General features: G+C 35.8%; 2 protein-coding genes across 3 annotated transcripts; both read right to left on the bottom strand.

Moving 5' to 3' along the window:
- Positions 1–12,831: 12,831 nt before the first annotated feature.
- Positions 12,832–28,015, bottom strand: LOC131697613 (uncharacterized protein C14orf132-like). Its single transcript, XM_058987834.1, has 2 exons — positions 27,795–28,015; positions 12,832–15,943 (listed from the first exon to the last, which is right to left on the bottom strand). Exons 1-2 carry the CDS (start codon positions 27,819–27,821, stop codon positions 15,716–15,718), a joined length of 255 nt encoding a protein of 84 aa, XP_058843817.1. The 5' UTR covers positions 27,822–28,015; the 3' UTR covers positions 12,832–15,715.
- A 12,363-nt stretch (positions 28,016–40,378) lies between these two features.
- On the bottom strand, positions 40,379–48,705 carry LOC117968188 (protein TUNAR-like). Of its 2 annotated transcripts, XM_058987833.1 has the most exons (3): positions 47,870–48,692; positions 44,642–44,748; positions 40,380–42,703 (listed from the first exon to the last, which is right to left on the bottom strand). In XM_058987833.1, exon 3 carries the CDS (start codon positions 42,662–42,664, stop codon positions 42,518–42,520), a length of 147 nt encoding a protein of 48 aa, XP_058843816.1. In that variant the 5' UTR covers positions 42,665–42,703; positions 44,642–44,748; positions 47,870–48,692; the 3' UTR covers positions 40,380–42,517. The 2 variants fall into 2 exon arrangements, with proteins under 2 accessions (XP_058843815.1, XP_058843816.1); XM_058987832.1 differs by lacking the exon at positions 44,642–44,748 and having other exon boundaries at positions 40,379–42,703; positions 47,870–48,705.
- Between the last annotated feature and the right edge of the window lie 14,113 nt (positions 48,706–62,818).

The following is a 62,818-nucleotide window of genomic DNA, read 5'->3' as shown; positions in this document are numbered from 1 at the left end:
CACATTGTTGTATAGAGCCCGTGCATATTATTATTGAAAGATTTGTTGGCACGCAACCCAGCGAAAATAAAGCTGTTTGAACTGTGAACTGTCTTGTGTTTGTCTAACCCAGAGCACTGCATCACCCCTACACCTGAGCACAGCAAACCACACATTCACCACCCCCTACCCACACAGTCTTAGTTCTTTATATCTGGTTTGTTAACATTATTTGGTGTGTTTCTTCTTTCTACATTAAACACTGTGACGTTCTGGAGTAAATAGCTTTGAGAATGTACCATGACTAATAGAATGAGCTGGGGCCTCTATAGCTGTTCCCACTTAATTAACCATGTGAAATGCAAAGATGGGCTTCAACAGCAACCTTTATGGTCATTTTTCTATTGCAAAATTGTGTTCCCCATGCCTACATCAAAGGTGATAATGAGTTGCTACCCCCCTGTCAATGAAATACAAGTGGAGAGTGCACTAATTTAACATAATTGAATAATGTTACTGGCAATATGATACGTAAAGATATAAAGAGCTGCATAATGCATCATGCATTTCCAAAATTACAAACTCATTAAGCCTTTCACACATGATAGATGTTTTTGTTCCTTAGCTGTAATAAACATAATTAAAGTTCCAATAAGCTGATATAATGAAAAAATATACATCTACAGTACTTCAAGAAGAAATAGATATGATATACAATGCTAATTACTGGGCAGTTATATTGTATTCTGAAATAAAAGGTGTATTATATTAGAAGCCTTTTTTTTTTTTTTTTTTAAATGTTAATTTGAATGGCGACAGATGTAAATATGCACAGCGTGTTATATTATTGATAGTTCTCTTGTAACTGGTTCTTGACCATTGACATTACAGAATCATTACAGAGTCAAATATCTGAGTTGCTCAGAATGGACAAACGGGAAACTGCTATCTTGTTTTGCACTAATATTTTTTTGTACGGAAATGACCCAGGTCTTGAGCAATAGACACTTCATCGTTTCTCTTGATTCATATGATTATGAGGGGTTTTATTCCCAGATAGGGGATCGAAGATGATTGCTAACATGATAGCCATTTCATCCTGCGCTGTGATAAGAACCCAGTGTTAGTTGCATATTTAATCACAGATAGATTTCCTCCTATATTCACACAGTATAGAGCTTTTAATAGTACAGAACATGTATGTGCAGGCCTGGTTTTACACTTAGTTGGAAGAAGGTGTGGCACAGTAAAACTGAACAAGTTCAAACATATTTCATTAATTTTACTTCAGCAAGCGAGCCATGAAATTGACGGTAAAATTCCATTCCATTATGAAAGGCATCACGTCACATTGGCTTTCTTGGACCTGACCTATTGCATGTTAATAAGACAGGATAATTTAAGTCAATTCAACCTGTCCCCATTCGTTATCCGATACACGTTCAATGACCAGTTAGAAAGGCCTTGATATGTTATCTCAATCCATTTGTTCCCCGCTGTATGTCAGAGTTTGCCTCCCCAGCCTGCACCTGTTTTTTTGGCTTCATTTAAGGGGGAGGGCAGCTATCCTGCACCCCTGCCTATGGCTTCCTCATTCAGGCTCTTCACTATCAGCAAACAAAATTACGGGTAGGTGTGCCTTGAAAGGTGAGGCCAAATGCCGAAGATAAAATGGAAATATGTATAACGTTGTGTTTCTTGTCTTAGCTTTAATAAATATTGTTCTCTATCGCATGAGTTTTCCTGACTGAACTAGTTTTGACCTTTGCCCTGCCACCTACGGGCACTCAATCAATTTAGAAATCAAAAACATTTTCTAGTGTTTTATATTCTTATTTCAGTACCGGAAATATATATTTTGATTTAAATTGAAACAGTTGATAATATTAGTATTTTAAAGATCCGTGATTGTGAAAGAAAACAGTGAAACTGTAGTATGAAACAGCTGTTCAGTATGTGATGGATTTTACATCATCTAGTGTGGTAGAAATGAAGGTTTTTAAAGAGATTATTACCAATTTAATATACTATCATGTATGTGTTTTCTACCATTGTAATTTGCTATTTCTTTCTAGATCAATATTTACCAAGCTTACCAGCTACCCCAGAAAAAATATCCCTTTTCAACCACATCCTAAGTCTGAATTTCAGGAGTGAGGTAGTTTTAGAAGTGACCACTAAGAGTTTGCAATTATAGTTTCTACCACCACTGCAGATGTGACAACTGTGAGTTAGTCAGTGGAACATCTCCATACATAACCACTGTTAGTAGTCATTTTCAAACCACCTCTTCTGAATCCCGGCTTTCAGAAGTGATTATCCTTTGCATATTGGAATTTCAAAGTATTTCTTTTCCATAACCCAGTGGCCCGTGCTTGATGCCACTAACCTACCCAGACAAGCAGAGTTTAATTTGCTTTCATGAGCAATTCAAACCTGCGATGCTGTAAGACTTACCTTTTATTTGGTGACCACTCTGGGACCACCAAGTGTTATTTTTAAAAATGTTAATGAAAATCTTTCAGTATTACATGGCACCCTTTGATGTTACAGAATGACTCCCTTTATACGAAGATTCATATTTTAAAATGAATGTTACATTTACAGTGGCCTCCAAATACCTTAATGGCCATAATAATCACTCATTTTACCTGGACAACCATATTAATAGCTGGAAATGCTTAAATTCAGTTACAGAACATAGGAAAGATTCTGTGAAAACAATCCCAGTGTCTGTCACACACAGTCTAGAAATAAAACAGTTGAAGAGATGTTGACAAGCAACAATTTGAAATAACCCACATTACTAGTTTTACTTCTAAATTGACAGGTTGTTTTTTTTGCCAGAGAGTAGTCTGCTGCCAACCCAAGCAGTCTCGTTATGGATATTATCTGTACAATTTGTCGCCATATTTCTCTTGACACAATGCAGACTGTACAAACTGAGTGAATAAATAGTCATGGTTTTTGATTTGGTTCCAGAAAATCTTTTTGGAACCAAACTAAATGAACCTAGAAGATTTTCTGCTTTTATGACCTTGGCCTGTGAACTCATTCCTCTGGGACACATCATTTCACCACACAACGTGAAAAGACAACAACTTACAAGTGTTGGCTTGTGTTTGTGTTTCTGATAGATTTCATCTGTGTCTTTGCATGGCACTTGATCACCTCAATTACTATCTGGTACAAAAGCCATCTTTTAAATAGTTTCTGAAAGAGAAAAAAAGGCAATCCTAACTGCTTGACACAGCAGGCTCCTCTCTGTAGTTTTTGATAATTTTACTAACAAAAATACTAGAGGCAGCATGGATCTGCGTATATCTTAATTGTTATGCAAAATGATTTTCTCATAGGAATCCAACAATATCAGAGAGTACCCTTTGGCTTTTCTCTGTATGGGTTGGCAATCTAGCCTGAGACCAACCTCATTTATTCTTTATCACACCTGACAGGTACAGATATACAGTAACTGCAACTACATTCTACAAGCCATGAATTGTTACACAATGCAACAACTTAAAATTGTAAAAAAATAAATAAATAATGTCTCCTACTGTTAAAAATGCTGTGTGGAAACACACCAAAAATAGTGTTGCCATGACAGCACATCACATCATGGAAAAGCTGATTTGCTTTGAGTGGGAATGCAAGGTTGTGGAAAAGATACACAAGCATCTCTTTTCATTAGGTTTTTTTTTTGCTCGAAGAACAAAAAACAACATGGCTGGGATTTAGGTTATACCCAAAGCACTCTATTCCTAGCTCTACCTCATGTCTGTTTATGGAAATGAGTTCAGTGAAGCTGTTTGATGACCGTTGAAAGCAGATGTATTGGTTTTCTACATTTCTTTGTCCATTTAAGGCTTTTTAATATAGTCATGAACATGTTTTTCTTATGATTATATTCTCTTTTCTCATTTCATGGGAAGCCTCGACTCGCCTTAACATGGTTGTCTATTATGACTCATAAGCTCAACTAACAACAACTAACGACACAATCTAAACACTATAAAAAATACTTTCAAACAACTGCTGTATATACAAACAGGTTTTTATGATTTCAGTATTCTGGTAATAAATAAATAAATAAATAAACACAATATCTGCAAATCAAGTATTGTATTTTTAAAAAAATGATAAATTAGGGTTAAATTTGTGAGTTTTTTAAAACAAACAAAACTAAACAAAAAAAAAAACTACCCTAATGATTAAAAATATATAATTATAAGTAAGAGCCTTACACAGATGTAATAAGACATTAACTACAGTCTAGCAGACCACCCATTAAGAAAAACTCAATTACAGTGTATGTGTTAAGTACAGATGCTTGGCTTTGTAGCTGCTGAACCATTTATCATGCGGGGCCATATGGTGTTTATTTGCATTTCTTTTATCTCCACTAGTATGTCTAATCTATTTGCACATCTCTGGTGTGGACAATGTTTCCTTTTGTTCTCTGAAAATAAGCAGAAGTGCGTTCTCTGTACACAACAATGTTTTACACACGGCTTTGAATATGTGAGTGGTGGATATTTTTACATGGTCAAAGCTAATACTTTTAGGCACATTTATGTAATGGAAAAGTTACTAATGGTGCACAGCAGGGTTAGCCATGGTAGTAACTGCAGACAAGACAGAATTAGTTAGACGTCTGTCTAGTGAGTGTATACATTCCACTATTCACTGGAGCAGGGCTCCCCAGTCACAGTCCTGGGAGGCCATTCCACTCCAGGTTTAACAGGTAAAATTATATAATGAACTACTTCAGGGTCTGGCTGGGGGTTTAATTGGTTAAACAATGTAGTACAGGGTTGGAACAAAGACTAGGAGTGGAAGGGCCAACTTCGGACACCCCTGCACGAGAGCATAAATATATGTCTTTCAGTGAAGACTGGCACTTGGAGCAGAGTATGCAGCAATCAATCAATCAATCAATCAATCAATCAATCAATCAATCAATATATATATATATATATATATATATATATATATATATAGCGCCTTTCATAGTGGACCACCATCACAAAGCGCTTTACAAGATAGTGAGGAACAATGCATGATACATTAAATACAGTGAAATACAGGGCATAGTACATTAAATAGAATGCTAGGATGTGAATTCTAAACATTGTGGATGTATGTGTCAAACCTGAAATAGCAGTTTAGACAACAGCTAATAGCAGATATCAGGCTTAAAGAGCATTGAAAGCAAGAGAGAACAAGTGGGTCTTGAGAGTTGATTTGAAGCGAGTGACTTCCAGAGAGAGAGTTAGTTCCAGAGAGTCAGGGCCATGCAGCTAAAAGGGAGCTCTCCGAGTGTGGTGCACTTTTGCTTTGTTATAACAAGCTGGCCTGAGTCAGTGGACCTCAGCTTGCGTGCAGGAGAATTTTGAAGGTAATCCTGAGGGGTGAAGTGATCATGTTTTTTACATCTGGTAAGGATCCTAGCAGCGGCATTCTGAACCAGCTGCAATCGGTTTATGGCGCATGATGGAAGACCGCCGCAGAGAGAGTTACAGTAGTCGGGTTGAGAGGAGATGAATGCATGACAGAGTATCTCTGCATCCGAGAGGGAAATGTAGGGACGGACCTTTGAGATGTTTCGGAGGTGGTAGAAGGAGGATTTGACTACAGAGGAGATGAGATACATGTGACTTTCTTTCGAAAAAAGTACAATAAATGATTGTAGAGTGTTTGAGTGCGTGAGCTGGTTCAATGTTGAGCCATGAAGGACAAACGTTTTTTAGGTTGCAGTCTTCCAGTTTTCTACAGAAAAGTATCAAAATGGCCATTATAATTTCCAACAGTTGGTATTGTTTACTTCGAGACCAATGTATTTTGTATGTAATCTGGTTTCTTTCTTTCTTTCTTTCTTTCTTTCTTTATTCACATGATAGATAACAACTGAATAAGAGGGAAGGTGAGTGTGTTTATTCTGGAAACATGCCAAATCAAGATCATACAATCATAAAACCACGTCAAAGCTTTTTAATTAGATTTATATCGAATACATTGAAGCGCACTACCATTACATTAGCCCATGCACGCAAGTTTACTTTAGATTTGGACTATACAGGACCAAACTTCATGGTAAATCTAGGGTATTGTCACAGCACCATTCATTTTTTCTGGACAGTTCCACTCTCACATCATGCACAGAACAGGGGAGAAAGGCAGTCAAAAAGTGGAAAATAAATCGGATTCAAACCTGTGCCACGCCATTTCTTTTTTTTTTAAATGCCGAGGCTGGAGAATATTTGTGTAATGTTTTAAATCTGGAAAATCCTACAGTCTGGAACTACATGATTAAACCATCCCAAAACTGGAGACAAAATTAGTGCACCAGACGCTGACTTACCAGCCTGGGTTTTTTAATGGTACAATGTGGTTTGTTACGTGCATCTGGTTTTATAGTTGCTTATATCCAAGACCTTTGTCTGCTGCCAGACCACTGGTGAGCCTCCTAGTTTATTGCTAAAGCAGTAGCAGTGTATAGCTATGGCCAAAGGTTTTGCATCACCCTCTGGAATTAACTGTACTGTATATTATATAATCAGCAAATGTACATTTGTATGTGTACAATTAGGGCCTGTTGGACTGTTTACTATTGGTTAATGTCTATCAAATTCCTATTTTAATGGGTCTTCATTTTACAGGATGCATTTAGACATTATTTAGAAAACTGGACCTTACTGGCTTTACTTGCAATAAATAACTGTATCTGTACTTAGAAGTCAGTAAAAAATGACAAAAGTTCATGTAAACAAGAGATTTCATAGGAGGATTTGTATTTTTGGCTTTGTCAGTTTCAAGAGAGCCTCAAACCAAGCTCCGTTTTAATCAAGATACATGAAATGGTCAGTAAATGCAGAGAGAATAACCCCCGGAGTCTCCCAGCTGGTCGGCTTGAGGTGCAAACATTAAGATACTTCATATTATATTCAAAATGCAATGCCATTTCCAGTGCTATTGAAGATATATACATGATATTTGGAAGGGAATACACACATTGTGGACTAACTGATATGCATGATGAGGATAATGGTTGAGTCCTGACTGACTCAAGACTACTGAACAACCGTTTGCAGGGTTTCTCAGACAGGTGCAGAGCGAGTCCTTGTAAGGCTGCAAAGCACAATGAAGCATTTTACACAGGTTTTTGTTTTACATGTACCGGTACAGGTAACATGCATACTTTCTCTAATATATTATTATTATTATTATTATTATTATTATTATTATTAGTCATTGTCTGCTTTATAACAAGCCTGCGGTAAAATAAATGTATACAACATTAACACAATAAAAAGGGTGTATCCAGACAATGTGCATGACTATTCGCAATATATATATATATATATATATATATATATATATATATATATATATATATATATATATATATATCACCTGTTTTATGTTAACCAGCTTTGTTTCAAATGCATTCACAGATGCTACTGTGGCAGGAGTCAAGACTTGCTTATGGTTCCTAGTCTAGTTAGACCATGCCTTTTCACAAATGAACAGGGTAGTTATCATCAAAACAAAACTAGCAGTCTTTTTTTCATAACATTTAAATTTAATTGGAAAAATGATCGATAAGGTGACTCGCCAGGTAAAGGAACGACAGCGTAGTGTGCAGAGATAGTTATGCACAGGGTTGTGTCTAGAAAACGTGTATAAGGTAGAGCAGAAACTCTCTCAAAGAAACATTCACAGCATCATAAAAGAGCATTCTATCTGGAATCGTTACTGTGGGGTGTACCAAAGATTTTATTTTTCATTTAACACATTCAACAAAATCCTTGGAAACAAAGCAGAATATCAACAGGAATTGAAATGCATATTTATATATTTAGCCCATGGCTCCAGTACTGTGGGTGAAACTTGGCAGATGTTTTAGTACACTTGAGTCACACATTATATCTTCCTGTTTTCTGAAGGCTGAATTAGGTGGACGGGTCTGTGTATAATTCTTTAAAGTGGCACATCTCCAAACACTTATAAACAGACTTTCTGTCGACCAGAAAATTATTAGAAGCAGAGAGAAAGGCGCTGTCCTAACGCCTACATTATTTAAACAGGGAAAAATGAGGCCGAGATGGAATTACCAACTGCGTGAGTTTGTGTATATGAGTGGTACACTCAACCCCCAGCTTACCACTTCATATAAACCAAACATCCGTTAAAAACACTGTCTGCAAAGGATTTGTTTTGAAGACTTAAACAAACAATAACTACAGTCACTCTCTAATTTTTTTTTACAGTATTACATTTTAGCATTTAAATGGTAACAAGCTTCTTCAACCGTGTATGCAAACCTTTCATTTTTTCTGCTATAGTTCTATGTTTCAAACTATGACATATGTATGCAAGTATAGGAATACTGTAATATGATGTTTATGAGATTCATGCACATCAACACATAAAACAGAAGTCTGTTTAGATTTCCGAAACCTCGATTTGAAATCAACTTTTTCATCTGCTATGCCGAAAACATGAATTGTTATTTCGTTGTATACAATACTGGTGTATTTCATTCACTTCTTATTGTCAGCTTACTAGTTCTCTTTTTCCTTTACCAATAGGTTCCTCGTGACCACCCTGCTGCTGCAGAGCAAGACTGAGCCCCTGTATCCTGCAGGTATATACAAACGGTGCACAGATTTGCAGCAGATAGAATAATTAGGGATTTTAAACTGACATCCATTTTCCTGAAAATGCCCAACCAGAATCCTGACTGGTTAATGTGGCTTTTGAACCAATTGAAAACCAGCAAAATGCCAGCTCTGACCACAGCAGAATTTGGTCATTTCTGACAATTGTTGTTTCTGGACTTTCCATCAAGTCAGCCCTTCACATTTCCTGCTTTCAAACAATAGCCAGCCAAATGTCTTCAGGAATAGGATATGTAGAAACTTCCTGTGCTTTTTCCGCAGGCACATTTTAATGACTCCTCCCTTAGTGTGGAGTACCACAATGTAAGGGTAACCCGGCCAGATGTAAAAGCACAAAAGGGAATTCTTGACTGAAATCAAATTTAAGAATGTACTTTACAAACATTGGAAAGATCCACTGCGGATGAGTTGTGTTTATAATAAAAACTAACAGGCAGAGAGCAGGTCCTTAAACTCAAACGCTTAAATGTTTAAATGCAAACGCTTCAATATCACTTAAAGGTTACCCGATGTGTACAGTGCTTGAGCATACTTATGATTTTACTTTTAGGTGTCTCATTATTTTACCTGTGTTTCTCCCCAGTATAGAATGTGCAATGATGTTTCTTTACCTCAGCACCTCCCCAGCAGCAATGGTGGGGTTGGCAATACTGCTAATGCAACACTGTCTGGGATCCTTGGTCAAGGCTGTCGGCTTGGCACAGCCTCAGACGTGTGCATGACTAAGGCTATTTTTCTTGTTGTTGTTGAACATAATACGCTTATCCGACTGATACTTAAAATGTGTGAAAAAGTTTATTTCTACCAATAATTGACCAATAATTCAGGGTAAAATGGGACAGCAGTGTGGAGTAGTGGTTAGGGCTCTGGACTCTTGACCAGAGGGTTGTGGGTTCAATCCCTGGTGGGGACACTGCTGTTGTACCCTTGAGCAAGGTACTTTACCTAGATTGCTCCAGTAAAAACCCAACTGTATAAATGGGTAATTGTATGTAATAATAATGTAATTGTATGTAAAAAATAATGTGGTATCTTGTAACAATTGTAAGTCGCCCTGGATAAGGGCGTCTGCTAAGAAATAAATAATAATAAAAATCTCCCAGTAATTTTGCTGTTTATTATACTTTTACCATACTTATGCCATACACTGTACTTATGTTTAACCATGGTTTCTACAATGCTGTTTCATACATAACTTTGTTTAACCTTGCTTACCTGGGTTTTTCTTTATTTGTACTTTTACTTGATTACACTTTGCTCTGAATTTTAGCAAATAGCAAATTGCAGTGAACTGTTATATACATGTAGGTTTAGAATTAAATGAAAACATTGAAATTGTAATAAACAAGAATCTAGCACCATCTTGTGGACAACTGTATAGGTGCATTTTAAAAATAAACAATGTTTTTTGGTAAGAGGTACTTGTTGTGTTTTAGCTTACATACATATGACTGGTTTTGCAGGCACCGATTAGCACTAATATTTGACTGCCTAATGTTAGGTAAGTCAGTTCACTATCAGTGCTAATCAGTGTAAAACCAGCCTATAGACTTTAAAATCTATTTTTTTACACCTCTCATTAACTTTAGTTCTACTGGCAATTATTGTAATTTAACATTTCATTTTCTAATATACTGTTTTAATTAGGACCATGTCTTGCACCCCTATCTCTTGTAATTGAAGCACTATCTTGACCTCCATGTTGGGACGTGCTTCACATATTCAAGCCCCTAAAGAAGCTAGGCTCCATTGTTGTGTGTGTGCTGCTTTACAGAGATTGTGAGAATTACATGAACAAGGATACAGTATATCAAAATAACAGCATTATCAAAATTCACGTCCTTAGTGATGTGGCTTGCAGAAAGTATCCCCTCTACTATGATGAAATAGATTCTGAAGTCTTAAATCCTCCAGAGACCTATTTAATAGCTTCTGGTTTCCACAGATTGTTATTAGACATGAGATAGCCTTATCTCAGATAGGCTTGTCAATGCAGATGATTATAATGTGGCGTGGAAGAGATGCGCAGGGGAGAAATACCGGCCACAATACTATTGCTTTAAAGACCAATGAAATAGAAACAAAATAATGAACTGCTTTATTTGGAAACTGGTTATTTTTCTTCCATTACAGGAACAGATATTTATATCAATGTCCAGCATGAAGCAGAAGTGTATGTATTTAGGGCTATTTCTGAGAGAATAGTATGGACAATAAATATGGCTACTTTTAGTTTGTAACATCAAAAGGTTGGTTTAACTGGGATTTAATGAAAATCAAGCTGAGATGAAGAATTATATGTATTGACCTGCCCTTTTTAGCATGACATACAGAAATGTGTTTGGAAAAGGTGGCTTGGGCTATCCCTCCAGACATTCCAGCTGTGGTCTCAAAGGAACCAGAGACTAAGTAGTGCAGAGAACACAGCACTTTCACATGTGCAGCGATAGCAGTCCCTAGATTGACACTGGAGTCTAGCTCATTCCTCAATTCAGCTATTAGATCTAGGATGACCTGTGGAGTGAGACGATAATGCTTTAGCACTGCAGCCTGCGGCATCCCAAACAAAGTGACCCTGGGTTTGAGTAAGCAGGGTCTTCTTCGTCTTGCCTTCTCCTCCAAACGTGTTCCTGCCTCTCCTAAACAAGATCCAAGTGTCGCCGCATCAGGAAGTGTGCCACAGCAGCCACCCTGAAGCCAATGACAGGTCTCTGCAGGTGTGAGCTTTTATTTTGCACCTTGTAAGAAGAGGTGCAAAGTTTTTGGAGGGTCAGCAAGTGCCCAAGTGCAAGGCAAAATCCTTACATCTCATTATGTTTGCGCCTGCTTAGTATTCCAGATCCCCGCCCAATTCCATGCTCTTTTCTTCATTTGAATTTTCAATATCATTTAAATGGATTAACAATGACAAAGTGCTAATTTGATAGCGGGTGCAGAACGGCAGGTGAATACCACTCTTTACATACACCGCATTTTTAATGACAGCTGAAGTCCCACTTTACGCCAACTAAACACGGTTTTTAGCAGCAATATTAGTGTTTTACAGCCGCAAATCACTTTGCAAGTATCCTTACATCGGCCCCTTATAGAGCACTGTTTATCTCAACCTGCTGAAATATTTATTACCTTTATTTTTTTTAGCGCCTGATATATTTAGTGATATCATTAGGATTTTTCAGGTAGTTTTCAGTGAAAATCTCATGAATTCCCTATGGGAGGTTTGCTGTCAGAGCAATTAGTCAGAAATGTTTACGTTTAAAGTTTTAGGGTTAGTTGAAATTCAAGTATTTCCTAAATAAATATAATTTGTTTACTTTTCGGAATATGTTTACTTTTAGGCAGCCCTCAAAAAGTCTGGAATCTGAATTTTAAACAGACTTTAAAAATCAATGGTGCTTAATGAGACACACAGACGAACCACGAAATTCAGTTTCCAGAGCACATTATTGAGAACATAAGAAAATCTATGAAGAGAGGAGGCCGACTGGTCTCCAGTAGCTCAAAACTGTCAAGTTGAGTTTTAATGGATCTCATGACTATGTACCCTATTCCATAACCTCACTACTGTGTGAAGTGTCTCCTTCCCTCTGTCCTAAGTCTATCTCCTAAGTCTTCAGGTGCCTGACGGCTGCTTTTGGTACATGATTGTGTGCAACTTCCTGCTTTCAAGTGGCTTACTTCAGCTACAATAACTTTTGTTGTGCGGATGTCACAATGTATTACGTTTGCACTGAAAAAGTCATGTATTTTTAAAAAGAACTTGGGTTAACTACCTTGTTTTTATCTTTCGAGAGAATTTTCTCATAGCTTCAAGTTATTTTTAATAAGCCCAAAAAGCAGACAGTCCTAGGCTGATATCAAACAATGTCAAAGTAAGTTAAACATTGTTCCATGAAGGCATGCATGCAGAATAATACATTTTTTGTCAGAGAACTTAGTTCAAGTTCACAGTAAGATCCTGTAACTGTTAGAAACAAGCTGGATTTTGAACTTTCTGTTATTAGGTTGTGTTGAAAATCCCTCTACAGGCAAGTTGTGAATACCTTTCTTGACATGATCCAGGACACCAATCAGTCAAGCAGAGCTGCTCTTATAGTGTGGTGGTGGATACTCTGTTACTTCCTAGTGTTGCTCAGAAAAAAAGTACAAAAACAATTTATGTAACATTTATTAATGAATGTTTATTAACTGTTACAAAAAATATTCTCGTGGAAGTAAATCACAATGCGTTGTAAACACTCTAGAAACCACATTTTACAAAAAAGGTCTTTCAAGACCTTGATTGACACCCACTGAAGCTATTTACATCAAAACATTTACTTCATTGCTTTTACAGCAAATAGCTAAATATAGAACTGTCAGATTATTTACAGTAAGACACAGATACACAGGCACTGACAAACAGATTGAGTAAGCTCCTGCTAGTTTGGCACCTGTAGGTCATTCAGAATTCCTTAACAATTTACATTTCTTCCTTTTTTAAAAATGTAAAAAATACAAACGATATTAATAAATAGATACTTTCTTGGACTGAAAAGATAAAGACGTCTGTAAAAAGATGCCCATTTTTATTCATCCCCATCCTCATACTCAATACATTCATCCTCAGTTACACATTGATTGGCAATAAGCTGCTTTTGATTCAATCAGTAAAGGGTATTACCGTATTCCTTCGAATTTAAGCCACACTTTTTTAACCAACTTTTCTTCTAAAAAATGGCCTACGTCTTAAATTCAAGTACAGTACAGTGATGCCTGTATTAAAATCGCCAACAAAAGCTGTGACTGCTCGAGTACACAAACAGCAACGTAACTGACTGGCAGTTGAAGGGTTCCGTAGTCGTTATCCTGAGCAGGCGCTCTCCTCCTCACTGTAAACAAAGCAAGCTTTCGCTCAGTGCCAGTCTGTGTAGCCCTGGCCGTGGTGCAGTGGTCTTGAAATGGTGCTGCTGCGTTAAGCAGGTGTATTCTCCCTGGACACGCCCCCCAGCCAATCAGGACTTCCCGATCAGCTCAGCTCCGGGCAAGCCTTCCTGTTTACTACAGCAGCAGCGTTTCGTTATTAGCAGGGATCCTACTTTTCCACAATAAAAAACCCCACAGCAAACGGGTTCCGCAGCAAATGGATTCCTAGGATCCATGGTTATTAGGCTCAGTTCTAATCAGACCCCCATATTTTTCTACTTGCCACGCAACACCACAGTTCACAAAAAGGCAGAAAAACGAGTAATCACAAATGAAAATATGAAGCAGTGCATAACTGTAATGCTCTGTGTGACAGCAGACAGCTGCAAACCACCTCCATAAACCGTTTTCATATGCAAGTAAATGCATCTTTGCAATTTTATTAAATTTGAAGGAATACAGTATTAAATTTGAAGGAATACAGTATATTAATCATAGCCAGACATCAAATGTTACAGTAGAAGCCAGCCAAGATGTACAATGTCCATCCTTGTTGGAAGGTGGGTTATATTTATTTATGCAGGGTTATCATAATAAAGCAGCCCATTAACCTCTCTTGTCAAACAGAAATATTTCCTTTAAAGTTACAGCCACAGTACTAGTGTGGTTTCTTTACAGCCCTGTATATATCACAGCACAGATCACTTCCTCATCCATTGTTTACTGACATTGCTGACACAGTAGACAAGGGCATATCATCCTCTGTGAATTGTGATTTAAAGTTAGCAGCGCTAAACACCCACGGGCTATACATTTTTTTGTGGCTTTATTAATCAATGCAATACAGTATGTGAATCTGAGCTTTGCAAAAACAGGATGAAAATGCTTTTCCAAACAGAGTAGAAGATATATATCAGGTAGTGCTTGAAGTCAATACATTATTGCTCTGGATCTGGATCCTGCAATTGGAGGTAATGCAACAGCACAGCGCATTACTAATTCTCAGAAAAGGTGTTTTTTTCTTTTTGTTGAGATCGGTGTAGCTTAACCCTACAAGGAACATATGTGTTTTTACATTTAAAATGTGAAGGCATACACTAACCTTACAACAACGATATTTCCAATAAAAGGGTTTAAAACTGACTGACAGGTTGGATCTGGTTATCCAAATTGTCAGTTTCCTTGTGATAGCTGAGTCACTCTCAAATGTATTTTAAGAGGAAACTGTTTGAAAAACCGCTCAGTTCCATGTGTACCTTAAGGGGTTAGAAGCATTTGTTTGGCATTTTTTTTTTAATTTAATCATAATGATAATTTAATCATTTAATACAGGGCAGTACACTGTATCAAGTGCTTGGTCTAGTTTTAAAGTAAGGATGAATAAATCAGAGTGATGAAAACACCCAGGCGTCTGTTGAACACAGATTTTACACATTAGAGTGTGGGCAGTTACACTCGGCAAACACAAAGCTGAAAGATACTCCTTGTCTGTTTATTATTATTATTTATTATTATTTATTTCTTAGCAGACACCCTACGCCCTAAACTACACTGAATTCAAACATTATTGCAAACAGGTAATCAAATTAAAATGGTGACTTGCAAAGACAGGTGTCAATAATACTGTAAGTGCATCATATTTTTATAAGAATGGAATTAATGAAACAATGACCCTATATTTTTATGAAATATATACAGCAGGTGCCACTATTGCAGTACTGCATGTTTTGGCTGCTGCTATTTCCATCTTGAACAACTGCAATTTATTATCTACAGTGCCAAAAAAAAAAAAAAAAAATGCCAGATTGTCACAAACTGCACTGATTTATTCAGGTAGTTCACATTATTCATTTTACTCATTTTCAGGGAACACAAACATTTAATTTCCATCAGCTTCTTTGGAATGTTAAAATGTATATATATTTTTTAAAATCAAATCCAAAATTCATTACTGTTCCTCAGACTTGTAAAGTGAACATCTGTAAACATCTGTAAAGTGATACAATGTGTAATACATGTCATACACGCCAATCTGGCTTGCCAGCATCATTGGTTTTTTAATAATGTTTTGGTGCAATTGGTAATATTCTTCAGTTAAAGGTTCTATTCCAGCTTATCCACAGGTGGACACTCTGGTTGTGTTCTTGTATTTAAAATGTAAAGGCATACACTACCCCTACAACAACGATATTTCCAATGGTAGCGATGATTGCAATCCATAACCAGATGGCATCACTGGAGACGGGCTGCGACTCTTCCTGTTGGTTCTGGGCTGTGAGAGCAGCTGCATGGACGCTGGCTGAGGAATTAAACAAAGAGTGATCCACACTGTAATCATCATTGGGGGAATCCATAAAGGCCCCTCCCATTACAGGAATCTGTGGATAAGAAAGGAAAGCCTGGGTTAAAGTGTGTAAATATCTAGCAGATATGATAGAATATACAAGAAACACTGGCAGTACACAGTTTTCAACAACGGCTTTTAAGCCACTGAGGTACACTGTATTAAGTAAATCTGTTAAAAACAGATCTGGAACTAAAAAGGCATATCATATTCTTTGCCATTGTAAATTAGATTGTAATAACCAATACTACCTTCTTTATTGTTAAGTCTTATATTTCCAGGCAATGTTGTTGATAGGCTTTTTTAAGTCTATTTGGATGAATTGCTTAAACAATCTCTTAGCACTGGTTGGCATTTCAGGTATGTAACACATTGCATATTTTGCCTTTAAGCAATAACAAACCTCAAGTAACTCTGACACATAGAAATCCATGTTTGAATATTTAAAAAGTAATTGCAATATACATGGGTGCTTTTTGTCTCAGGGTTTCATAATTTACAACATTAGTTATATATTTATGTAGCAAGCACAGCCTCAGTAACCCAAGTAATTATTGATTGTGATCAGAACCGTTACAACAACTTATTGACGGCAGTGGAATGCAACCACTTCAAGCATTTATAAAACACATCTATAAAACCATTAAAAAAACACATCTCAGCTGGCTTGTGCGTGATTTTGAATGAGTCAACAAACTAACATAAACAGTTCTGAAAGCCCTGCCTTAAAACAGTGTAATAGAACATTATTCCTGTATCCAGTGTCTCCCTGGATATTCATTAGGAGTCATTATGTTCTAGAAATCATACTGTATACACACTTTGACACAGCATATGGTGAATGACCTCAAAGTATCACCCTTGATGTAATGCAACAGGACAAGAATAGACATATAGCAGAAGTTCCACAAATGTGCTATTTGTAGTGCCCAGAGGAAACCTATTCAATAGACATACCTACTTTATTTTTCTTCAATCGCAAACACTTGGATGTCAGAATTCTACAGATCATTAACAAACAAAGTATTGAGAATTGATCTAACGAAGGCTTGATATGCCAGTGCCAGCTATCACATTACCAATATGTCGCCTACAGTATAGTTCTGTGCGTGTGCTAACGATAGAGACTATGTAGGGGCTCTGTTTCTAGGCAACAGCATATCTTAACCTCAAATTAATTACTTTGCAAACATATGATAGTAAAACTATATAAAAACTAGTCTGGTGTGTACAGGGGATTTTCTTAGTTTCTTGTATTTTATTTTATGAAGTACTTCTATTTAACTCATTTCCCTGACATTACCTGTCTCATCTGTGCTGTACAGTCATAAGGGACTGCTTGTATTTAAGGAGCATTTCTACAATTGCATTTGGAAATTGAATGAAGGGTGCTTTGCTCTGACATGTAGTCAATAGTCTACAGTCAGGCACAAAGATTTTATAATGTTGCTAAGGGTCATGAGGTGAGTGGAGCCAGGAATAACTAAAGAGTTAAAAACAAAGCCAACAGGTTCTATGAAAAAGTGATTTGAAAAATGTATTTTTGAAGTTACCACAATCTTGTGCCCCAGGCATTGGTATTTTCACTGTTAAATACATTAAAGGAAACAGTCAGAGAGCTCAGCCTTTTAAAACATTAGATATCTTAAGGGAATCAACAAAGAACTGACACCCTTGACTACACTGTAAAAAAACTACAAAAACAATGTATACCTGTGGTCAGATGTGAGTTTACAAACAAAGTCAGTAAGCTTAAACGTGAAAGATATCTGAGCGAATGCATTTTGTGGGCTAAGGAGGGCAAGCAGTTTCCTTCATTAACAGGGCTATTTCATTAAAGGATAGCAATGCCTGCAAAGTTTTAAGTTGAGGGCTATTTTAAGATACTGAAATCTACTCTTTATCTAGGTTACAAAGTCTCTGACTCCTTACCAAACCCATAAAGAAGACATGAAAATTGTAGACTGTTAAAACTTGCATAGTCTTTCTTGATTTATACCTTATTCGTGGAAAATAAACAAATCTGAGGTCTGGTTTAAATCAATGTTTTTTTCTTTATACTTTATAATGGATATGGCAGTACCATAATTTAGATTTAATGAGGCATAATTTAGATAGAATGAGGCGTTGCAAGTGAATCTGCCATAGCTAATGGGCTGTAAAATACACATTCAACAACATGTAATTTAAGTGATTAGTTTGAGTATTGGAGACAATTATTGTGAAGACTATTACCATCACTTAATCACTATTTATAAGATAAACCTATATGTATTAACTGGTCGCTGTGTTGTTTGTGCTGCAAAACATAAAGAATGTTCATACCATATACAATACCCTGAAAACGACCATGCAGAAGAGTTATGGTGACGTTACATCCAAGTTTACTTATGACTGACTGTAACAGGGGAGATCTGGACTGACTGTCTGGCACATCCGTATTACTGCAGGTAGAGGGCAGCAGTCTCGTGGGATCCGCCTGTCGGCCATGGCGATGACACGGAGAGGTGGGGAAGAGGGTGTGTGTGCTTTCCCTCTCTCTGAGTGGCTGAGGGGCGGGCCTTGGGAGACTGCTCGGCCCATAAGAACTGGCTTGGTTGTGCACTCGGGTGGCCGTGTTGGGGGAAATACAGTGTCGCTGGCAGAAGAGGCCAGCGTGAAACAAGGAGCAGGCAAGCCCGGCTGAGGGGGCAGCCTTTCATAAAAAAAAAAAAACTAATTTTCACAGAGCAATATAAATAAATACGTACCCGAGGGGACGTGTGTAGAGGTACGGGGAACCCTGGCCAACCTCAGTGTATAGGCACACCTGAGTGTAGGACGGAGACCCGTACTGACCGGCTTAGCGGCAGTGGGGGGATTGCATTAGCAGCACTTTTGTTTGTAGTTTTATTACTGTGTTTTATTTTCCCTTTTTCTTTTGCCTTCTGTTTTCATTATTACTTTTGAGCACTTGAAGGTGCACGGAGTTGGATACCTGTGTTGGTAACCCCGTGGTCCTGGTTTACTGTCGGCAGTATCCAGACCACGGACAACAGCGCCCTCTGCGGGCTAAACTAAATAAAAAATAAATAAGTAAAATAAATAAATCTGGGCACCTGTGCGGTGTTTGCAAATAAAATCTTCTGTCTCCCGTGTCAGTGAATACCCCCACCCTTCCACACTGACTAACTTGGTATCTGTGTTGACCTGTACTGTATTTAAAATGGCCCATGTACAAACACACATCTATTCATCTTGTTTTGCCTCTGTAGAAGTTGCTGATGAGGTGCTACTTTCTCTCAAATGCACTGTACATTACTGTATAACTTTCTGCAAATCCTATATACTTTCCATTCTTCTTCAGACTATATGAAATAACTAAATGCGATTTTTTGTGTGTGTGGGTGTGTGTTTTCCGACAATGAAAACCGTGCCCCACTATGTCAAAAATGTTACGGATTAGATGGCAAAGACTTTTTTTTTTTGGTTTGTACATTTTTTGTTCGGCTCAAACAGAAACCGAGAATATTTTATTCTAGACTTTATTTGTTGCAGAATGTTTATATTAACCATATGTGCCTTTCTGCTTCCATCATGACACACAACAGGAAAAATCTACACATCTGAATGCTAGCTTTACACACAATAGTTGTGTCACATTCATCACAATGAAGACAAAGCTATTTATAGCACAGTTAACAGAGAAAACATCTAGGGCACCTTCCTGGGTCAAGGCAAAACCTGGGCATTGCACACGACTCATCAAAGCAAGTTTGTGACTTATGGCAATGCTGCCTGACTCTCTGCTCTGCTGCAATTTTTTTTAAAAACGTGTTTTAGCCCATGGCATACGACTTGGAAACACCTCCACAATCCCAGAAGGCTACTCTATACGCTTCAGTGACTGACAAGAGCAAAGGAAACTTCACTGCTGTTGTGACAAATCTCCAAGGCACCACAAAACCCATCAATCAACCAAGAATTACATTTTATGCTCAAATATTGGGTCCACTGGTAACAACAGGGTATAAGTCATGGCATAAAATAAATAAATAAATAAATAAATAAATAAATAAATAAATAAATAAACAAACTGTTGAAAGTTTCTTGGCAGACAATAGATTTCTTTAGCTTGGAAAAAAAAAATTGTAACAAATTTGTTTTTATCTAAATATTTGCACTTAACATAATATAAGGAACAACTGTGAGATTATTTAGTGCCAAGCCGTATGCTAGAGGCGTGATGTGAACATTTGACCACCGGAGGCTAAATTGAGAACACTGACATAAACAGGATTTTAACGTATTGTAGGTGATGCATTAACTTACTGCTCCACCAAACCAAGGAGAAATTCATGTAAGATTTTGGGTGTGGAAGGGCACTGCTGTGTCAAATAATAGATTGGTTCGATTTCATTCTCATTCTCCTATCGTTCTTTCATACTGGCTCAGCTAAACCCCTGGGGAGCCTGGCTCGTTTCAGCTGCCCGCGAATGATATATGGAGAATATCACGATTTAGATTCAATTACATTGGGTTGAAGAAAAAGAAAATGGATGAGTCTAATATATTCAGGGCTTCTGATTTTCTGTGTTTCACCCTGACTTGTATACTCTCCTTTAAGAATTTAATGGATGCCTGTTAAGCCATTTATACAGCTCAATCACAACTAAGAAACCTGTTCATAGTAAAACTGATTTAATTTACGTTTTCATTTCCTGTGAAACAACTGGGCTCAGAAGTCCTACATATATTCTTCTCCTGTTTGTGGTGCTGTAACTCCACTTGAACTATCTCTGTTCAGGCAGACCACACCAGTAAGCTTGCCTAATTCTGGTTCAGATGTTTTTACTGATAATACATACACACTATCCCTTGGCTTATTTGTACAAAGTGGTTATCAACATGTAGGATTCTACAACATCTTACAGATTAATAAATCTGTTGATTAATTCAAATATATATTTTCTTGTTTTACTTCAAGTACTAATTTTAAGTAAGGTGAATAAGTACAATTCTGTGTAATTGTTAAATATATAATGTGGATAGTGTGATATGTTTCACTGCACAAATGCGGTTCTTGTTTTAAAATAGGCAATTCAATCTAACTTATTTGTGCCACAAAATGTGGGACTGATAATTTGAATATTTTCTCTTAGTATCACAATTATTATTGGCTATATTTCCATATCATATCTAACCCTTTTCCTTGATGTATTCTAATGGCATGTTACAGGGTTTTATGGAGAAGTTTGACGATTTTAAACAAACCTCTAGGGGTCTACTTTAATGATCTAAAGAGCTGTGGATCTTAATACTATAGATTATTACTATAGACCGAACAGAGCTTCTTATAAAAAATATTAACAATTAACCAAAACATTTATCTGTGTTACAAAGATCTTTAACTGGTTGAGGAAATTACCTTTTTTGTCATGTGATTTGTTTCTAATGTTCCGATAAAGATCACGTTGCTAATAAGCAAAGATGCATGAAATCTGCAGTTTTCACAATAAATTAAAACCAATGATCTAAATGGTTTCCCCCACCCAATATACACTCTCAGTTATCAGTACTTCTCTACTCAAAGGAAATCTCCATTGTATTTTCCAATTTGTATCAGCAGATGTTCCCTTAATCCCTTAATCAGCACTGCTGGAGCTGGCAGCTCTTTCTCATCAACCAAAAACTTGAGTGAATCGGTACAAAGACAAAAAATAGACGGGCAGAAAGATATTAAAAATTATACATAATTAATTTGGTCGAGGAACTGAAAGAGAAATATGGGAAATAAGGTCATTCGTCTTTCACTGCAAAATTATCAACTGGCACAGATCATTATGTTTTAATTAAAAAGCCCTTTTTGACTGGCAGTGCACATTTAGATTTTAAAGAAATTTTCCACATATCTTGTAATAAACTGCATTGTGGTTAATTTCACAACTGATAGGCTTTATGGTTATGCTGAGCCTTTCACAGGAAAGCTCCTGTTAGATCTAGTACAACTATGGGGAAACTGTGAAACTTAAAAAGTGAACTTGCATATGTGTATTATTATTTCTTAGCAGATGCCCTTATCCAGGGCGGCTTACAATTGTTACAAATATCACATTATTTTTACATACAATTACATTATTTTTTACACATTATTTTTACATACAATTACATTATTTTTTACACATTATTTTTACATACAATTACCCATTTATACAGTTGGGTTTTTACTGGAGCAATCGAAAAGAACCTTGCTCAAGGGTACAGCAGCAGTGTCCCCCACCTGGGATTGAACCCACAAGTCCAGAGCCCTAACCACTACTCCACACTGCTGCCCATATAATGGCTGAAAGGTTCTCTGTATATTGATAACAAATAATGAATACCACAGACCACGATTTAAGAACTCAGAAAATACAACTACTTTGAGTGCAATAAAAAGCAGACTAAATGGATATGTATGCATATGGAAGCTTGCACCCTGTAATCGGACAACAGTACACTTTACTACTTTCATAACCAAAGTGAATTAAGGAATAGTGATTTTGGCCTGGTATTTGCTGTTATGTTAAAATGGACAATAATCTGCTGCATGCATTGCATCTGAAAAAAACAACAAAAACAAGGATTGTATCTGCATGGAGACTGGACTGCTCCCTTTCTCCCTCCTGAGCAGGCTTGCTGTGCATTGTGAAAGGCTACCTGCTCTCTGGATTAATACTGTAGAGAGGCGTCAGTCTGCAATTCATTGACCCAGTTAATAACAGCTGTTAGCGGCATCATATTTTCCAGATTAGTGCATTTAATAAACTATGACATTAGAGCATTTATAAATTGAAGCAAAAATCTATAAACATTAATATGAATCTTCCACTAATGATCTAAAAGTTTAGTTTCTAAAGCAAAGATTGAGATATTGCTAACAGGAGTTGCTCCTTTAAATTCACACTGAACACCTCTGAGACATGGCATGACTGTTAGAACAACACGCTGGTCAAATAATGATACCATTATATTACTGGCCAGCAGAACACTGGCTGAATGTCGTTTTTCAGATTTAAAAGGCAAATGCCATTAATCAAAGTCAGGACCCTGGTGGTTGCAAGGTTCTTCTGGTGTGCTAATACATTCTGAGTTTAACTGGGAGGTTAATGCAATTCTTCATGGTAAGTCACCCCTACTAATCCGATACCAGGGTTTAGCAGTGTGGGAGCACTGGATCCTTGGGTTTGGCAGATGAAAGGAGGCATTTGACTTAGCAGCAGGAACTGAGATCATCTGGTGATTTTCAGTCCCCCTAATCAGCAAGTGGGTTACAATGGTGAGAAAAATGGGTAAAAAAAAAATTAAATAAAAAAATTTAAAAAATTTAAAAAATAAAACCTGACCATTCCCCTTCTCGGTTTTGAAATTCAGGTGATGCTGATGGCATGAAACATTTCACATAAATAAAGAAACAGTACATATATTTGTCTTTTTTCTCTCCGTTCTGAACTCACTGATGCAGCACTTTCACCTTAATCCATGAAAGTACTACCAAAGAACAGTTAAAAAAAAAAAAAGGAAAAAATATAAGCTACAGTATTTGACCTGGAAACGTCACTTGGCACTGTAGTCATGCGTCTCACATAGAATGTATTTGTTGGAGCTACTGTATAGGAAAAGCAATACAATATGATAGAGGAGGATGTGTACCAAGCTGCCACCTTGAAATACTTCAATCAATAGACTTTCATATTTTTTGAAGTGCATAGATTATCTATTAGTATTGCAACTACAGTAATACTGCAATACTCCGCTGTAAATTATGCAAAATGTAATAAACATAATCGTTTCTTACACAGAAAAACAGCACGCTACAGTAAATGTAAATCAAGTCTGTTAATGTTATAGTACACACACAAAAAAGATATAGGGGTTAATTAAATTAATGTGAACTGTGTTAGATCTCAATATTTTTCTTTGCCATACCAGTCTAAGAATGGAATAAAGAATAAACTACCAATATTAAAGGTCACTGACCAGTTAGTCATCTATTTATGTATGCTATGGCAAACAGTACAGAGAACAAAGGTGTGACAAAATATATTATAACTAGAAACTGTTGCAAGTCAAACCGTTTTGAGATTTTTGGTAAAAATGATAGATAGTTCAGGAGTCACAACAACCCATCTACTCTTTGATGTGTCAAGTTTTTCTAATTACTAATGCAGCAACATAAACTTCTAGAGACAGCAACAATAAACACATTACCAGACAGCTGAGAGTGCCAAAAATGCAATAACATCCACTGATTGACTACAGTGTGACTAAGTGGCTAGACTTTAGTGAGTCATATATTATACCTCATCCAAAGCATTTTTCACAACACCTCTATTCAAGCAAGTCCTGAAAATGTCAGTATTCATTTTTTTAACCCAGGTAAATCCTTTAAAAAATATTTTCAGTAACCCAAGAGGTATTTGTTACAATGCAAATAAAAGAACATAGCAAGACAATGACAGTAATCCATTGTGTATCTGCATGTCACATATCAATCAATCAATCAATCAATCAATCAATCAATCCTTATTTTATATATAGCGCCTTTCATAGTGGACCACCATCACAAAGCGCTTTACAAGATGCAGAAACAACAAGAAAATCCATAATACTTTAAATACAGAGAAATGTATAATACATGCTATACAGAAAAATCAATCAATCAATCAATCAATAAATAAATAAATATCCATTACTGTTATTTGCTGTAGGGCCAGTGTGATTACTATTTGTAAATAGAATGTGTAAGACCTGAGGTTATTCAAACAACAATCTAGTACATTCAAAGGTCAGACTTACAGAGACATTGAAATGAATAAGAATGGATGAGATTTTCAAGGTCGATATACTAGATAGGTTGGCACCAATAGATGGCTTTTTTCTCCTTAAGTACAGTAAGTGTCCTGTTTTTCCCTATTTGAATAAATCAGGCTAGCCTTTATAAAAACAGTAGAGGAAAAGTCTTGTCAGTGATAGACGCTTGATGCTTTAAAATTTCAATTAGCCTTTCAAAGCATCCATCAAGCGACTTTTTCTGACACGTCAAGTTTTAAGCAATTAAGATTTTCAATCCACAGATCTGTTCCTGTCGCCTGAATGTTCAGTTGACAGGAACAAGACTGTTGATGGAGAATGTTCCACTTTTACGTGTAATATATATTCTTTAATGACTTATGTTACATGCATTCCTACTTTTAACACACTGGCCAATATTGCCTGATGGCAGACAACAACATCCGAAAACAACTCCTTCAAAAACCCCACATAGTGAACCTGCATGGTTGCTTTAGTGACGTTTAACATCTTTGTGCAGAAATAGACTGCAGAGAAAGTCTACTTGCAGTAGGCAATGCGTGAAAGCTCAGTGACACTTTCCTTTTGTAATGAATATTCAGATTTTAAAAATCTGGATACGAGACCACAGGGTTTTTAAGACGTTATCTGGAGATTCAGTACTAAGAAATGTCTGTACCAGTGTCCTGTTACTTATGGAAGTAGGCTGAAATAAAAAAAAGAAGTTATTGTCGTGGGATATACTTCTGGTGATTGGTAATTTTTTGGATTTGTTTTTAGTACTGTAAGTCATTTATACAAAGTTTTGCTATTACATTGTTTAAAAAAAACATTTTGTAGTGTAGGCTACTTATGTTATGTTGGCATTTTAATACTCAAAATACAGGCCACACAGTATGTTTACATGCAAAACACATTCAGAATACTTCAATTCCAAATAAGTATTCTGAACAATCCGGTTACATGGAAGTAGAACTGAATATTTAAACAACAGTGCCTGTCGTTTTCCAAATTTTTGTGTGCCCAATTATTTTATCCCCAATTTTGCTCCCCAATTTGACGTCCAATTATTTTCCCTCTCACCGCAGCAATTCCCTACACAGTTCAGGAGAACTGAAGGTTCAGTGGAAGTCCGCCAATCCCACAACCCAGCCAGCTTCTTCACTTACACCCAAGAACTCGAGAGCGGATATCAGCGAGCTACCGGCCTCTGGAGGACAAAGACCAGCCAAAGTGTTATAAATAAAATCCCACCACCACCAACCACAGTACACAGGCTACAATAATTGTCACCAGAAAACTGCAAATATCTGACCACATACTATACAGTAGATCGACTTCATAGAAACCAGACAATAGTGTGCTTTTGTCTCCAATGTTGTGCCTAATTAAATATTGCAATGTAATGGGAGACCAAGAGAAATTAGAGCCAGATACATAATCAATTATACCAGTGCTTGGGTTCCACAGGGCTTCTCATCATTTCTCTGCCAAAAATAAATCCATACAGGTACTGCCTAATAACAGATAGATTTGAAACAGATTCTCCATTAATACAAAGTGATATTATTCCATTCCTCAGGAAAAAAAGCAATCCTGCTGTAGTTATGAGTTACCCCTGAGTAAAGGCTAAGCGTTTAGGGGAGATTTCTGGGGAAAAAAGGTAATTAGATATCAACTGACAAAATGTCAAGAACTGATTTTGTTGTAAATATAACTTAGGTTCTTTTCTCTGAAACAGGCGGTATCCATTTAGAAACACTTTTTTTTTTTTTTTTTTTTTTTATAAAAATCACAAGCTTTTAAGATCACACAGGACTTTACATTAAGTGACCTTGGATGATTACCTATTCAAGAATACCATGTGGCATATTTGTGGTACTTGTCTAGCAGTTTTGTGTTATGAACAGTCTTTTTTTTTTAATATTTCTACCCATCCCCTTGTACCAGCCCCATCCTGGCTATACCCTATTGACAGTGTTATGGCAGATGTTTCTAATTTGTTTTTGAACCACTGAACTGATTCATAGACTGGAATACAGATATCTTTTACCTTCTGTTGGTACTGTGAGCTTTGTCTACAGCAATTCTGACACAAACATAACAACATGTCTCAAAGTTCCTGTGATCCGCTCAGCATTAGACAATAAAATAATTACTCCTGGTACAGTGACTATTCCTGACAGCAAATATTCTGTGCAAGATTGATTACAGTTAGTAGGAGCTAAGTGGAGGTGCTATGCTTTGCATAAAACCAGATCAGATTGTTCATTTACTATAACATTATATATCTTACATATATTTTAAACACAAACGTTGTCCGTGGATAAGAAGTATGGTATATTTTTACTATATACATGTTCCTTTATGGGAACATAAGCTATTTAAAACTGTTAACGTTTTACATTATTATTATTAGTTGTTTATTTAGCAGACGCCTTTATCCAAGGCGACTTACAGAGACTCGGGTGTGTGAACTATGCATCAGCTGCACAGTCACTTACGTCTCACCCGAAAGACGGAGCACAAGGAGGTTAAGTGACTTGCTCAGGGTCACACAATGAATCAGTGGCTGAGCCGAGATTTGAACCAGGGACCTTCTGGTTACAAGCCCCTTTCTTTAACCACTGGATCACACAGCCTCCTTTTACATACATATCTTCGAGTTCAACTAAACACGAACTCGAATTCCCCATAACTACAGTACAATTACTACGAACTGTAGTTATTCTTAGGAAAATTCAAGTTCAACAACAGTGGTTTAATACGATTAATCATTTTAAAATATCGTCTTTGTATTTTTAATTTATTGTAATTTGACTGCAAGCACACAACAGGTGGCTGGTTTTTTTTTTGTGAAAATGTATAACAAAAGAAAATTCGGTACAACGTGTTGAATTGTATGTGTACCCCCTTTTCAGTATCATAAATGTAACGGTTCAAAATAGTAACTTTGTATTCAAGTTCAATATGCGAAAGTTTAAATGAATGAGTCATATTGGCCACTTGTTATAGAGGCATATGGTTTATTTACTGTATACGGAATGTAAAACAAAAACAAAGCTATTTCCTACCTGCGCAGCCATAAATGAAAGATCCATGTCGTTCTTCTAGGTTAGTGCAATATCTAACACATTAAAATTATTAGCAACAGGAAACGGCAAATGCTCTTCCCAACCAGTTCATTTGACTTCTTGCACCGTTAAATGCACATCTTCATAAAAAGCTCACATTCAAACGTTTTACTTCTCTTGAATGAAAAGAGGCTAATGCATTACATAGCTGTGCGCACTTGGGAATGAGAGAGAGAGAGAGAGAGAGCGAGGAGGGAGAGCGAAGGAAATGCTACATCAGATGACAGAAAACGCCCTCCCTCGATCAAAGAGCTGCAACCTGTTAAGCCACATAAGGTAGTTTTAATTTTTTAAAACAAAATTTAGCATACTAATCGATCATGACCGTACTTCTCATATACTTGTCTTGCAATTTTTTTTTTTCTTATCAAATCATACACAACTTGAAATCTGTTTGAAGCATTGTAACATCAATTCCTGGTATTTTCTCTTTTTTTAAGTTTAAATTTAGCACTAGTGTAAATGCTTTGTGAATGTGACCCATATGTGTGTGCTCACGGTAACATGCTGCGCAAGGGTAGTCTTTGCATTGTTTTTCTTTGGTAATTATTATGTTGGTATGCTGACAGGTGGTCAGTACAAGAACACATATGTACTGCGTGGCCGTTCTGCTGTTTTATACCAGTTCATTACCAAGCATTCTTCATAAGCATTCGCTAGATTTCCAGCCTTTTGACTCTGTAATTTCAGTGGCAAGGCGTTTCACCAGAATTCAGGAGCTGCTCTCCAGTTCTAGTTGTCAGCCATAGAGATATGTAACAGGCGAGGCGAGCCACAGTGTCTTTATAGATGGGAGAGCCAGCAGCCCCATCTACTCACCTGCTACTTTGAATTAGGCTCTCTTTGGTCTTTCTGCCAACGCACAGCTGTGCACTTGATTGCACTGATGCTGGTATGAAGACTCTAACCTAGTTATTCTACTTCCCACATGTCTATGGCATGCAGCTTGAGCTGAGGAGCTGTTCCTGAACTCATGATCCGAGCACCTTAACACAGACTCATAAAAAAACACCTACATAATAGAATGACAAAGGGGGCTAGCAATACAGTTAGAAGCTACTTCCTCTTTAAAGTGGTGTGGATGGGCAATTTCATGAAATGAAAATGCAAACATTATTGTCAACTTTTATAATTCTAATTTTGATACGATACGTTTTAGTTGGTTGATGCTGATGGATTGATATTAACATCAGAAAAAAAAAATGTTTTAGATCTTTTCATTTTCTGAATCAGCAAGAGCTTGATTCTTGATCAATTAAAGTCCACAGAAGAGTCAATACTTATATTGTATGTTTGAAATACAAGCGCATTTAACAGAATTGATCAAAGGAAAGACAAAGCTTTTGTGGGGTTGTATTCATTTAGTACTCAGTAGATCTTTTTTTTAACAAATACTCACAAATAGTCAAGCATGAAAGAGGAAGATGCAAAAAAGCTTAATTACCTCTGAATGATGTGGAAGAGCTTCAATTCAAGATCTTGTGGTGCTCTTGACTCGGTAGTCTCAAGCCCTGGCACACATGCTCCATATACACCATTTTGCAGTTTGGTTTTGCATTTAATGTTTACGACAATTAATATGGATATGGTAGTCAGATCATTGGAATTTGCAATAAGAAAATAATACAATCTTTGGATATAAATGTCAATAAAGAGACATTCAGCAGACATACTGCAGCTATATTTACTACCATTTCGAGTTGGAAATATAAAGGTTAACAAGTTATAAATAAAACAATTTATCTGGAAAAAAATACATGTCAGTCTTAGGCATAAAAAAATATTTTCATTATATTATATTGTTATATTTGTATAAGTCATATTTGTGGCAGATTTAACCCACGTGGTTGATTGTGTGTTCTGTATTCCAAAGGGCAAAATCAGTCACCAGCATCTAACCCAGAGGCCAGAACTAAAAATGTTGCTGAGGTTTCAATTATTTTTGTAGAGTTTATGTAAGTTACAGATATGAATATTGTATACATTTATGCATACAGTACATATCTGTGTATGTGAAGAGTTAATATACAGAAGAACAATTACATAGATCAATATATCAACTTGTTACCTCAGTAGACATATTCAATTTCAGTAAGCAAATAAAACCTTGAACTATGGCTACATGAGTCTGACTGTTTGCTGTTGTCAATATAATGACTTTCCATCCTGCAAAATCATTTTGACATTTACACCTTGAGTCTTATATGTAAAAGCTGCATCTACTTGTTTAAAAACATCAGACATAACAGACTTTGATGAAGGTCCTTGGTTGGAAGGCGTTTCTGTATTCAAGAACACACTAATGACAGATGTTTCAAAAGAAAGAGTCGCTAAATTGTGGAGAACTGGGGGACCTTTCTAAACGCTTTTATGATGAATAAGAGCTGCTTGCTGTCTATCTGTACACCCATTTGCCAATGTGATGGCTGGTGTCTTGTAATTTGTTGTCCAACTCCTTTATATAAACAGTATATAGCTGACATAAATCCCTCATTTCTGTCAATTTAGAAAATAGCAGAAGGCCAAATAGTGCAGCAGCATGCTAAATTACAAATGAGATGGAAGTAAACACAGGTTGATATATGCATGTACAGTACGACATTGTCATGCTGCTTGAACAATACTTCTAAACATTCGCAATCTTCAGGGACTTGTGTTTTGTGTTAATTTGTCTGAGGCAGCTGTGTGGGAAGAGGACTATGCCAGGGTATTGGAAATGAGGAAGCCTCAATCTTCTAGATGTACAGTATATATCACAGCTAAACAATGCAATCCACTGTAACCAATGGTTAGGAGATTAAATGCAAATTAAATAAATAAATAAATAAATAAATAAATGTCACTGCAAATGCATTTCACAAGCTTCATTAGTATAGGTCTGTTGGACATGAGAAAGCCTTCTATCTCCCTAGATGCTTCCTACAGTACTCTCGTAGATGCTATTGGAGACTTTTTATAACGATAGGGACCAACCAACCAAAAGTCCAAAAATCCACTTAATGTTGTGTTGTGTATGTAAATATGTATCCACCTTTCAACTTTTGTATTTTCCTACTCACTTCAGTCAACACCTCAAGTCATGCATTAAACTATATATAGAGTATAGATATATACTCTATATATAGTTCCCTGAAAGAGAAGACGACCGCTAAAACATTTCGTATGAAATATGCCTGCCTATTGGTAGGTATTTTCTGAGCTCTCTATACCAGAGCTGCCAATTCCACTTTCGAAGCCATTTCTCTTTTTGCATTGAACCTGTGAGCACGACCGATGCGACCTACCTGTTGGTAGTCGTCTTCTCTTTCAGGGAACCAGGGTTCTGGTAAGTAATACTAACTTTCCCATTCAATTCGAAGACGACGACAGCTACTCTCCCAGGTGGGGGTAAGCCAGCACTGCCATACGCTGCAGAGACTGTGTCCACAATCCAATGCTGCTTCGAGAGGGGCTGTCCTCACCGCAACTACCACAGCGCTGACTCGAACACATGCTGCGCGGTGAGCCGAGGACACCCTGGCCGACCTAAGCCCTGTCCCCCCCGGGTGGCGCATATACCAGATGCACCACTCGGGAAACACTCACTCCTTTAAATAAATATTGCACAGGCAGTCGACTCACGAACCACAGATAGAAAGTAGCAGCCTGCAACGCGAGCGCATGTAGGTTGCTGAGGAAAGATAGAAAGAAAAAAGGCTGAATCAGGAGTCACTGATTCCGGGAAAGCGGCAAGCCAGCTTTCAGCCTGAAAGGCAAGGGAACTACAGTAGACAAGCTCTTTTTTCAAAAAATACTCAGATACCAACACCGAGGGTCTTACCTTACCATCTTGAGAGGCAAAAAGAGAAATGGCTTCCGTGGAATAACGGTTTTAATCCCTCGGTAGGCGGGACCGAGGGCGTTATCCCAGGAAGGGGCCTATCAACAGCTCTGGTATAGAGAGCTCAGAAAATACCTACCAATAGGCAGACATATCCCATACATAATGTTTTGGTGGTCGTCTTCGAATTGAAAGGGAACTTATTGACAACATACAGTACTGAAGTGGAAGATTGTGTTTTGTTTTCCTGTGTGTTGATGGATATGAAAACAAAATTACCAGTACCCTCCAATTGAGAGCCTAGAAAGTTTCAGTAATTTGAATTTTGTAACCTTTTTAGTTCACTTTTGGGTTGCATTATATGTGATGTTTCTGTGCAGATCCAGATGTTAACCACTGTTCAAAAGAGCATGGCCCTGCCACAGACCTGCTGCTGTACATTCCTGTCATTTGCATTACCACATTTGCACTGCAGGGGTCAGTCTTGTACCGATCCTATCCCACACTTTGTTTTTTCTTCCACTACAAAGTTTTGCAACAATGACATGTCTTTGTGTTTCCTATTTGTTACAAGTGCTTGAAGATGGTTTGTTCATTCAAATAGACCAAAACATAGATATTATAAACAATAGAGAAAAATAATAGGATGCAGTTAATTTTACACTTTGGATCTGCGAGCTGCTCTTCGTGTTCTGTAAGTGCAGTATGTTGAATTAGTGATTAGTGAATTAGTGTGCATTTGGGCTGTGTCTCAAGGAAATTCTGTTTGAGTTTATTAAATACATATGTTAATAAATAATTTCTACCTATTAGAGTTTACATTCAGTAGTTTCCATGAACCATTTCTGCCTCCCAGCGATGACAGGTTTTCCAAGAACACCCTGTCAGGGTTGTTATTATGAGACTGTTCAGTTGGGCTAAAAATTAATGAGTAAAATACCAAAAAAAAGTGGAGTAAATGATTTGAAATGATTTGTATAATGTGTGTTTTAGGTGTTTTTTTTTTTTGTGGTATAATGGGAATCAAAGAAAAAAAAAAGTTCCACACTTTCCAATTTAAAGGGAATGAAATAAATCAGTCTGCAATTGTTTAGGTTTTATTATGATTATATTAAGCGTGAATGACAAAAACCTACTTTAAGGCTGCTTGTAAACATACTGTGTCAATGTTAATCACATTTCAAAGAAAGCTATGTAAATACAGTTGGAGTGAAGAAAATATGAGAAAGTCCAAGATACTAATACTACTGCTGGCATGCAGCTGAATTTTAAGCAAGTAAAACTACAATGCTGTATAATACAGGTGTACTGTACAGTGAAAGCACTAGAGCATGAGGTCATTATCTTTAAATGAGATTAGACTAGAATATGTTTCTGTGTTGGGATTTGCAGGGAATTCTGCAAACTGCATTTATACTAGAAAACACATGCATTGCAGGTAATGTTAAACAGTCAATGTGAATATTTCAGTAAAGTTGGCTGAATCAACGCACAGAGAGTTCATCTTGTTTTCTTGAATGTAATAATTATTTAATTATTTTTCTTTCATTTTAAAAGCCAGCTAATGGAATACATTGTCTGGCTATATTTTGTCACAGACTGCAAGAGAAATTGCATACAAAATAATGCAGAGCTATTCGTTTTAATTTTGTGATGCAGAGGATGTTCTAATTGAACTCCTCTGAATGAGTATTCCATTACACATGTCAGATACGTTATAAATATAGGCAAAACAATTTGATGAGGCACTAATTTGCGCTGGTTTTAAATTGAGAAGCTCATTAGATTAATAAGAGATAGAACTGAGGAACAAGACCTTCTCTCTGCTGCTAAACAACAACCATTTCCAGTTATAATTTATGTTTCCTGTCTGATAAGTAACTAAATGCCTGCTCAAACACAGCTGTAGGAGTCATCTGTAGGAGTCATCCATTGTCAGTGAGTTTTTGACATCACATTCATTATTGTTAATTCCCCTCTGAGTTCAGGGTTAATGCAGTTAAAAATAGTTTAGCAATGCATTTGAGTTAGATAGACAATGAAAGAAAAACATTACCCTGCTATCAATAACCTCAGTCTTTGGACCTTTATTTTCTGTAGCTGAAACATGTATTATTTTGACTGTGTGAATAAATGCATATGTAGGGGTGGAGAATGAATATAGAGCTGTAATTAAATGAATACAGTATCAATATACTTACTAAACATTGTGTGTTATACTAGCACCTTTTTTTCTGCTGTCCTAGCTATAGAAGGAGCATCTGGTCTTGTCGCGTGGACCAGAAGCTGCTGCTGTTTCATTTGTATTTCACTAGAGGTCACCAGTAGCTTACTTTTTACAATGTGTTTTCATAATTAAACTACTGTAATTCTGATGACTAAATCAGATACTTTCTATTTACCCTGTTAACTGCAGCCTCATGTTCTGGGATAGGAGGTGTGGGAGTCTCTTGGTGTCTCTAGGCTGCCGTATTGTTTTTTTTAAGTGTGTTTTTTTTAATTAATACATAAGGAACAGCGTAAGCTTCACTAAATTAAATATGAAATCTTTACTTACACATTGAACCCAATTAATGGTAAGATTGGTATACACAGACACTTGGAACATCCATAAGTAACTTCACTACCTACTGCTAGTCAATCTTTAGATTGATATTTGCAAACAGGAAATCTTAACAAAGGGTTTGTGTGCTTAAACAAGCAAAGAGACCCTTTCTGCTTATTGTAAATGTCATTCGCCAGTGTTTGGATTTCTGCCACTGGTATTCATGCTAGTATCCTAGGGAGATGCTGGTTTATTGTACAACGGAAGATGACCTTTGAGATAAGCATACTATATGGGAAACGTGTCTCTGAATGTAAAAATAAATCCCACTAGTTTGTTAAGGTGCTAAATATCTCTATAATTAGAAAATGTCACTAAGGTCCAAATTCTAGTACATTTTTAGTCAGAGATAAATGTAGACAATATTACAGGTTAATGCTGCCATTACCGAAAATACAGAACAAGATTCAATTAGCAGTTTGCAGTTTCTTCCCCCCTCCCCCGTTTCAAGACAAAGACAACATTTTTAATGCTAGAAAAACAACATATGCATAGTTTAAATAAATTGGCTTGGCTGCTCCAATGACTTTTATGCTATATTGAAAAATACAAGCAACAGCCTTTAACACGAATGTAACTGTAATCCATTCCAATGAACATGCAAGCTGTTTTCTTTTGTGCAGATACAAGATACTCCACATATCCACAGACATTTAGCTTGTAATCTGAATAGATCATTTAGACCATAAAAAGCATGATAGAGAACAGTCTGTCTCACTTTTAGGACGTTGTGGTTGTGCCATTTTTAAGGTAACAGGCAGTTTTGAGTATGTGTAGACATTTCTGATTTGTTTTGCTCAATATAACAATCAAAATACTAGGTACAATCTTAGTTGAGGGTAAACAATAATGTCCTATTGGCGAGTTTATTTAGACAGTATTATTATTTATTTCCTTCCAAAAGTAGATGTTTCTATTGCTAAACGAATATGTAGACCTAAAATATGAAGTCAGTCAGTGTTTTGGTTTCATGTTAAATGAAAGTAAATTAATTACAATAAATACATACAGTAAATAAAAATGATCTCTAAAATAAATGTGTCATAATGTTAACCTTTTACTATAACCACTATACATCTCAAATTGTTGGCTTATTCAAACTATCACACACAGATTCAGAAGATTAAAAGCAAACAAGGCCAATGGTTGAAGCAAAGCTCTTTAATCACACTGTACTGTACCACAGTCCCAAGTAAATATTAACATAATTAATCATTGTCAAAACGTCAGTCACATTAAAAGAGCTTTCCTGTAATTATGCAAACATTCTTTATACATCATTTTCTGACGGGGTAGCAGAATTTTGTCAAGGTCATACTTTTTAATTTTGCACGTTCTTCCCCTGGTGAATGAATAAACGCTGCTTGATGTCTCCTGCAGGATTTGCTTTCCTTGGTTTAAATGTTATACTTAGAAAATGAAAACCCCTTCAATGTATCAGTGGAACTCTTTTTAAACTTTTAAACAACCTCTGCTAATAACTCCGTAGGAAAATGTCATGCTTAAAATTATTACAGCCTACATAAAAACTGGGTAAAATGAATCAAGGTTCATGAGAGATTTTTGTATTGGATATAGTTTTATAATTGTTTTTGTTCATCTTTACAGTGTGTAAATTACAATTAAGATTATGGGGTTGGTTTGGGATCCCCAGTTAAGATCGGCAAATTGGCCTAGCCAGGACACAGCCCTGCGCACCTCTGACTGCACAACTCATCCTGTACATCAGGATGCCTTTAACTATTATTACAATTTGGAATATGCTTGCTGTTAAGTAACCATTTGCCAGTTTTTCTTCCATCACTGTTAAAGCAGCCTTTTTTTTTATGTTACACAATCCGTGAGCCTGCTGCCCATTTCTATTCATGCACTGCTCAGTGTTGACCTAGAAGGCTTCCTACACTGCAGAATAGGGGATGGGAACTTGAAAGTAGTACTGGCACATCAATGCCAAGACCAGTCCATTGATTACAAATTGGAGATGGCCATGTTTATATAAAACAGCGGATCAGCCGCTCATCAGGGTTGGTTGTTCAGAGAGGAGGAACATAAGAAGTAAGATAAGAAAATAACAATTGCTACTCGTGCTGGCTTTACACCAGCAAGTTGCTTGTTAGAATTATTGTGTCTGTTTGTTTTGGTCATCATGCCTTTTTGTTTGTGTAAAGTGTTTGTGAACTGTTCATTTAAATAGTTTATTTTATAATAAACAAAGAGCGTATTTGCGACTCAACCCGGAGGACTTGCTTGCCTGTCTATTTCCTGGTCTGGTGACGTCACTCATCAAACCATCCTGTCACACCTCTAAATTAATGATAGATAGCGCATCCTAGAATATCAAGTGACACAGCATGGTTTTCCTTTGTGTATATGGGTTTATTGGATCATTGGTTGATAAAAGCTCCCTTTAATAAAGCTGAAATGAATAGAGAATCTTTGTACAGCAACAGGGGGTTCTGCTTTAAAGTATACAAACGTCAGCTTTATCAACTTATTTGTAACAGATATTAAGACAGAGACAACAGGTCACAAGTGATTGCAGCATCTTTTATTTATTTCTGGATCCAATTAAAAGTGCTATTGAATACATAAAGCAGACTCTTATCTTGGTTATTGAAATAAAAGTAAATTGATCAACTGGAGACCTTTGCTGTTATAGTGTGGCCTTTATGAATATTAATGAAAAAAGTAAAGTTAGGTTCACCATGTCCAAAATGATAACCTATATTTCATGAATGATTTACTACTGCTTTTGTAGTGTGGATTTTGATTATTTTTTTTTGTATACACTGTAAAGCTTTTCAGTTAACATTTCTGCTTTCATTATTCGATGAGAGGAGAAATATTAATTATATGATTATTAGTATTACATCTCTGATCATTTTCTCAAGCAGAAAGAGCTTCACCAGTGATGTGGTCTTGTTGAAGTAGATTTTGACTCCCTGTTAAAGGAAAGTGTAGAACTTGTGCAAGACTTTGATCAAGTACCAGAATGAGATTGTGTTTCTTGAAGCATGGCAGTTTCAGTAGCCTCGTCCTTGATCTATTCAGCAGCCTCATAAGCAATAACATGAGATTGTAAATAAAAACTAAGTGGGCTTATCGCAATCCCCAGAAGCATGAAAGTCATTTTCGCATTAGATTAAGTGGATCAGATCAGATCTTTAAAAGATTATTCCATAGAAGTCCTGATTGGTCGTTTTCATTTTTGAGAAAGGAATCATTATTTCATAAATAATACAAATATACTATTTTGTTATATTGGAAAGAAAAACATCAGATTTGTGTTTCAGAGGTTTGTACTAAGATCTGTTTGATCTATTCTACATAGTAGCATATTTTAAAATGGTGCTTAAATGATGCCTGTCAGCATGCTCTATGAGCTATTTTAATTGTGGTTTTATTTTACTGCAGTATAGCACATTTCAATAATAGCTCCTGAAGCTGTTTTGTATACTCTTGGCATCTGACATAGTTTTAACAATGGCTTTATTCCAGCACACACACACTCATTCTAAAAATCCTACTTGTTATTTCTCAGTGTTCTCTATGTGGGTCACGCACTTTGGAGGCCAGCTGTATTTAGGTAAGTCACAGTACAAACTGTAGATCGGTGCCTACGGTGCCATTCATAACCCACAAAAAATTCGGTATTGGTTTTAAAGCATCTCACAGTGCACTGGAAATATAAACGCTGCTACAAATCTTTGTCCAATAGTCTTAAGAGCATGTTTACCAGCAGCAATTAAAGTCCCGTTTTAATATATGCTACTGTGTAGATCACCTCTCAAAGGTCCTGTAAACAATGCAGGCATGGAGTCTGTAAGTGAAGCTGCTCCTCAAGAGACACGACCAACCCTCCATTACACAAAACCAATTACAGCGAGGCTGCTTTTATCAACCCGACAGGAATCTATAAATTGTAGCCGTCCATAATGCAAATCATTATTCTTATTGGTGAGAGTAATCTCATAAAGGTTCTATTAGAAAATACCTGAACAAAACAACAAGGTACATAAAAGACGGAGCATGAAATGTTTTTAAACAGACTAAGAGTGACTACCATATTCCTAATTAACCAAGGCTAAAGCACAGTGGAGACAGAAGGCAGGCTGGAGGGATTCAATATTTTGGGGAACAAGCTCTCTGTTTCCATTCAGAATGCTGAATACATTATATCAATGCAAAGCTTTCCAGGGCATGGCTATGCAAAAATTATTTTGAATTGGCAGGATATTCTAATTATTGTGACAGGGAAACGCAACATGAGTCGCACCGAAGTTCAGTTATAGATATTCTGTCATTTCCACACAAGAGCTGGGAGTTTGATGCCAGATTTGACTGAAGGTTTTATATCTTTCCCCTCTAGGCCTGAGGCAGCAACCTGACATTTCCGCTGTTTCTCTGACATTGTAGACACGGGCTCACTTTTTTGAGATACCTTTAAGTAAAATGCAAATGAAAACGAGCTGGTCTGATGAAATACTGTTTAGAACGCTGCTTCAGGGTGAATAGAAAGCTGATGAGATGGGAAATATAAACTAAGGTGACAGTAGGAATTGCTTTAGCTTAATGTGCTTCAAGATGATTGAGTAATTCTGAAATGTCCAATAAGAGAACCAGGCAAAGAAGTTTACCATATTACATTTTGCAACTTTGGATTTTAGGATTTTAGGATTTTTTAAAATAAATTATTTGAACATAATTTAGATATTTTATTTAACATCATGTAATCAAAGAAACCGTAACATTATATCTCAAAAAGTCTACCGGAAGCCGTAATAGTAGCACAGTATTTCATGTTAGATTTCGAAATGTCGCATTTGTCCATTTTTGTCAGTTTTTGATTAAGTATATGGAAAACTACAAAGCGGTATGTAATTTAATATGTTAACGTAACATTATTCAGCAGGTTTCATTCGACTTTTTGAAGCAAAATTAGTTAATTCTATAGGGTGATGCAAACATTTTGACCATATTTACCTTAGTTTAAAAAGGTTTGCCATGGGTTTTACACTATTTTACCATATCTCTTTACCTTGCTTATCTATGCTTAAACGTGCTTTCGCTATGCTTTTACTATTATTATTTTGTTTATTTAGCAGATGCCTTTATCCAAGGCGACTTACAGAGACTAGGGTGTGTGAACTATGCATCAGCTGCAGAGTCACTTACAACTATGTCTCACCCGAAAGACGGAGCACAAGGAGGTTAAGTGACTTCCTCAGGGTCACACAATGAGTCAGTGGCTGGGTGGAATTTGAACTGGGAACCTCCTGGTTACAAGCCCGTTTCTTTAACCGCTGGACCACACAGCCTCCTCTTTTTTACTGTGGTAAACTTTTATCAGGGATATCATTGTTGGTTACTGTTATCTGTTTGGATGGAAATGTGTTACTATTGTTTACAATCCATACCAGCCAGTTGTGTTCAATAGTAATTGTAAAGATTTTAATTGACCCATTCTAAGAAATGTGTGCTTTTACATTCGCGCAATAGGCTGAATGCTGTCTAGATCATTTTGAATAACCTTTGCTGCTGCAACAGTGTTTGCCACTCCTCCTGTTTTTGTGTCATCTGAAATGTAGACTGAACTCATTATGCAAGGGATGCATTAGGTATTTGTCAGCTTATATAAGGATTAAGAATGGGGAAGGAAATATTAATATTGTAGTTGACCTTTCATTCATCTGAGTGAAATACCAAAAAAAAAAGGTTCAGAATTGTATATTTATCTATGTTCACATATCTGTAGGCTAGCTTTCATGTCTTATCTGTATCCTTTGACTGCATCATTAAATAAATTACTGCAGTAAACCAAGGCATATGATGTCCTTGACCCTTCATTTATATTAGACTTCATGCTAACATTAAGTGTACAGTAAGAACACATTTATACATGAATAATCCAAAGATATCAGAAGAGAAACATCACTATTACTGCATGTTTACCTTGTAGACAAGATAATATGAGGTTAAATTATCACTAAGAAGGGTAATATGGGTATATGGAATATTGTTTTGAAAGAAAGCTTTCTTTACCATACTTCATTGCCCAGAACAGGACAGGCGGCAGGAGGTTTTTAGGTAAAATCATGGCTTCACTTTTTCTATCACGGTAAATAATCAAATGTACTTTACAGTTACAGAACAATCAGGAGGTTTTACAAAAAGCCTTCCTGTGGCTTTTTAGGTGTTTTAACAAAATATTAGCAACATATTCATATTTCTACAGTTTCTAATTCAGAGAACACGTGGCAAGCTGTAGACATACATTTTGGACCTTATCAAGGTGCAACAATAGCTTAGCATTGGCTGTTAGTCTGTTTGGAATTTAAGCAGTTGTGCTCTTCAAACAACATTGTTTTTCCTGGCCCATTGCCTAATCTAATACATTTCTAAAATGAGCAGCTAAGCTTCTTTTTTTTAACAGGATTATTTCAGCTAGATACAAACCCCTGAAGTCTCTCATTTGGATGCAAAATTGTTTGGACACATACACGAAAGACATGAAGCAAGGCAAATACTTTTAGTCGTAGTTTTCATTGCTTTGTTCTTCTTATTATATATGCTTTTGTCATGCTGCTTTTCAAATGGCTTTGTTTTCGAGAGACTGTGATTGTCACATAATGTCAAAGAAGTGTGCTATTTATTTGTGATATTCACAGTCATTTCCAAATACTGTACATTGTTAATTTTACAGATGTATTACATTATTTCAAACACTAATGTCAAAGGTTAGACCAGGCTAACACCTTCTGGCAACTAATAATTGCTACCTAGTTAGAAGTATGACAATATTGATTTGAATATGATTTATCACAACCTTAAATGTCTGTCTAAGCATTTGCCATCATACCATTAGACTGCAGTGAGTTACAAATTAGGAATTATAAATCCCCAAAAATGTCTATTTCAATGACATTATAATGAGGCCATACTTGGTGACAACCTTCAAATGCTTTGTTTCCATCTGCCACTGAGATTGAGTTAAAAGTGATTTGAAATTAGTCTCGTTAGTTTCCATCAGAGAATTTTCTCGGGGCCAAGTCTCTCCATAATCGAGCATCCATATGCAATTGACTGTGATTTTATTTTTTAACCTAAACAGAACACCATATTGAATGATGTATTAATGTATTACTAGTTCATATCACAGACTAGCATTTTCTTTTTAACGTTGACATGATGATTCAAATGTGTGCTGGATAATTGTGAGTTCGATATTTAAGATTAGGCAGTATATTACACTGTATTATTAAAATTAATATAAAAAAACCCAAAAGAGTAACTAAAGATCCCGTTTATGCGCACCAGAATCTTTTTTTTTAAAGCAGGTGTAAAAGAAGTAGATAGTTTATCCTCAAGATTGTTGTGATACAGTAGGTGACCTTGTGGATTCTGAATTCATACATCTACACAATGCAAAGTCTGTATTAATCATTTGTGCAGTCTTGTATGTTGAAGGACCAGCCAACCAAGCGGCAACGCTGTCATCTATCAAATCTGTTAGATCTGCTCTAACCCATCGTGACCTGCACCTGGGAGAGCCGTGTTTCTTATTTTATTTCCAACGCTTGCACTTGACTTATTGCATCCGTGTGTTTAGTAATTCTTACCACTGTACAGTGTAGCCTATACTATATTCCATTTTACTTGCATGTTGTAATTATTTATTTAAAATATCAAAATCATTTCATTATAAACAAACCTTTTACAGAATATTCACAGAATTTTCCTTAAAAAAACCAACAACAACAACAAAAAACATTATATGCTCATATAAATTGTGTAACCTTTTTTTTCACCTTAATTCGATGATAATCCATTCAGCCTGTTTAAGAGCTTGTCAGGTGCCTTTGAGTCCACAGTGGAGACCGCAGTGGGTGATTCTGCTGTTCCTAGCCAAAGCCCATTCATCTCATCTACCATTTTATTATTGGTATACAAATGATGCACATAATCATATTACAAAAAAAGCTGACTGAAAAGCTGGTACATGCTTTTCCATCTGAAAGGTGTGGTGAACCTTTACTCATGCATATTTGCAGGAAAACATTAAACTAAAAGTGTGTTGTATCTTTGAGGCTTCATTGTGTTACTCTCTTCTGCGCCTGCAGGCAACGTTTTATGCTGCAATTAAACAGGTCCCAGTTCATTTAATGTAGCAGAATGTGAATAGCTGCAACTGCTAGTGCTCATTGTTGAATTAGTCCTCTTCTTAGCACATTTAGTGGCTCATAATGTTGTATATATGTACACAAAAATGATGACGAATAAATTGAGGACGGTCCCAATAATGCCAAGCATTGCCAGTATGGATTCTTCCTTGCTTTCCTTCTCTTGAATGCCTTTTTCTTCATCATTGCCAACAGTGTTTACCATTTTCACAGAAACGTTCTGCGGCTTCCTTCTCAGTCTTACCTACGGCAGAAAAAGACTTGACAGTTATTATTTACAATTTATCTCAGTAATCTTAGTAATACATACAAGACAAACTGAACAAAAGTTTAACCCTTTACTGTTAACTGTTTACATCTATTGAAAGAATTTGGTTGTATTCCTTTCAAACAAATCAACTGTGTGATGTTTCTCTGGAATGTTTAGCTGCAGTTCTAATTTATAATCACTGGTAGCATCACCGTTGTTCAAAATATAACCCACCTGAAAAGGAATGAAATGTAATTTTTATTTTTTTTTACTAACAAAACAAAACGTTTCTGTGCTTTAAAAAAAAGTCTACAAAATTATTATTTGTGCATTTTCATTATGTACCTAATAGTGCAAGTTAAAATTAAACACAAAACCAAAATGTGCATTCCATAACTTCAACAGTCGTCTTTAGTAATACTAAAAGAGACTTTGTAGTAAAATAATCAGAATGCCTTATTCAAAACTACTTCATTACAGTACATTACAGTCTTCTAATTGTCTTTTTTTATTCACATAAAAAATTATTTATGCTCCATTAATAAATATGCATTTATACATTCATTATTGTAGGTAACAACTGTACTCAATGCAATCAGGCAAACAAGTTTAACTATCTGCATAAATCTAATCCAAGGTCTAATTTCCATGTTTTATTAGTTCACCGTGATAAATGCATTCCACAGAATACCCAGCAAAGCATATTGTTACCACAGTATGCCTGACTAAGATGTGGATAAATATTTAGAAATCATGTTTTTCACTAAATATTGTTCAGATTAACACATTTACAACTACCGCCTTTGTGACAAGCCTGTGAGTAAGAATATAATAAAAGCCACATTAAACATTTCACAGTGGTTTTGTACAAAATCACTATTATGAACATAAAAATGGTTTTGGAAAGCATGATTTTTAGTAAACATCTGGCTTATCTTATAGCCATATTGAGAACAAACAAGTGGGATCAAACTTCCCAGCTGAACATCATGTAGCTGTTATACACAGTATTGAAATGCAAGCTCCCCCTTTTCTATGCACTGTGTAGCGCCCGATCTGATTAGAATCATCGATTGAATGGGACATTATCAAGCAAAATCATCCCATAGGAATGGGCCAGTAGGTACCTACTAGCCTTCCAACTGGTAGCTTATGTCCGAATCAAGTGCTTTAATGGACGTCGGATGTAGTAGCCGCTAGAGGGTGCTAAAGAAGCGATGTTGAAATAATAGTAACAGTTAGTTTAATAGTGACGCAGTTAGGTTTATTATTATTATTTATTTCATAGCAGATGCCCTTATCCAGGGCGACTTACAATTGTTACAAGATATCACATTATTTTTACATACAATTACATTATTTTTTACACATTATCTTTACATACAATTACCCATTTATACAGTTGGGTTTTTACTGGAGCAATCTAGATAAAGTACCTTGCTCAAGGGTACAGCAGCAGTGCCCCCCCCCCCACCTGGGATTTAACCCACGACCCTTCGGTCAGGAGCCCAGAGCCCTAACCACTACTCCACACTGCTGCCCCATATATATATATATATATATATATATATATATATATATATATATATATATGGTAAATGGCTTTGAGAATCTAGCCCTTGTGTCTTAGACCAGCAGTAAAATGCTGTGCTTGAATTGGAACATGTGTATGTTAAAGTTTACTTCTACATGATAATTCTAAATGATTGATTTGTTATGGTAATCGGTATCAGACAAATATAAGGTCAACCCAAAGCATAGGGAACACATTTTATGCAAGATCTTCCTACCTAATGAAAAAGGTTTATTTTTTCTCATTAGTCTAGAAGATACAGTGTGCCTCAGTGAATCAATTCCTGATTAAAAAGTACAAATCTGAAAGTGAATGGCATACATAGTGCCTACAGTATGTGTGTGTGTGTTCCAACTTACTGACTAGGAGCTGCAGTTCTTGTGGGAGACTGAGTCAGACTGAGCTCATTGTGATGAGGCCCCAGAGTTGTAGGTGGAGGAGAGGGGGAGTGGGGTGCGCAGGAAACCTTCAATGCAAAAAAGAGCACATGAAACCTTCTGCAGCAAACATGCTAACAAAAACACGACTTACACTGTATGCAAGAAAAAAAAGCTTAGGTTTGCATTGCATGCTATGAATCTGGAAAGCTAAGTAAGCAATCAAAATGTTGACTGTGCAGTCATCTTCAAGATCCATGTAACACTAGTAACCAAAGAGATAATGAAGCTCCCACTGACTTTCTTAAAGTTCCTGTATGCAGCCACCATAGTCTGGAAAGGTGAGTGAACTGGGATTCAGTTTGTAGGTATGATGCTAAATGCTAAATGCCTGACCACTTACCAGAAGGAGGCATGGGGACGTTACATTTGAGCCTGAGATCCCTTTCCTTGTTGAGAGAATTCATTTGGCTATGGCCCATTTAACCACACAGCTTAATTGAGAGCAATTTTGGAAAAATGTTTTTTCTACTGTCTGTAACATTTGACAGAAGGGTCATTGACAGAATACTGGTATTGAAGAAGCTAATGTCTTGGGCAGTGGCACTGAAGTCTGCTCTCTGCCAGGTCTTTGTTTCAACCAGGGCTTTATTCATTTAATTAACCCCTGGGGGATCAGGGGCAGTGGATATTGACATTCTTTCGAGAACCAGGAAGGCAGTTGATGCTTTATGTTTGTGAGGCCCACCCACAAATATCATGACAAAATAAAAGTGCAATGTGGATGAAAGTGCTGTGTGGAAGCTTAAGTTGCAATTGTGAGATGTTAAAGAAAGATCATACTCTATTTCACATACAGAGCACTCCTTTTTCATATCTCATGCATTATACGGTATGCACATCTACCAATACAAAAAGCTTGGTTGCTTATAAAAAATAAATACAATGCCAGAAAAAAAAACAAAATAAACACCATATATAGTGAAAACAAGAAACCAATATACAATATGGCCATCTTCAAATGATTGTAATACTTGTAATCTGATTGGTGAAGCTGTATGTTAATCAGGCAATAATTATTAATAAAGCATGCAGTCCTTCATTAGACATTCAACACAAAGAGTTTATTTCTTCTTGAAAAGACAGTGTTGTAATTATGATTGTTACTGAACCACATTTATCTGTAGTTGAATACACTTTGAATGAAGGACAGCTTTAAAGGGTCTAGACACGGATGGGTATTTTGCTTTTAATCCTTTAAATCTGTCGTTGTGTTTCTTTATTCAGTCTCGGTGATTTTACACATTTATGAATCTGGATGACCCAGTCTATGAGGTGTACAGATGGGAGTTAGGTTGTTTTTTTTATCTCCTCATCAGCATTCACACAGAAGTGTTCTTACAGTTTGCCTCGGGAAAAACTGCCCCAGTGCAGAAAGGTGACTTAAATCTACTTTTCTTTGCTTCAGTTGCTGCTCTGAACATTTATCTTCTGGGGAAATAGAAACAATATTTATGTTTACATCTGTACTAATTTAATTGTTCAACTAAGCATTCAAAACTCCTGGGAACTTTTAATCATATAAAAAAGGCGCACATCTGCATTCTAGAATTGATGCCTGGAGCTGCAGAGACAAAATGGGGCACCTTGTTTGTAGAAACCCTTAAAGGCTTACCTTGGCTGAAATCTACTTTTTGAAGTTACTGAAGTGTGAAACCTTTGCCACTCCAGTAATTCAATATGTGTTATATATATACGAAGACACTCAGTGCAGCTAACAAAAGATAAAAAATAACCTTCCGGCAAATATATTTTAAAATAAAATGTTGGAATGTTAACATGTTGCTCAGATTTCTTATTACTGGCTTGACACTGCTGTTGCTAAAAATAAAGTGCTATACCCATTAACTGGTGTGAGTTCAATGACAGTTTCAAACTTAATCTTTTGTAACTTACTAACAGCTAACCAGTATAGGACTAATCAACTGCCACATGAAACACATCACATGTTCAGCAGTGTTGCATTACATCACATTATGATGTCACTACTTTATTCCCTAAAAGTTTGCAATATAGTACCCAACTTGTCAACTGTGGTTTCGTGGAATAGTCTGCTTAGCCTATGTGCATTTTTATGTTGAATTGCATTCTTAGAAATGTGTTAGTTGCATTTGATTACACTATGTTCTAGTTAGTGCAATGAAATATTAAATCAAATACACCTTTAATATGATACTTCTATTTCACATATACACTTGAGTTTACCTACAAAAATATGCAATGTTATATATAATATGTAATATAATGGAAATGGAAAAAGAAAAAAAAAAAAACTCAAAATGCAAAATGCACTTAAAAGTCAAAGCTTTTAACTTCTAGATTTAGAATGGCAAATCATTTTCCTGCATTTTCTACAAATTCCTACTTTGTATAACCATTGATTCTCCAAATAACCCCCTGACATTACAATCAACAATCGCAAGATCCCCCAAAGTATTTTTTTATATACAGCACTATACCATTTTGACAGGTACAGTAGTGTGCAAATTAATTAGAACATTGCTTGTGTAGTAGATTTGTTGTGCATATGAAATACTAACTGAAAGTCTTGGAAAATGGTCAAAACAGGCAAATTAGTGATTGTCAAATTTAATTGATTGAGGCCACACATGCAATTCATTTAAATAGTAAGAGAAAAGGAACACATAGCCACACATGGTAAAATACATGAGACTTTTTAGAAGTTGTTTAAGATGCCTAATTAAAGCACAAAGTGGTCTAACATTTTTCACACGAGTGTCTATTCTATATCGCTGAATACTGACTGAAAATTTAAATTCTCACACACTGAGGTTTTCATGCAGGTAGGTATATAAAGGATATAAATGACAAACCTTGAGGTGTTCTAATACATTTACACACTACTGTATATAAAACCAATGTAAATAATTAAGTGGAAGAAAGCTGTTATCAATCTTATTGCCACAGCTGCATACCAAATGACGCTAAAGGAAAGGATATGAAATATGAATAGAAGCATGTGTACATAATAATTCAATTAGTGAAAAAAAGCTCCTTTTAAATAAGCCAGAACATTACATTACTTAATTGAGAACACCATCATGCTTCTAGTGATACAAAATAATACTTTAAATAGCACTGAATCACATCTACAGCATGTAAAAAGAGATAGTTGTATACAATCCTTACCATGCACTGCATCAGGAGAGAAATAGCACTGCACATGCTGTCTGAGATAGATTTTCCGTGTTACTCAAACATCCTAGAAAACTAACTAAAAACACTGCACCGCTTATTCTTCAGAAAAGGCTCAAACTCTGAAGGCTTGAGAGCTCCAAAGCTGTCAGAATCTGACTGTGTTAAAGGGCTCCCGCTTGGAATTGAATTTCCTTCAGTTTCAACATGGAAACACCATGTACTATTCCTCTTCAAAGTTCTTCATTCTCAGAGGAGCATTTCAAGGGATGTTAGGTTTAAATCTTTTAAGATGGTGAAGAGAAAAGAGAACGAGGTGTCAAATGCCCAGATCATCGATCCTACCTATAGTTCTAGTGTTTTTTGTTTAGAGTCTAGCAGAACATAGAAATCATGCCAACCCCCATCAGCATTAGAGCTGTGTGTTCCTCAGATCCAAGCATCAATACTTTATTCTGAAGCGCAGCTCCTTAAAAAAAAAAAAAAATGTTGAACAATATGAAGAGTTTCTAATTGACAATATTCTTGGCTGAAGCAGAAAAAACAACTGGTACACCAACTGGCATGGGACTGTTCCTTTGTTGGCATACTTTCCGACTGTTCATGCTGGCATCAGTTCAGTAGCAAAGTGTTAAATGTCTCTAGGATGCCACATTGAATGAACACATTTTGTTAGTTAGTCATAAAACGCTGCTGTCCCGCTCTAGGAGCCAAGGCATTCCCTGCTGTTTCCACCCTGCATATTAATTGAAGTTGGTTGCCTGGCAACAAGGTCGGGGAGCCACAGAACGTCTGACGACAAGAAGTGTTTGTGACAGCAGTGATGGAGGGGAGGGTCTCCTCAGCTGCTTTTTAATTCATAGGTTCTGTTCAGCTGCTCCGAGCGAGAGCAATGACTCCGATCTCAGGAAAAGTCAATTTAGTGCCACTGGGGCCGAGTGGGATGACAAGGCTCACACAAATTCCCTTTCCTCAGAATGACAGCAAAATGCTGCTGAAGGGATTTTGCCATACAGACATAGGAGTGGTCAAACTGATATATGAACTTAAAGGGATACTGAAGCCCATGATAGAAATGCATGAAGCCTGTGCAACGCTAATATGCTTCCCCTATGTCACTGCCTCACAATCGGCAATGAGAAATTTTTTGTTGGAATAGTTTATAAGCAATAATTATCTAATGAGAAAAATATAGAATAAAACATTAGACACGTAATAGGATATTAAACAGCAATTGACAGGCCTACTTTGGAACCCACTCACCTTTTGCCAATAGTCCATTGAATCCCTTACACATAAGCAGTACAGATGGTTTGTAGTTTATTTTTATTAGGAGTAAAGGGTTAATAACATTTAATAATTAATTAATGAATGAACATTGTGATATTATTATTAATCGTTGTTGGTCCCTTGACTTGTTTGTATATGTTCCAGAGTTTGTTTTTGCTGTTTTATTCCAAATCTTATTGTGGTCATTGTTGTCTACAGAAACTATAAGATGTAGAGAATCTACTGCTACCTTTGAAGTAGCACAGTTTTCATACACTCCATTTAGACACTCTGTGTAAGTGTAGTGCTTATTGATAAATTATTACAGTCTAGAAATGCTGTTTAGTGTTTTTTTTTTCCTATTATCAAGCACTTTGAACCTGTAGGATTTTTCATTTGGCACAACTGACATTAATCATTTTTTTTTTGTTTGTTTTTTTTGTTTTTACTGAGAAGAATAATTTGATCAATTTGAAATTTATTATAATATTACCTGCTCCAGTTATTGTTAATGTACTGTTTAATTATTAAAGTTCCATAAGTCACTATGCTAATTAATCATTTTGTTAATGTGTATGAAAGAAAAAAAAAAACATTGATTTGCCTATGTAATCAATTAGGTTGCTTGATTTTTCTGTAGAGTATCTACATATAAAAGACTGGAATATTTAGATAGAGCTAGCTTTAAATGTTTGGACATTGTTCTTGCAAAAATAGGCCTTTCTGTTAGGAAGAATAACGATTTTGATATTCCTGTTCTAAAAAAAGTATGCCCTGCCAAATGCCAAACTTTTCACTACTCCACTTGTACACTTATCAAAAGCTATACACTTACAAATTAGCATCATCATTAGTGTAAACATTTTACATTTTTTATAACCCACATGCTATAGTGCCCGTTATCTTGAATTACGTTTAGGGTACAGTTAGGTTTTCATTTATATTGCCAAAGATAACCTGTTGTCAGTGATCAAAGTGTTAAGAGAGTTTTTTTTTTCTCTTATACATTAGTACATTAAATGCAAGAGAGATTAAAGTCCAGTGGTTTGTTAGTTTGTACTTTAGGTAGAAGTTCCCAGGGCAGTCATTCCAGGAACATCTGCCACTGGACCGAAAAACTAGTTCACCTTGCATGATGTATTTGAGCTACTGTTGTCATCCTATCTATACCAGTACTTACTTACTTACTTACTTACTTACTTACTTACTTACTTGCTTGCTTGCTTGCTTGCTTGCTTGCTTGCTTGCTTACTGACTTACTTACTTACTTACTTACTTACTTACTTACTTACTTACTTACTTACGTACGTACGTACGTACGTACGTACGTACGTACTTACTTACTTACTTACTTACTTACTTACTTACTTACTTACTTAAAAATGGCCTTTTCAGAGTCATCCATTATAATCTGGTTCAAGAACTATTAATAATTGATTTGTTAAATTAAAACCTTACAGCATTTATTTAAACTTACAAAGCTGATTGAGAATATCATGTAGCTAAAATAAATAAATAAATAATAATACACGCACACTTCAATATGTACCTGAATGCACATTTTTGATTAATGCTAGTTCTAAAACGCTGATCAGATTCTTGTTTCTGCTCGATAAAGTACATACAAATGAGATAACTTTATAGCTATGCTTAGTGATCCTTACTATTATGAGATTTATACACTGCATGGACCTTATGTCCCCATTTTACATGGACAATATTTCATTATATGGAGGATATTAATACAAGAGTCCAAAAACAAATTGCTTCAAGCTTGATGTTAGTCTGCACATTAAATGGCCTAGGATGGACAGGCATAAAAATGGAGCAATAAAAATAAAGGCAACATTTATTAAGTGTGAGATCACTGGTCTGCATAATTGATTTGCTTATTTTCAGTCATACCCACTTTGATTTACACACTGAAGTGTCTCGTTGTTGTCACACGCCTGTCTAAATTTACCCTTAGCTTATAGTCATTTGTTTACTCAGTTGTAGGAAATCAGGCCAGCTATATTAAATGCACATGCATATTTCAGAATAGAAATATTTCTGTAAAAATGTCTCCTTTGGTCTAATTAAAACATGGTATACAGTGTTGTTTGTTGCATTCTGGTAATCTTGATTAACTAATCCAAATCAATTTCATATATGTATGTATTTATTGCTTATGGCACCAATACAACAGGAGTCCTCTTAGCTGAGTGTATTCAAAAAGTTTTAATTACCTTTAAATCAATTAATTTGCAAAAAATAGCCTTTCATCTTCATTTTCACTTTCATCCAATCCAACAGGGATGCAACATAAAAAATAAACTCAATGTTCATGCTAATGACGCTTTAATCATGACTGTGTTATACTTTCATCTGGAGCGGCACCTTTAGGCATTACTTTGTCTCATATCTCTGTTGTTTTCAATCTTGTTCACAAGAATAAAAAATAAAAAAAAATACTTAGGCATGCAATAACTGCGCCAATGAATGCAGCTTTCCTTGTCAGGTGATACAGATGGAGGGAGGAAAGATCCAGTTCATTACGATATTTGCATTTCACTTCGGCCCAAGTGTCCACTCAGGGCTCCATCAAGGAATATTCTCTAATGAAGGGTAATCTCACTTTACAGCATGACCAGACAAATCATATTGTTCCAAATTACACTCTCATTACATTGCTCCAAATTGGAATTCTCCAAGTTCATCTGCTTGGAATTCTTGGAATAGCTACACTACTACATGATCGTTCATGGTGTATCCTCTTTATTTAATCAATCAATTAATTGAGACATATTTCGAAAATATAACACCCAGGGAATATTAATTATATGAGTTGTTGTTACACATTTTGAAAAAGAAAAAAAAACAAGAGACATATTCCCTCCTTGATGCACATGCAGGAAACAGACTCCAACTGTTCAATGATTTATTGTGGGTGTCGCTGGACAACCATATCAATCAGAAATATGCTTTTTGAATATTTCTTTGATCTTCTATAAAAACAATTCCAAATTCTAAAAAAAAAAGAAAAAAAAGCATGTGTTCAATTTTTATGGCCTGGAGTGGACAGCCATAAAAATTGAGCAAATAAATGAAAAAACATTTTTTACTTTGGTTTTTCCAATAATTAGGGTGCTGAAGTAGTTCATTGTTAAATGCCATGCTATATATATATATATATATATATATATATATATATATATATATATATATATATATATATATATATATATACTGTATATACAATAGATAATGACCAAAAAATAAAATAAGTATGTTTTTAAATGTCTCCTTAAATTTACACCAGAGTCAAAATATTTTGTCAGAGCTATTACTTTCAGGTTACAATACCATAATCTACAATAGTGGTGGATGCCACACTCAATTACTGTAAACTGGCACCAGTGCTAGCAATTCCACAGGGAACCATCTCTTTGACGGCTAGCACTTCTGGGTCTGTAAGCTGGGAAGACACCTTACAGGGATGCAGTTAGCAGGCTTTGACAGAAAGAAAACTAATCCAAGGGGATTAAGTTTTTAGCTTCTGAAAGATACTTCTTTTATTTGCTTAAATAAAATAAAGCTTGTGAACTTATTTCCTATACTGTTTTCTTTGCCCTATTAAGGCAAAGAAGGTAACTGTCTTGCTTGAGAATTGGGAGGTATACATTTATCACTTTTGTGGGGTGAATGGGTGGGAATCAGGTGCTAACATGTTATTCCAATTCACATGCATACATCTGCTGTTTGGAGAGCCCTGAACCAAACCATAATACCACCCACACAGAAATACATATATATATATATATATATATATATATATATATATATATATATATATATATATATATATATATATATATATATAATTAACAATGTATGCTTCAGGGTTGCAGTTCCAAAGAACCTTGGAAATGTGTGGCCATAAACTGGGCCAGGTCTGTAAAGAATATACCAAATTAATCTTCTTTTTAATTCCATGGAGCTTTCTCAAATATTACTTGAAAGGAGAGTGCCATTAACATAACAGTCCACTGGATCCCATTAGCAAACAAAAGCTGATCTTGGGGCTTTAGTTGTCCAAGATCATCTTTTACATTTAAACTCAATGGGCTGATGCTAGCAAGTGCTCATAGTTTTATTATTTTTAATGCTGAATAAGTACTTTGTTATAATAGTGAATGTATCAAACCCCACACATGGAAAGCGGAATGACTTTTTGTAGACTGTATGTCTTTATTTCAAGGTGACTTTGTATTTAAATATAAATGTTAAGCACTGGGACAGAGAAGCAATTTTAACATTGTCCATAACGCAGGTTCCTATTTTAGTGACAGATTCAATTTATTTCATGGGAATTGTAAATGTTCTTCAAACCTAAATTTGCAGTCCTGCTAGCCTTCTTTCAGATAAATTCATTCAAGTCCAATTTCTGTCTAGAAAGAAGGGAAGAAAAATGTAAAAACCATATTTCTTCTTCTAGTTTCCTATGAATGCAGCACCAGTTTTCATTATCAACATTGCTGAGCGCACAGTGACCTCAATTTGATTGCAAATACCTTTATGTACCTCTGTTCTTTGCCATTGGAGCTTGTTTTCTTGAAATTCAAATCCATCTGGGACCAGGTTAAGCTCTATCACACGAATTATGGTTCCTCTTGCCCCCCTGTAGGACCTCCCTCAAAACCACACTTTGTCCTCTACAAGTTGTTATCAACCAGGGTAATATAATAATGATATAAGATTTTCTATAAACGATTGTATCCAGCAATTAATTACCTTGTTTTTTTTAGATACAAATCATGTTTTGCCCAATTTTCATCACAGCACAAAAAAAAAAAACACAGGTGCCAGCAATCAGTCTCATCCAAAATATACTCTGAATGGATCAGACATTATAGGAGTTGTCCAGTCAATAATTGGTCTCCGTTGACTCCATACATATTTGATTACCTGCTGGAAGAGATCCAAGGGAAACAGCTTGGTGGTATCCCAATAACCAGTGCATTTACATGTGCTTAGTTTTCTGAACAGTAATTACAATTTCAGAAGTCATGTAAGGCTGTTTCCTAAAACATATCAGACTATTCTGTTCCATTAATTAACCTACTCGTCTGGAACTGAAGTCCAGTTCTGTTTGCGTTATTTCATTTTTTTGATTAATTATTGTACATATAATGAATTTTAGCTTAGCATGTAAAATACCAATCAGATTAACTATTATAAATGAATGTGTTTCGCGTAGGCTGCTATTTAGGCAGATTTCTGAACTGATGTTAGAGAAAAAAAGAAATCTCTACCAACTCTAGAGAGTGGCAGATGGGATGTTTCATAAATAAAATCAAATGTGAAATACAGATGGTTTAAAAAAGACATGGGATGACAAGCAGATGAAAGAAAATCAGCATTGGAGTACAGCTACGGACAAAAGTTTTGCATCACCTGCAATTTTAGGATTTAGACATAATAATAAAAAAAGCTATATGAACATAATTTAGATATTTTAATTGACATCACATAATAAAAAAAAAATACAAAATTATATTGCAAAAGCCATAATAGTAGTCAGTTTTTCATGTTAGATTACAAATTTTTTTTTTTTAAAAGTTTGTTTTTTGTTAAGAATGTGGAAAACTACAACGCGGTATGCAATTCATTATGCTAACATTATCCAGCAGGTTTCATTTGATTTTATTAAGCAACATTTTTTAATTCTATGGTGATGAAAAACTTTTGGCCATAGCTGTAGGTTATGAGTTTGAGGACGACAGTGTTTAGAACGGTTTAGGTCATTAAAACAGATCCTGCATTCTTTTCATCAATAAAAATTAATATAAATTAGATAGTACTAAATGCTGAATTTAAAGTCTGTCAGAGCCAATAAAACTATGTTATACAATACTTATATCACAATTATTATTTATGTCTAATGCACTTAATACAATGAGTAGAGAGAAAAGATGCTCTACTGTTAAAGGCTCTTGCCAAAACGTTGTCTACTTGACTATACTCAAATAACAGAAATAAACAACACAATAGTTGTCTGAAAGCAACATTTGGCAATATAGGGTTAAGGGAGTTTCTTATTAAAATGTTTTCTTCACCCGCTCCTGTGTAAGCATTAGAGGGAAAACAGCAGTTCATTAAAAAAAATGTTTACCTATACTCCCTTAATGCTGACCCAATAGTTATGACAAATAAAGGGTAAGCAAGCAAAAACAATGGTGAAGCAAAAAAAAATGCAGTAAATAAAATGGAAATTACTGACACAAGGGCAGGGGAAATGCTCAGAGATGCTGAAAAATTGCAAGCGTCTACAAAATTGTTCAGCTCAGTTACTCACCTCACTTAATGAATATCAAACTTTATTAAATTAATCAAAAGAAATAAATAACTTAAGGGGTAAAGCTTTGTGAATAGGACCCCTTGCATTGAAGCATGTATAGATCTCTGGAGAGTATGTATATATACATTTAAATACCAGCGTAAGAGGACAGTTAAGTCAGGCTCTATCTTGTTATACACACCATGCTTCAGTGAAAACTGTCCATCTGTTCCTAATTTTAAACACTCAGTCATACAGTCTGAGTCCAATTTATTGTCCAGAAGACCAACTTTTCTTTAATGTATTGCACTGGCCCATTTCTGTTTTGGTTCTAATAAAAAATATATAGTATTCTGACATAACAGTGTCCTAAAACAGCATAGCATACAAACCGGGTGAAAATCATATAAAATGTAGCTCTGAAATGTTTAATTAATAAAAGTAATTAGCAGAAGCTAAGCTAGAATAGGCAAAGCTAATCTAACAAGTTACGGTGATCTGTTATAAAACGGGAACAAACCTTTTCTGTAAGATACATAATTGAAGATATTCAGAAATATTCTAAATACAATTCCCCGAATGTTTCTAAGTTAATTTCAAATGCCTGCACAGATGTAAGATGATTTACCATACTAAGAAAGGACCAGCTGTTTTGCATGAGGTATGACCACATTTTAAATGTTAACATCAAAGAGCCGGTTTAGGGAAGCATGATGCTAGATCTGAAGACTTGGGATATTACTAACTCCAGGACTTTTGTGTAGTCTGCATTGGATTGAAATGATTTAAAGATTAATTACATATTGTTATCTCTTTGCAGGAGGACATTTGCTATGTATCTAGTGTCACAGAATTGTCTCTGTTGAGCTGTTGACAGGAGTTTTCTATAACCCTCATCACTATCTATGTTGGTGTCTCAGCACATAGAATTTTAACAGTCAGAATTTTGCCTGTGGATATTCTGTATATTCTATTTCAACAAACCCCCCCAAAACTATAAGATGTTGGCTTGGAGAATAGTACAAATCCTTTGGCACTTGTCAGATAAATACAGTGACACTGAACCAGTACACACAAACCCTGTCCCCCAAGAAAGTGCACAAGCATACAGGGATTTTGACTTTCCTTTTTTAATCACAGGATAAGAGGATTTGTAATACCAATTAAAGTGAACAACAACAATTAATGTTAGTGTTAGTGTTGCATGTGCAGTATACAACAAGTGTGGTTAAATCTATGGCAAACCACAGTAAAAGTACAGTAAACAGTAGTACTTAGTCGATGTGCTCTGTGTGACCATTGCAAGTAACTACATGGGATTTTTTAACCCCAATACTTCTGATGCAAGGGAACCTGTTACAGTATGTACAGTGAAGACAGTAATGTAATCACTGCATAGGTGGCCCATTAAAAAGGCTATCATGCTTGACACAGTGGAACAAATAATGCATTGAATTTTCACAAATCGTCTCCTAATTTATTCAAAAGATTTAGTTAATTTGTAACAAATTCATAAAGCACAATTTATACAAAGGGGCAGAGGCAACAGTTACCAACCACAATGTATCTAAGTATACAGAAAGGACATGAGTACAAGAAAAAATAACCGTATGAAGGACTTTTCCTCAGCATTCTGAGATTTATTCAGCCTGGTGTACACCTAAGTATTTGGTAAATCTTTATTTTGGAAAGTGAAATAGCGTGTTGTGTGAGTGCTGAATATTGAATACTTAAAGCAAATCTAGCTAGAAAAAGTGTCAAGTCTCTTGTCGATAATTCTAAGCCAGTTCAAATCAGTCTTCATTTAAATTGTGATCTCTATTGATTTACCTTTCACTTCTCATTTATAAGGTCAGGAGAATGTGTTGGAGCAAGATTTAAGATAGATTGAACAAACATACTGAATAGCTTTCATTGCAGCTTACTCCACCTGAAAAAAACTGACACAGTAATGTTTTAAGGTTAAGTTCTCTCTGCAAGTCATTTTACTACTGTACTGTTCATTTCAAAGACCCCCAACCCACCAGCATTACCACATATATATATACCTGTGTGTATATATATATACTCAGATCTAAAGGATTTAATCAAATATTTTAAACATAGATATCAAACAAAATCACAGAAAATGTGAACAAAAATACAGACCAAACAATCATGATAAGTTTTCAGTATGAAAATTAATAGCTAAACAGTCTTAATGTCCAACTAGTTTTCTTGTAAAGTTCTACACACAACAAGTTCTAGAAATTAACTATAACAAGAAAGGCTTTATTTTTCCAGATATGAACACTTTTCATAAACCTACTGTTGTCAAAATTCTCGGCTTATTCATTAATTAAATTTTTCCAAGATTCCAGTGACCTAGAGCAGCCTAAAAAACTTACTTCACCACGGTATTCATATTGTACCTGAGACCTGCCAGCATAACACAGTTCCCACTTGGAAACATTGCATATCTACAGCAGAGTGCTTTTAAAATGTGAATGATCCCATTCAATGTTTGTTTTGTTAGTTTACAATCAAAAAACAAAGGACAGAACATTATCATCCTGAATTTCTTTAAAAGCTACTGAATAAGCATATACAGAAACAGTGTCTGTCTCACAACCAAATATGTCTACAAAGCTTTAATACTGTCCCTGTAAGCACTAAAGGGACAAATAACACCAAATATTAATAATGCCAGTGCTTACTATTGAGTTTTTTTTAACACTGTTTTTTTTTTTTTTTTAGTGCACAAGGCTTTGAAATGTCTGCGCCTTTTCCTCCAGGCATGAGATGAATTTTTCTGGTTCATCAAATGTCATAATAATCTGACCTCATCCTGCTTAGTACTGTAATATGCCTCTCGGTAACAATTGAGGTATGGAGTCAGGGAACTGTTCTGACCTACATTCATGGTACAATATAGCAATAAGAGCATATGAGAAATGAAACTTTTGGAGTCCCATTAGATTTTGAAACCACTGCATACTGTAAGTCCAACCCTTCCCCCCATCTCCTACTGCAAAGGGCTTGTGGAAGCCTGTTTGAAATGCAGTCACAATGCACACTAACATGATTAGAATTACCACTGTCAAGCAAATAAGACATCATTTGTTGTATGCTTCTGGTTATCCACTCAAGATGTCATCTGAAATATAGCCACGGGTATTAATAGAACGGATGACAATGGGGGAATCAAAGGCTATTAGCAGCCTCTAATGCCGTAGTTCATTGTAGCATATTCTCCTGCATTTTCTCCCACATATTCTCCAACCTTTATTTATTTTCAACATTTCTGTTGGTTTCTAACAGTATCCAATCAGCATCACACCACTTGGATAGCTAAAAAAAAACAATGGTTGTTTGATGTTTTTATACAGCACTTCATTGGAGCTTGATTTGTTAAATTTCACTATCATTATCTCTGTGTGTGTGTGTGTGTGTGTGTGTGTGTGTGTGTGTGTGAAAAACTGTGTGTGTGTGTGTGAAAAAACTGCACTGTTATTACATTCATTAATAGTTTTTTTTTTTTTAGCTTGTCTATGCAGGATAAACACTGGAGTGTTCTGATGGAAACAGCAGGGCTGTCTAATATTGGAATCAGTTATTCATTATTATACATTTGCAAACTATGCCACAACTGTAACTCTTGTGTTTTTGTCTCCATTAAAAAAATAAACAGTTCACTATCATAATACTAATTATGGGGACATTTAGTGACTTCGGTTGTCTGTTGTCTGCATTCTGTGGGCATGATTCTGAGTCTTGTCTGGGGACTTACTCATCAGTTTCTGAATCTCAATCAACAAGAAAGTGTTTCTGTAAGAAAATGGAAAATGGGAAACTAATACCAATGATTTTGTTTTTTGTCTGAACCCAATTTATTGAACATGATTGGGACTTACAGTGCTACTGGTATAGCAAGTGGTTATTACACTGTACTGTAGGTAGCGATCAGATTTATATCTGATCACTCTGTTCCTCTTTCATATTAAAGACACATCTGCTCAATGCATAATATTTTTTTTGTGTTATTGTTTTGCATTTCTCTAAGCAATTACTAGGTACTATCTGGGTCATTATTTTTTGCTCTAAATTTCCATAATAATAAATTGGATTTTTACAGAAGACTTAATGAAATGTATCTGCCATGCTATCACTGATGCCATTAAACTGTTAAAAGTGGTTCTGCAATAATTCACGTAGCCTTCTGCTGAGAAAACAATGTTGTTTGCAAGCAATGTATTTTCCATGAACTTGATTATAAAGGTAATCATGTACAAGGATTTCTATGCACATGTTCAGTTTAAATTTTGTACTTTTGCACATGTACTGGTGTTGCAGAATGTAACAGTGCATAATTCTTATAGAAAACACTGATAGAATAATAACATTACATAATAAACAATGGTTAGACCTGTTTAATACACATGGTACAACAAACTGGTACTTGTTTACACAGTTTCCAGAGTGTTCAGATTTACATAGAATCAACATTACTTGTATATGACATGCACTGAAAAAGGTATTATATTTTCCTAAATAAACTAGGGCCCATATACAGTAACTTATTTGAGTCCAAATAAGAGTTGATAGCTTGCTTGGTTTGCCTTGTTTCTTCTTCAGTGTCTATACTTTACCAGGTGTGCATATTAATTCTTGGATTTCAATGGCTGAAGGCTGAAAGAAAACTGAGAATTCTGAACAATGTTGTAGAATGACATTGGCATCTCATCTGTACTCTGTATTCCAGCAATTGGTACATTTCATCAAACTCAAAAGTAAAAACAGGTATCATGATCTTTTCTTTCAACACACAGTTTATAATAATAGAATGCCAACAGTCCCATTGAGAAATCACTTGCAGTTTAGGTACAAATATAAATCCCATATGTAATTTTGTGTTATTTTATGTTCTTCTCTTTTACTGTTATAAGTGAAACTATGGTCCTCTCATAATTCAACAGATTCAGCTTTTCCCTTGATCGAATAACCTAAAAAACAGAAATGTGAAATCAATGTGGCTTTGCTAGAACTGCATTTCTGTCCCTCACCAAGCTCAAATTTGCACAAGATCCAATAAATATTTTCAAAAGTTAAGTAAAATCTTAATGATCTTAATCACTGAGTATTTGCAGATCAGACATGCTTTAAAAGCCCCATGCATAATGGCAAACGCCTGGCTGGTACTGTGCTGCATACACTGTCATTGGAAATGAGCCACAGAGCAGGCAGATGGAAGGGTTTATAGAGGAGTCTTTTATTTCCCAAACAGTTGCAATACAGATGGTGGCCTGCACAACTGATATCAGGACAGCCTATAGGCAAGACTCCTTTGAGAACAGTAAACTCAGAAACCAGACCCACTAGAATGCCAATTGAGTGTTTTGTATAAAAAGTCAGTATACATCAACTCTAGTTTGGGTCGAAACCCACTATCCGCAGGACTGGTTCTTTTTTATTCGGGTAAAATCTAACACGTTGTTTACAAAATATTTGAAACATATAGAAATAAAAGTATATCAACAAGTGACACATGTATTCCTACCCTACAGTTCTTTGTACATACTATAAAGAAATGCTTTACATGTAAGTAAGCTACTGTATTGTAAAACAATATATATATATAGTAATTGGTCAGTAATAAATGTAAACCTAGCTTATAAATGACAGCTCCTTTAATAGTAATAGCACTATTACTGTACATCTTGTATGCCTAAGGTAAGCACATAACAATGATAGTAACCCAATGCTCTTCAAGACTATTTCCCATTATGAATCATTCTGTAATAGAACCTGCCTTTGGATTGAACAACAACCAATGGAAGTCACACATACAAGAATACAAAACCAAAAGATAGCATAATAATAAAGAAATACCTCCACAAAAAGAACTCAAACTAACAGTGTTAAGGGTTACACAGTTATATTTGTGCAAACCTAAACAAAGTCCAACTGGTTCTAAGTTGCCTATCACTAATTAATAATAGCATTCCTCTTCAACTGAATTCTTATCTCATCCAAACTTGATTAATTCAAAGTAGGCCAAAACATTTTGATATTTAAAAGTATATTAGTTCAAACTTTGTTTTTTTCGAATTTCCTTATGTATAATGTAATTTCAAAAGCATATTTCAATTACATTTTGATTGGAGAAGAATGTTAAACCTAAAGATTGATAGTTAGCCTGCATTCCCTTTCAGCTGAAAGACTAGGAATACACAAGGCACTTGGTTGGTCTGACCTCACCTGTCAATACTGTTCCCTTTTCAGCAATTCAACAGGGTCCTGAGGGGGAAGCATTCAAACTGCCCCCGTGATGAAGGAGAACGCTGTTTGAACTGGAATCCCAACAGGCTTTGTGTGAGGTCTTCCAGAGGAGTAAGAATGAGCCTGGAGGACTGTATTCCAACAAAAAAAAAAACATGTACAAATAAAACATACTATATCTGCTTCTGAAACTCTTTCCTCTCGACTGACAGCAGACCTGACAACGTTGAGAAGGTACACTGTATATCCACTCAAAACAACGTTTACTGACTACAGACCATGGTCACAATCATGTAATGTTTTATCGCTATAGCTGTTACATTGTTATTACCATTCACTTTACGTGGTAGTAATTACATTTCCAAAGGTTTCAAATATAGTACAGATCAGAAATATTGCTCTAGATGTATTATAGATGAGATACACTACAAATCATAAAACATAAATAAGTCCTCTGCCTCAAATAACAGGAGCAATGAATGAACATTATTTAAATATAAATATACCCCCCACCCCCCTCTCTTTTCAATCTGCTAGACTTTACCAAAACTCCTTGGAGATACAGTCAGGTGTCACGAAGCGGTAACACACTGATCCCACAAGACATGAGTACAAAGTAGAAAAGATGATTTTTCAAAAGGGGAACATGCAATGTAGAATACAAAAATAGAAACCATATCGATTTACTTTAAAACAGGCTTAAGTTCCTTAAAGCAAAAACAAGTGAGAGAGTAAGACTAACTATCCACCAAAGGTTTTTGATGAAATAGAGGGCAAACAAACTCACATTTACAAGCTTGAACCAGTCAGATATCACAATCTGTTTTTGACTTCCTCAGGCTAAACTCATGAAGGAAACCATCAAACAATTTTGTAGTCAGAAGACAGCTTGAAAAAAATAGCTGTATATCTCCTTTGAATTCCTTGCAACACAGAAAACATGGGTTTGTGGACATTCTTGAGGCTGTGTGAGGGTACCTAAAAAGATTTCTGCATTAAATATTAACAATACCTATCTTGTCAGGGAGAGAATTCAGAATTTAACACATTTTTGTGGGACTGTATGTGTATGTGAACAGCATAAAACCAGAAGAAAA

The sequence above is a fragment of the Acipenser ruthenus genome, chromosome 15, assembly GCF_902713425.1.
Source record: "Acipenser ruthenus chromosome 15, fAciRut3.2 maternal haplotype, whole genome shotgun sequence".
Classification (NCBI taxonomy): Eukaryota; Metazoa; Chordata; class Actinopteri; order Acipenseriformes; family Acipenseridae; genus Acipenser; species Acipenser ruthenus.
Note: the sequence above shows the minus strand (reverse complement) of the source record. Positions and strands in the feature narration are given on the sequence as shown.

Bases quoted from the DNA above. Each gene is read 5' to 3' on its own strand.
- LOC131697613 (XM_058987834.1), bottom strand. From the start codon at position 27,821: ATGGATCTTTCATTTATGGCTGCGCAG. The intron at 15,944-27,794 runs GTAGGAAATAGC...TCTTATCCACAG, and splicing joins TTTCATTTATGGCTGCGCAG to ATTCCTGTAATGGGAGGGGC.
- LOC117968188 (XM_058987832.1), bottom strand. From the start codon at position 47,905: ATGTGCAGTGCTATTTCTCTCCTGATGCAGTGCATG. The intron at 42,704-47,869 runs GTAAGGATTGTA...TTTCTGCCGTAG, and splicing joins CTCTCCTGATGCAGTGCATG to GTAAGACTGAGAAGGAAGCC.